At 40.6% G+C, this 72,089-nt stretch overlaps 1 protein-coding gene and 1 non-coding gene across 2 annotated transcripts; one reads left to right on the top strand and one right to left on the bottom strand.

The window, feature by feature from the left end:
• The first annotated feature begins 2,335 nt into the window (after positions 1-2,335).
• LOC119050217 (U1 spliceosomal RNA) lies at positions 2,336-2,498 on the top strand. Its single transcript, XR_008390835.1, has one exon. It is a non-coding gene; the product is annotated as a U1 spliceosomal RNA (small nuclear RNA).
• Positions 2,499-36,281: 33,783 nt separating this feature from the next.
• RAD21 (RAD21 cohesin complex component) lies at positions 36,282-65,966 on the bottom strand. Its single transcript, XM_037146381.2, has 14 exons — positions 65,773-65,966; positions 58,187-58,361; positions 52,877-53,006; positions 51,597-51,696; positions 49,653-49,759; positions 48,762-48,968; positions 48,237-48,362; positions 47,555-47,677; positions 45,306-45,529; positions 44,080-44,239; positions 43,507-43,655; positions 40,209-40,358; positions 38,711-38,794; positions 36,282-37,986 (listed from the first exon to the last, which is right to left on the bottom strand). The coding sequence occupies exons 2-14, from the start codon at positions 58,328-58,330 to the stop codon at positions 37,795-37,797; spliced, it is 1,896 nt and encodes a 631-aa protein (XP_037002276.1). The 5' UTR covers positions 58,331-58,361; positions 65,773-65,966; the 3' UTR covers positions 36,282-37,794.
• Between the last annotated feature and the right edge of the window lie 6,123 nt (positions 65,967-72,089).

Below are 72,089 nucleotides of genomic sequence, written 5' to 3'. Positions count from 1 at the left end.
GTAAGGACATAACTTTTTAAAATTTCCTTAATGGCACATGACTGCAGCAGTACAGTGTCAAGGTCGTGTGCTCTGGAGCCAGACTGCCTAGGCACAAGCCTGGCGTCTACCTTTCACTTGCAGACTGAACTAGGGGTAGTCGTATCGCCACTTCCTCCCTGCGTCTCCCTCCCCTATAAAATGGTCGTAACAATTCCACATGCCTCCTAGGGGCCCTGTGAGGGTTAAATGAGTGCATTCATGGTAGCTCTCTTAGCACATGGCCTGCCTGGTACATACTGAGTGCTCTGTGATTGTTCTCTCTCATTGTCATGCCAAGAACATCTCCACGAGAGACATCCCCAGAGGGCCCCTGATGCTGCTTGAGTGACATCTCTCCCCATTGCTGACATGACAGCAGAGCTGTCCCTGTGCCTGGCTCTGTGCCACGGGCTGTGCAAGTATTACCTGTGTTGCTTGCACAACCGAGTTATGAGGTCCTACAGGTTAGGACTGTTTTCAGTTCAAGCACTTATCAATTTCCTTTTGGTAACCGGATCATATTCCCACCCTTCCAAGAAACCCATTTTCCCCATTGCTGTCATGACCCCAGAGTGACAGGTTAAGAAACGGAGACCTGAGATGTTAAACGACCTGCCCAAAGGCACACACACAGTGAGTGGAGGAACCAGGACCCACCCTCCCAGGACTGCCTGGCTCTAATGCTCTTGGACACAATCCAGCCAGTTGCTAGGGCAGCCGGTGACCAGAGCGGTGAGCCGTTTTTAACAGGACACTGGCTGGCAGAGCCTCATTATTCCAACGGCAAAAGCTACTCTGGTTCCCAGGTTGGGGGGTGGTCCAGTGTCATAGGATGCTGAGGGGCCCTTCCCTGTTTAGAGAACATTCTGCTTCCTCCTCTATCTCTTCTCTGAGCCACCCAGACCACCACAATCAAGTCCCTCCTCCTCACCTTTTAAGGATTTAGCCCTGCTTACAGAAGTCTTGAAACGAAAGATCCGATTTAGCAGGCTGCAAAACATTGTAAGAATATGATCTGGAAAAGATTATTTTCAATGGCAATTGCCTTGACTGTGTTTAACTGACCCATAAAAGCCACTTAGAGGAGAATACACTCTGCATACACATCGCCTGTGTGCTCAGCTTAGCCATTTCCACATCATCACCTTCACGTCCTGCTGGAACTTGGTAAATGTCAGGACCCATCTTTCATCTGGCCTTTCAGCGAGGTTCCTGCTCAGGCTGCTGACGGCCCAGATCAGGGCGTTGCCGTCTTTTCATGAAGCTTTCTCTGATGCACAAAGTTCACAGGTTGTTCGATCAAAGCGTGAACTATCACTAATCACACTTCTTTTTCAATTGCAAGCTGAGCCGCTGAGGGGAATTTAGGAGTCAATTACTGATGTAGGTTTTGTCCAGGGTGCTACGTCTGAGAACTTTGCACCGTTACAGGCCATGGTTTATAATCTCACAGTAGACTCCATTTTTACAAACACATTCTGGTAAAAAATTGTGCTATAGGCACTTCCCCAAGATTGTCAAAATTGAATTTCCTAAGCTTTGAATCTGCCATTGAAAAACAAATTTTTTTCCTGCTGGGACACGAGTCACCCTCTGAAGTCTGTCACGTTATCCTCTTGGAGGAAGGACTCTGGCTCCCACCCGAGTCAAGCGTGCCGCTTTAGTTAGTCTGGACACTGAAAATCTGCACATTAAAAAAAGAAAGAAAAGAAAATAGGCAAACTAGGTCAATCTAGCAACGACCCATTGCTCTTCTGAAAGGATTCACCCCCAAGATTCTTTAGAGTGGAAGTTTCCCTTGAAACTTGGAGGTGATTTGCAAAACCCAATTTACATGAAACCTTTGAAGAGCTCATGTGTTAGGTAAGTAAAGCACTATTCATCTGTGTTGTGTTGAAATCCTCGCTTCGCAGAGCTTAAGTGCAGATCTGGAAAAAAATCTACATGTATATAAAAATACGGTCTTTGGGCACTATCGATGACAAGCAAATGAGAAGTTCATGAAATTACCGGTTTGGGAAGGAACGCATTCTCCTGGACTCTAGTCTAGTTTCTGTCTTTTGTTTCTGTGCACGTTGGCACATGCGCGACGTCAGCTTGTGAATCCGAAGGTGACGCGGAGGCTTCATGAAACGTGCTCACTGGGTGCTAGTTGACGAAGCCGAGAGAGGGATGTGTTGCTGTCTTGATTTAGTTTAAAGCTACCATTTTATCGGGTGCTCATTATGGGCTGAATCATTTACACAGTGCTTTACACACATCATCTCATTGCGTCCTGGCACAGAACTGACTGCAGCCAGAACTAACTGTCCTCATACTTACCTGGCAGGAGAGAGGCCATGATCGCGAAGGTGGTTTCCCAGGGCGAGGCTCTTCCACTGCACTCCGGATGTGCTGACCCCTGCGATGTGCCTAAATGTGGGAAACTAGACTGCGTAATTTGTGGTAGTGAAGGACTGTGTTCACGCTCTCCCTTGAAAAAAGCATTAATTGTTCTCATCTTGCCCATGTAAAAACTGAGTTTCTGAAAGGTGAAGTCATTTGTCCAAGGCCACAGAGTTAATTAATAGTTCTTGATTCAAATACAGGCTTGTATAGAGTCAAAGGCCATACGCTGTCAGTACACTTGCACTTGACCTCGACTGCACCTCCAGGCTGAGCCACAAAATGGCTGAGGGTAGAGATGCAGTTTATTATCTGTTCGTCTCTGTTCTCCAGCAGGTTCAAAGGGGGCAAGAGTATTTGTCATGACTGTGGTGATGGCTGAAAGAGATCGGGGTGGGAAGGTGCTTTCACGGCCCCTGGGTGTTGTATAGGGGGGCACTGTGAACGTGATGTCCCCCCGAAAGATGAGAAGGTTTACAACACCTTGAATTGGGGTACTGGGCATGTACTCCCACCTCATTTCTTGAGAGACCAGAAATGCATGTCATTATTTTAATATACTTCATAGCATGTAGTGGGTTAATGGCTAGTAGGTAAATAATGAGTGAATGAACAATAGTGTTAATAGCTAACATTTTTTGAGCTCTTACTGTGAACTCAGGCATTGTTCCAAACAATATATATAATATGTAATTATATAACATATAAACACATATTTATTCAAGATATAAGTATTTATATAATATATAATAAATTATATAATATATAATTATTGTAATTAGATCATTATAATAATATAATTATATATTGTTGGTATATAAAATACAGGGCCCAGCACAAATAATGCTCTGTTTTTATTACACACTCTTTTATTACAAAATCAGAGTTAAGCATGTAATTCTATAACATAACAATATCACACTCAAGCACATCATATAACATTTTAGGTGAAATGTTCAAATTAAAACTATAAATTATTACATCCATATTATTACCCTACCAACCATACTCAAGCAGGCCTTACTTCTGCCAGACCCTGTGTGTGTATATGTATATAACTTATATAAATCACTATATATATATATAATTTAATTCTTATAACCATTCTATTTGTGCTGGGTTCCAATACCCTTCCCATTTCACAGATGAGGAGACTAAGGCATCAAGCACTGAATGACTTGCCCAAGGACACACAGAAAATGGGAGAGGTGGGATAAGACCCTACATTTGGGGGCTCCCGAATCTCCTCCCCAAACACTGTGCCCTAATGCTTCTCTGCACAGTCCTGCCGCACCATTTCTCCCCTCGCATTGTACCATGAGGTCCTCTGCCCTATTTTTACCATAGCATTTCTCATAACTGACAGACTTTGTACTCTTTCTGCTTTCCTTTAAGTTTGTCTTCCCTAACACACACTCGTGTGTTAGCCCTAAGAGGACAGAGACTTCTGTCTTCTTTGTTTACCGCTGTATCCTTGACCTTGTTTCTTCTTGGAGTGTCTATGAGCTGCTATAGGACAGCACCTGCACATCATGGGCAGTGACGAGATCTTCACTGAATGAGAGAATGAATGAATCATGCGGATATCTTTCAGCTCCTCGGAACTGGCAGCTCTTCAGAATTTATCCTGCTCCAGTTCTGCTTGTAGAGGGGATTTCAAACACGATATAGTGGAATGGTAGGTATATGAACACACTTATCTGGGCTAAAGAGTGACTAAGAAGTCAAGAAGTAATTCAGCTCAGGGGAGGCAAGATACGGGGTGGTAGATGGGAGAGGCATCGGGGGAGGAAACCTATCTGTGGGGGGAAAGCCTTGCTGTCTAAGGGGAAGGGACACGTGGAAAGGGAGATCTGAGCAGGGGTGACTGAGGCTCAGCACAGGGAGCCAGGAACTGGGTTAAGAGCACTAGTGGAGGGGCCAACCTTGCAAAGCTGGGGGCTACCACTGCCTCTGTAACGGGGCACAAGGAGGCAGTGACTGGTAATGAGGCAGAGAGATTTGAAGTGCAGAGAAATTAAGAGAGAGTCTCTTGTCTGCTCTTCATCTTCTCGGGATAACGGCAAGGTAAAGGTCTCTCTACACATGATTTTGAAGCAAATTCTGACTTTAAAAAATGGTGTCAGATAAAATGACAGTTTGCTACTCCTGAAACCAGGGACCCATTCATGCAGGCAATCAGTAACAATGACAGGCAATCAAGGCTGGGCTGTAATTAGTGTGCAGTTGCTCTCTGTGAAACTATTAGTAAAGTGACTGCATTTGATAAAGGAGCACTGACTCGGGCGGTTTGCATCAACTACTTTTATAGGAACAAAGCAGTTACTTCATGCCTGATGTTCCTACAGGGTTCACTGAAGATTTGAGCCAGTGAGGAAGAAGACAGTTCCACCCCCACCCCAGAATGATGTGGTCACTGATTGCTCAGACCAGAAGGACACTTTGTGATACCCAGTTCCTTGGCGGCCATCAGCTGCTGCTCTTACTAAGATCCCTGATTTGGCTGTTCTGGTCCACTTGAGACCCACTGTCAATTGATTACTTAAAATGTGCTTAAACCTCCTTTCTTTACCTTCCCAATATTCTCTAAGGCACTAATCTTTCCTCTTTCTTCTCTTACAGATGATTATTTCTATTTTCCAGGAATCTACCTACTCAGAAATTTACTCCTTGTACTAGTTATCTATTGCTGAGTAACAAAATTACCCCCAAATTTAGAGGCTTAAAACTATAAACCTAATCTCACAGTTTCTGCGTCAGGAGTTTGGGGGCAGAGTAGTTGGTCTCTCTGTCCTCGGGTTTCTCAGTAGGTGGTGATCAGAGTTCGGGGGTGCGATGGGGGGAGGGCTACTTTGGCAAGGTACAATTTACATACAATAAATTGAATTAAAACTATGTAATTGATGGATCATGGCAAATGTACACACCTGTAAAACTACTACCAAAATTCAGAAACAGAAAATTTCTATCACAACCAAACCTTTCCTTGTGGTCCTTGGCAATCCACTCTTTCTTTGTCCACAGCCCCAGGTAACCCCTTACCTGCTTTTTGTCCCTACAGGTCAGTTTACAATTTTTAGATTTTTAGAATTTTATGTAATGTGATTCATGCAGTATGAACTTCTTTGTGTATATCTTCTTTCACTTACCCTAGTGGGTTGACTTGGAGATGTATTTATGCTGTCAGGTGTACCAATAGGTAAGCCTTCTTTATTGCTGAATATTACCCCAGTGCATAGATATACCACAGTTTGTTGATTAGTCACCTGTTGATGAGCATTGGAGTTGTTTTTTTCTTCCCAGTGTGGGGACCATTAACAACTTTCTGTGGGCATTTGTGTGTAGCCAACAAACTGGTATATGCTTTCATTTCTCTTGGGTAAGTAACTTGGAGTGAAAAGACTTGGACATACAGTAAGTATATGTCCAACTGTTTAAGAAACTGCTAAATTGTTTCCCAAAACATCGTTGCACCATTTTGTATTCCCATCAGTGGGACCTCCAGTTGCTCCATAGCTTCGCCTCACCTAGTGAAGTCTTCACCACACTCAGTAAAGTGGCCTAGTGAAGTCCCTATCTCCACCAACTCTGGGGGTGGGCAATTTAACTTTAGCTCCTCTAGAAGGTACATGGTATGGTTTTACCTTGTGCTTTCTTAAGGACCACCATGGTGAGCGATTTTCCATGTGCTTATGTGCTCTCCAAATCTCTTTTCTCTGGTGAGAGTTCTATTTAACCTTTTGTCTATTTTTTAATTGGGTTGCTCATCTTATTATTGCATTGTGTTTCTTATATATTCCTATTCTATATACAAGTCCATTACTGAGTATGTACATATAACATATTTTAGTCCATGATTTGACTTTTCATTTTTAACAATGATTCTTGAAGATCTAAAGTTTATAATACCAATGAAGTTCAGCTTGTTGATTTTTTCTTTTATACTTCACATTACTTTTTTCTATTTAATAATTTATACCAAATCCAAGGTCATTAAAATTTACTCCCTTGTTTTCTTTTCAATGTTCCACATTTTTAGCTTTACATAAGTCTATGACTCATTTCAAGTTGATTTTTGTGTGTGGTGTGAGCTGTAAGGTTTGAGGTTCATTTTTTTGCATATGGCTAGCCAATTATTCCAGCATCATTTATTGATAAGATTGTCCCTTCTCCATTGAATTGCCCTTGCTCCTTTGTCAAAAACCAATTTGACAATAAATGTGTAGGCATATTTCTGGACACTCCGTTCCACTATCTTAATTTATTTTTCTATTCTGATCCAACAGGACATTGTATTGATTATTGTAGCTTTACAATAAGCCTTGAAATCAGAAAATGTAAGTCCTTTAACATTGTTATTCTTTTTCAAAGTTGCTTCAGCTATACTCAGCTCTTTGCATTTTCATATTCTTCTGGGCCTTTGACTGGGATGACATTGAGTTTGTAGATCAATTTGGGGAAGAACTGACAATAAGGACTTCCTCTCATCCAAGAACACAATATAGTTCTCTATTTATTGTGTCTTTTAAAATTCTCCTAGCGATATCTTGTCATTTTCAGTATATAGGTATTACATATCTTTTGCCGGATATACCCCTAATTTTTCATACTTTAAATGTTATTATTAAAGATGTTTTAAAATTTCATTTTCTGATTATCTGTTGCTGGCATACAGAAACACAAATGACTTTTGTATATTGATCTTGTATCCTGACACTTTGGTAAAGTATTTAGAAATATAGTTCCTAGAAATTTTTTACATGGAGTCACATTGCCTGTGAATATAGCTGTAGGTTTTTGTAAATGCCCTTTATTAAGTTGAGAAAGTTCCCTTTTATTCTTAGATTGCTGATAATTTTTACCAGGAATGAATTTTAAATTTTATGAAGGAAATGTTTTTTATGTATCTATGGAAATGATCATGTGACATTTGGATTTTAGTCTGTTACAATGATGAGAAAGACATTGATTGATTTTCAAATATTGAAACCACCTTGAATTTGTGGGACAAACCCCACTTGGTAACTGTATACTGTATTTTATGTTGCTAGATTCAATTCGCTTAAGCTTTGTTGAGAATTTTTTCATCTATGTTAATGGGCAATATTGTCTTGCAGTTTTGTTTTTGTTAACGTTTTTTATCTATTATTTTCTTGTATATTTTATTATTTTCTGCTTTTATCTTTTAAAATGTTTTTTTTTCTATTCTTCCCTGGGTTTTAATTAGTTCTTCTGTTTCTATTTCCTAAGGTGAAACCTTAGGTCACTGATTTTGGACCCTTATTCTTCAGCAGGATAAATTTCTTTCTGTATATTATTAAACTGAATTCCACAAACTTTAATAACTTGTGTTTTTGTTCTCACCAGTTCAAAACAATTTCTAATTCCTCTTTTACCTCTTTTTGACCCATGAATTATTAAAAATCTATTATTTAGATTTTTTGGAGTTTTCAGCATATTTTCCCATTGATTTTTAACTTAATTCTATTGTGATTTCAAAATATACTTTTTAAAAATCCTTTTAAATTTTTTGAATCTTGTTTTGTGACTGAGAGTATGGTGAAATTTGACACACATTTTATGTACAGTACATTTGGACAGAGTAGGTATTCTGCTGTTGGTAGGAGAGGCTTATGATATTATTTAGATCAAGTTGACTGATAGCCTTGTTCAAGTCTTTATTATTTTTACTAATTTTATGTCTACTTATTCTCAGTTTTTGTGAAAGGGAATATGAAATCTCCAAGTATAATTGTGATTTTGCCTATTTCTCTTTGAACTCTATCAGACTTCCGTTTTGTATTCTGAAGTTTAGCTACTAAGTGCATAGATATTTAAAAATTCTGTATCCTTTTGATGAGTTTACCCCTTTATTATTATAAAATGACTTTGCTAATATTCTTTGCTGTAAAATCTAATTTGCTATTGATATAGTTACTCCAGCTTTCTTTTGATTAGTGTCTTCCCATTTATTTCCTCTTACGCTGTGCCTGTCTTTGTAGTGTCAGGAAGCACAAAATTTAGCCAGCTGTGTTTCTGATGTAAATTCTGTTATTTTTATCTTGATTCTTTTTATATAGCACGTCTTTATTATTTGGCTATTTGAAAGATTTTCCTCTCTATCAGTAGTTTTAAACAGTTGACTATGATGTGATTCAGTGCAGGATATTCTTACGTTTCTTAAATTTGGGGCTTGTTGAACTTCTTTATGGTTTTTATTATATTTGAAATATTTTGGGCCATTATTTTCTTAAATACTTTTTCTGCCTTCTCTTCATTGATATGTTAGGCTGCCTAAATTTTCCCTAGAGCTCACTGATGCTTCGTTCAACTTTTTTCACTCTTTCTCTTATTTTATTTAATTTCTATTGCTATGTCTTCATATTCACTAATCTTTTCCTCTACAGTGTCTAACAGCCTGTTCCTCTCATCTAGTACATTTTTTATTACAATAATTGTATTTTTCACTTCTAGAAGTTCTACTTTGATCCTTAAAAATTTTACATGTCTTAAAATGTTTAATCTTTCTCCAACATATGGGGCATAGTTATAAAAACTGTTTTAATGACTTTGTCTACTAATGCTATAATGTTTGTGCAATCCTTAGGTATTGATACTCTGCTCTCTTTGTGTGGTTCTTGCCACAGTATACAGTAGTTTGCTCATGCGTTCACAGGTTAGTATTCAACTGAAAATTCAAAGGGAAAGAATTTAAATTCTTTCATTGTGCAGTTCCCTTCCCACAAGTGGCCCTTTGATTTCTACTCACCTGGACCTCATCAGACTGCCAACTCCATCCTTCCACTGCAAGGAGGCAGTCAAGCTCCATGTGGGTTTCCCTTCTCTTCATGACAGCATGGAAGGTCTCCCAAGCAGGAAGCCTGGGCCATCCAGGGGCTCATCTCATCCATTTCTCCTCTCTCACCGACCACTCTCCTGGGCTGATAATGTCTGAAAACTGTTATATCATAAATTTTGTCTGTTATTTTAAATTTCCTGTTGGAGGATAAATGTAATTCCTGTGGTCTACGTTAGTCAGAAGGAGACATCGCTCAGTGAGGGTTTTTTTTTTCCCCCTCTTATTACAATTAAGGATTATATGAATTTTTTTTGTTTTCCTGTATATTTTTATCCTTTCTTTTTCCCTCCATTGAATTGTTGATGTTTTTCTTTCTTCATTTTTAGGAGCCCTTTAGATATGGAGATTAGCTTCTCTTTTTTTTCTAAAGCTATTCCAGTGTCTTGTTTGTGTTTTCACTTTATTTATGGTGTTTCTATTCCATGCATATGGTTTTCATTTTTATGTAGTAAAATTTATCAATATCTCCTTTTATTACATTTGGATTTTGAGACAAATTTAGAAAGGCCTTCCTGTGGCATATTTTAATATACTCAGAGCTTCAATTATTTGCCTGCTGAGAATGAATTATGTTTTTGCCAATTGCCTGAAATTATTTGGAATACAATCTAGTGAATAAGAGTGGAACAACAAATTGAGCGATGATTATTTTTATTAAATCATAAAGTTTCTGTGTAGTTGAGAGATTGGTTTTCATGTCAAATGCACACATTTTTCCTGAAGCTGATTCCAAAGTAGAATTTTAGAAACACGTGGCTGGATAATATTTTTACATGTTAACTTCCCTTCCTACTGTAGTCACTTCTTCCCCTCTCCCCACATTTGAAGAGGTAGTCTGTTCCCTACTTTATGGTCTTGGAGGAAATATATGACAGACAATCATGGGGAGGTAGAGGGCGCTAGAGAGAAACAGCCATGTGGTATCTTTAGGAAGGTAGGATGTAGGCAGACACAAAGGAAAATTTTTGTATCTCAGGCAACAAAGTACCACTGAACCACATGAGCCATCAGAGAAGGATGGTAGCCATCATCTGGGTAGACTGTGAGGACAGATGACCAGCTGGATGGCCCCTCCAGGATGCCGTGGGACCAGGGATTATGATAGATCCCCAAAGCTCATGGGTAGAAACACTAAGGGTGACTGACATGAGGCTTCTTACCACTCGGTTGTCTGGGGTCTTGAATTTGAAGTTTAGTTTATTTAAAAATGTACATTTTATATATTTAGAAGAGCTCTCCTCACTTTACACATATTCTGAGCAATGGTTTACATAAGTTAGTGGCTTTCTAAAGTGAGGGACTTGAAGGGATACATTCATTTGCCTGTCTGCTAAGTGGGGATACATAGTGAAAAGATTACTCTTTACTCACTTCTAACTGAATTATCTAATTTCCTTCTATTATAAATGTAGGCAATAACCCACAGGATTATCAGCAATACCTACGATTTCACCGACAAGAGAAAACACACATTTTCATATGACAGCATGGTTGCTGCCACTCTTTCAACACATTGTTAACCCTCCTTACTGCTCATCACTTGTACTATTATGGAAGCTTAATTTATTACTTTTACTATGGAGGTTTCTAGACATGTTGCTAGATCTACTTAACTTATTAATTATGAAGCATTATAAGGACAACAGGACTTCTGGCCAAGATGGAGGCATAGGTAGACATACTGTGCCTCCTTGCACAACCAAAAGAAGGACAACAAATTTAAAAACAAAAAACAACCAGAACTGACAGAAAATCAAACTGTATGGAAGTCTGACAACCAAGAGTTAAAGAAGAAACACTCACTCAGGCTGGTAGGAAGGGCAGAGATGGGCAGCCAGGAGGAGAGGACTCACAGCAGAGCGGTGGCTGGTGGACTGGGGTGGGCAAATAGTGGATGGCGAACCCAATGAGGCGGTGGTGTACAGACTAGGCAGTCCCACATTTGCATGCAGATAAACTGGGAGGAACAACTGGAGAGCAAGACAGACCACACAAACCAGGGTCCCAGCTCAGGGAAATAAAGCCTTAAACCTCTGACTGAGAACACCTGTGGAGGTGGAGGCAGCAGTGGGAGAAAGTTCCAGCCTCACAGGAGAGTTTGTTAGAGAGACCCACAGGATCCTAGAAGACACACAAGCCCACCCACAGGGAAATCAGCACCAGAAGGGCCCATTTTGCTTGTACATAGTCAGGAAAGTGACTGAAAACCAGCAGAGAGCAGAGCAAGCTGCACTGTTCCCACTTGTACCCCTCCCCCACAACACAGTGATGTGGGTTGCCCCACCCTAATGAACACCTAAGGCTCTGCCCCTTACTAGCAACAGGTGTGATGAGACAAAAAAAAAAAAAAGGCTCAAATAAAAAAAACAGATCAAAGCTCTAGGAAAAATACAACTAAGTGACAAAGAGATAGCCAACCTATCAGATACATAGTTTAAAACACTGGTTATCAGGATGTTCCAGGAACTCACTAGGTACTTTAACAGCACAAAAAAGACCCAGACAGCAAGGAAGATTGCACTGTGTGAAATAAAGAAAAATCTACAGGGAGTCAACAGTGATGGGAAGGAAGCTGGGACTCAAATCAAAAGTGTGGGCCAGAAGGAAGAAAGAAACATTCGACCAGAACAGAATGAAGAAACAAGAATTCAAAAAAATGAAGAGAGGCTTAGGAACCTCCAGGACAACTTTAAACATTCCAACATCTGAATCATAGGGGTGCCAGAAGGAGAAGAACAAAAGCAAGAAATTAAACACTTACTTTAACAAATAATGAATTTCCCCAATCTGGCAAAGGAAATCGACTTCTAGGAAGTCCAGGAAGCTCAGAGAGTCCCAAAGAAGCTGGACCCAAGGAGGAACACACCCTGGCACATCATAGTTACATTAGCCAAGATTAAAGATAAGGAGAGAATCTTAAAAGCAGCCAGAGAAAAGGAGACAGTTACCTACAAAGTATTGCCCCATTAGACTTTCAGCTGATTTCTCAAAAGAAATTTTGCAGGGAAGAAGGGGCTAGAAAGAAATATTCCAAGTCGTGAAAGACAAGGGCCTACATCCAAGATTGTTCTATGCAGCAAAGCTATCATTTAGAATGGAAGGGCAGATAAACTGCTTCCAAGATAAGGTCAAGTTAAAAGAGCTCATCATCACCAAACCCTTATTATATGAAATGTTAAAGGGACTTATCAAAGAAAAAGAAGATAAAAAATATAAACAGTAAAATGACAACAAACTCACAGCTATTAACAACCAAACCTAAAAAAAGAAATAAGTAAGCAAACAACTAGAATCGGAACAGAATCACAGAAATGGAGATCACCTGGAGGAGGGTTATCAGCAGGGGAGTGGGAGGGGAAAGAGGGGGGAAAAGGTACAGAGAATAAGTAGCACAAATGGTAGGTAGAGGATAGACAGGGGGAGGTTAAGAATAGTGTAGGAACTGTAGAAGCCAAAGAACTTATATGTACCACTGATGGACATGAACTAAAGGGGGAGATAGGAGTGGGAGGGGGTGCGCAGGGTGGAGAGGAATAAACGGGGGGAAATAGGACAATTGTAATAGCATAATTAATAAAATATATTTTAAAATAAAATAAAAAGAAGCATTATTATTACTATTCCATGAATATTTTGTTAATTTATATAGCAGTATAATTAGTTTCCTTTGTATTCACATATTTTATTTTGAACACTTATAAATATTATTCTGACAAGCAGCCTATAGATTTCAGCCGATAGTCAAAAAGTGTCATAAATAGGTCAAGAGTGCCTGTTGTTAAACTTTGTATAATTCCTGGCTGGAGGCACCTCTCCACCTCTACAAGAGACAAGAGAGCAAATAAGGCAGCTCCTTGCTTTTCATTTCCAGCTCCTCCTCAGCTGAAAGATTTGAGGATGTAACTTAACTCCAAGAGAATCTGACCTTCTACACTCATTTCAGGCTCAATAAACTGCAGGAGCCCAGCCCTTTATTCCTCTGCTTTGACAGCTTCCCCAGGAGCAGTGCTCGCTGGGTCTGGGGGCCTCAAACTTTTCTGCAAGGCTTAGAGGATGACAGATTTGCCTCTCTTCTTTCCTTATGAGCTGGTGCCAAGACCTTCCACATCAGTGAAATAGCTTTAAACCTGACATTCTGGGCTTGGGGCCCCCTGTCATTTCATCAGCACCGATTCCGGCCTCTGTCTTTGAATCCATTATACTCAGGGCATGGGGCCTGTGTCCCCTCTCTTGCCTCTAAGCCTGCCGCTGCCCTTTCAATACTCCTTCTTCTGTGTCCACACTCCCTCCAGCTGTGGCAGGTGATGATGCCAGCAGACTGGAGGATTTCAGCATCTCCGTCTTGCAGGCTCCTGTGGAGAGAAGCTATGGGCTTTCACCATTTGACAAAAAGAGAATGAGAACAAAATCAGGTCAAAAGCAAAGCCCATGCTGAGTTAAAGTCTCTGATCTTGCCATTCTTTTGAATACAAAACTCTCTGACCCAGAACTCTTTTTCTAAGATCAACCTGAAGACAAAACTTTTCAGCATCTGTTACCTGAGAACATTTGACTGCATGCAATTCTGTTTTCTGTTTTCACTGTAGTAATGAGAGCTAACATTGTACAGTTTCTATGAAATGCTTTCTGAGTTATGATTTTGTTTATCCCCAGAGGAATTGCATACCTCAACTGGTCTCACTCGCATTTGACACATGAGCTATCTGAGCCCCAGAACTTTCAAGACTCACTGTACCAGGCACTAGCAGTGAGAGCTAAGCTAGGACTTCTGCTTGCAGCAGCGCCGCCAGTGCCCCTGCCCTGCACTTCCTGCTGCAGGGCGAGGTCAACGTGCAAACGCAGATCAGACAGCTCACACTTGAGCTCTTTGCGTTCTGCATGTAGGTTTTGTTTTTTTTCCGTCTTTTAAAAGAATTCCCATGAGATCCTAACATTTTGAAATGTGTACATCTCACATCAAAATCCAAACTCCTGCCTTTTTTCCACCTTGGATGAAATAAAAGGTCTTGTTATATAGAACACACACTACCGCAAGGCAACAGTCAGCTACAGTGGAGTCGTGCTGCTGCTTTTGGACAGAGTCTGAATTAGCCAGGTGGCCGCTGTCCCCACCACTCCTATTGTTCCCCAGTGGTAAGGCCAGTGTCAGTTATCATGTATTATTCCTTTTTTCTGTTTTTCTTACAGAGTCATTTAAAGAGAAAAGGAAAACAATTCTTCTTTTTAAAGATTTTACTTAATTTTAGAGAGAAGGAAGGGAGGGAGAAAGAGAGGGAGAGAAACATCAGTGTGTGGTTGCCTCTCACGTGGCCCCCACTGGGGACCTGGCCTACAACCCAGGCATGTGCCCTGACAGGGAATAGAACCTTTAGTTTGCAGGCCCGTGCTCAATCCACTGAACCACACCAGCCAGAGCACATTTGAGAAGCTTTTAAAAAGTACATGGCTCTGGGCTACACCACACATCCAATGAGTCAGAAGCTTCAGGAATTGCCCCCAGGAACCTGTAACTTTATTTTAACTCCCCAGATTATTCTGATCAGAAAATCACTGATTAAAATCTCATAGTCCTTCCTTGTTAGATCCTCTTATGGAGAGCAGACTTCACTTTCCTCTAAGCTCCTTGAAGAGCAAGTGCTAGGAAACCCAGGTCAGCCCCACATGACTGACAGCCCAAGGCAGGCAGGTGGAAACGATTTCTTCGGAGTTTGTAATAAGTGGATTGTCAGTTGGTTCACGGATTTGACCCTATGGAGTCAGCAATAAGAAAGGCATCAGCAGACCCTACAGAGCTGATTCCCTCCACCCTGAGGCTAATTCCCACAACCACAGCCTGAGTCCCGCTGAAAGGACCTAGGGATCATTCCACATTTTTGAGAAGTCACTTTCTCTCCCTGCTTCCATCTTCTTTCTCCGAAAAACCTAAAGGTAGAAAGAGATTTAGAGATAAAGTCAGGGCTTGAACAGTGGTTTCCTGTGTCTGGAGATTATTCTTCTACTATGGACTTCATTTCATAGCATTAGCAGTTTTTGTTGTTTTTTTCTTGAGAATTTTTAAAACAAGATCATGGTGACCTAGGGTGGGTTAGTATTTCTTTATGGCCCCAAGGCAAATATGGAGAAGTAAAACTTTCTAGTAATTTAGTTGCTCCCACTTTTCTTACATAAAGATAAATCAGTCATCATGGTGAATTCCTTGCCATGGGGCCGACTGTGTCAGGGAATTGGGAACATGTTTTCCTTCATTTTTTCTGTGATGACAGCAATGGCAGTGGTGGTGGGTCCCCTTTGTCAAGCAGAGCTCTGTGTCGCTCCCTGTGCTATGCATGCGTTATACATTCCCTTCCTTAACCTTTACAACAACCCTGTGAAGGAGAGACCTACATCCACAGTCTGCGTATGAGGAACTGAAGCTCTGAGAACGAGGCTGTCTTGGCGGATTCATCCAACCACCATGTATTGAGCAGCTATTTTGCGCCCAGTCTCAGAGCCTACAAGCAGCGGAGATAGGGTTGGAATCTGGTTTTCTGATTTGCAAACTCAGGCTTTTCACTAACTCTGGGAAGCCTTTCCGTGTACCAGGGCTTCCTCCCATTTTCTCCTTTACCTCAAGTTGGTTCTCTAGTGGGACTACCTGGAGTCCAAGGAAGTTGGTTCCCATACTATATCTATTCTTTTTTTTTTTTTAAAGATTTATTTATTTATTTATCTTTAGAGGGGAAGGGAGGGAGAGAGGGAGAGAAACATCAATGTATGGTTGCCTTTTTGTGCATCCCCTGCTGGGAACTGGCCTGCAGGGAACTGGCCTGCAACCCAGGTATGTGCCCTGACTGGGAATCGAACCGCGATTGTCTGGTTCGCAGGCCCGCGCTCAATCCACTGAGCTACACCAGCCAGGGCTATATCTATTCTTAATATCTCTATTTTCTTGGATAAATATCTTGTCCAGATCAAGTCTCTTGGGGGTAGAGCCAATGTGTAGGGGAGTGATTAATGGGAGGTGGGGGTGGGGAGAGGAGTCCTGGAGGGTTAGCTCTGTCTGGATGCTGGGTCAGGAACAGCCACACAGAGGTGAGGCTGGGGCAGATGTGACAGACACATCTCATGATGGCAAGGTGTACCTCCTGGGACAAATTAAGAGGTGGGACTGTTGTGCCGTAAACCTGGAAGGTCACTAGTCCTGAAACTTTTCCGTGTAGCTTGTCGACAAACTATATTGAGTGAACAAATACAGGGAAAGAATACCTTATAATGAATAATTATGACTCATTTCATTTTGGAGTTATTTTTAAAGCTATTTTGCATATGTCATCTTATTTCCTGCTCAAATGAATGCAGTAGCGTAAGCAGAGACTGTACTGAAAGCTGGTCTGGGACTGTTGATAACTGCTAAGTCTTGCTCCCCTTGGCCTTGGAAGGGCCTTTCTGCTATAATAAAAACATTGTAAACAAATAGAATAGATGCCAGTACACATCCTGAAACTAAATTTGGAAGAGTATTTACATTATGCGTGTGTCATAGTGGAAATGGCTCTGGGCAGGAGCAAGGCTGTAGCATTCAGACGTAAAGATGTGGCCCGGACGCGGCTGGTTGATGCACGTGCAGGTACTGAGGTTATTGAAACCACTGTCAAACAAATGGAAAAGCTGGAGAGAAAAAAATGTCGGGTGGTGTTAGAAAGCAAGACAGGCAACTTGACAAGGGATTTAAGTATATGCCAGAGGGAACGGAGAGTTGGAACATAATTGTCCCAGATTATACTTTACAATATCACCCTTTGGGAAAGCTGCATGTAATTTAGCTTCTGTGTGAGGAGAAGCCAGCATCACCTTAATGGATTTTTGATAGAATATCAAAATTTAAAAGTAACAGGGCTATGCTTTTATCAAGAAGTAATCCTCTTCACAACCCATTTTTCATTTTAATGTGCCAGATGGAAGCTTGCTCATCGTTCTTTCCTTGTTTTTTCTTTCTCATGACGATCCTAAGTATATTTTTCCAGAAGACAACCGCTGACAACCACAAAGCCATTGGTCTGAGTTCTTACTCCTACGAGTGTTTCAGTTAATTCCGTTCTTAGTATTCGATGTCATCCTTTTTATCCTTTCACTTACTTTCTTGGCTGCCGAAAGTTCCCCATTTATCTGTCTCTTTCTTCTTCTGTCGGACCCTTCTGAGTGGTCGTTTTCATCCTGGGCGTTTCCTGATCCCAGTGGTCCATTCATTCTCTCGAGGCTCTTGGCTCTTCCTCCTCCACGCCCCCTGCAGGACAGCACTTCCTCCGGTGAACCTGTGAAGCTTGTCAAGGGTTGACAGCTAAAGGTGGTTATTGGGCTAGAATCAGAAGATGACTTTATTTAATAGCTGTTACAGGCTTAAAACCAGTCCCAGCTTTTGGCTGCAAATGATGGAAACTCTATTCAAGCTAGCTTAAGCAAAAGGGAATTTATGGGGTCACTTATCAGAAAAAGATATTGGGGTAAAGCAGAATGAACTGAATTACTACAGGAACCAGGACCTCACATACTACAGCAAGAATTCAACGCCAGTGGGTCCGTATTTTGCTTTTCTCCACTTTTTTTCCTGATTAGTTTCATTCTGCAGACAGGCTTTCTCTGTGTGTTGGAAAATGTGGCTACTGACGTTCCTGCAGCTCCAGGTTCATATCCTCCAGCAGACACAGGGTTTCCTGTCACTGCCCATCCCACCCCCTAAACCCAGATCCATCTGTTATTCCCAGAGAAGGCATCTGATTGGTTCTGATTGGTCATGTGTTCTCCTCTGGGCCAGCCTCTGAGTCTTAGCCAGACCTGAGGCCTGAGTGTGGAGTGGGAGGGAGTAGGATTCAGCACTATAACTGACAACCCTACCAGAACCATCAAATGGGAGGAGAATTCTCTAAAGGAGAGGATTCTAGGGAGGCAAAAACAATGTATAAAGCCTGCACAATAAATATATATATATATATATATATATATAATAATTTGTTTTCCTGCAAAATTGCCCAAGGCAGAAATTTCTTCCTTGGGTGTTACCTTTATAATTAAATAATTACTTTGAGGAAAATTACAGAACTATATGGGAGTTCCCAACTAGATTAAAAATAGAACCCCCACAATGTTATATTCTCTTTAAAATGTCCCCATTATGCCCTTCTCTGAATCCACACTCACCATCATTCCCACACTGACTCTGGGCTTGGCAATTTGATGTGATTTGGTCAATGAAACATTTATAAACATGATGCAAAACAGAGGCTTGAACGTGGGTGCATTCCCTAATGCTCTCATTGCTGCTCTTGACAACCCTATTGAGCTTGGGGGAGCGTGAGCTGCTGGAGTACAAGCAGCACATGGCCCAGTTATACCCATTGTCCCTCCCAACAGCCAGACATAGCAGTGAGGCCTCTGATCACAGAATCATGCCTCAGCAAAGATGACAACAGCATGCGGAGCAGAAACGGCCCACCCCAGCTGAACCGAGCCCGTATTTCTGACCTACAGATGTGAATAAATGGTTGCTGCCTTAAGCCACTAGTTTTCTGATTATTTGTTACACAGCAAAAACTGCTTTGAATACTATGTGCAAAGTTCTCAGTCCTTTCCTGACTCGGGAGGCCCCTTTAGCTCTTTGGAAGTGGTCATTCTGGATTCTTCATTCTTCATTGGATTCTTCATTCTTATTAGTTACCTCTCCACTGTAGCAAAAGGTCCCATTTTATTCCCAATATCCTCTTTGATATGGCCCACAGTTGTTGAATTTATCTTTAACCATATTTCTCCCCCCAAAAAAATTAAGAAAAAAATCTACTTAATGCTATTTTTCTTCAGTAGGCAAGCCTATAATGAGCCTCAGAGAATTCCCAGCCACCCACCTCTTGGCTCTCTAAGACATACTGTCTGAGCAGGACATACATTGAGAAGTGTCTTTCATTCAGTAGAAATGTTTGCAGTTAGGATTTTTATTTATGAAGGAACTGCTTGATGTTAACTGAATGTTTTCTCTTTCCATTGCATTTTTGAATTTTATTTAGTTTCATTTTTCTTAAGGGTAAGCCAAGCAGGGATCCAAGCAGGAAACCAGGGGGATCATCAACATTTAACCAATGGAGACAGAGAGAGGATGAGGAAGTAAAAGGAGAACGAGTGAACTATGGGGGGGGGGGGCCGTCACTGGAGCCAAGGGGATTTAGAACTTCAAAAGGGAGAAAGCTTCAAAAATCACTCAGTTGCCATTGAGTTTGGCAATTAGGGAGTTGCTGGGCTTGGCACGAGTGATGAACTCTGAGCGTAGTCCACAGTGTGGAAAGAAAGGAAGTCTGGCCACTGTGACTTGTGGAAACACGAGCTGTGAGCAAGTACAGGCAGCGTGTGTTGATGCCTCGTTCCAGAAGCATATGAGAGAGATGGGATGGCAGGGTTCAGGCAGACAGGCTCCTTGATAGGCAGGATTGAGATTTAAGTATATTTATGTAAGGAAAGGAAGAAGATAAAAATATATAAAATTATATATATATAATATATATATTTCTTCTTCTTGCCGTCATATAGATAGATAGATGGTAGAGAAAGAGGGAGAGGGATGAGATACAGAGAAAGAGAGAGATAGAGAGAGAGGATAGATGCAGGAAAGAAGCAGAGTAACTGAGGAGTTAGGATTTAGAGGAAGCAGAAGGGTATAGGAGGAACTAAAATTTTACTTAAATAAGGAAACCTTTTCCAAGGCTAAAGGCAAAGAGTTAAGGCTGGATGTGGTGGAGGCAAGTCCATGGGCACGCGGTAGCAGTGGTGGTGAGGCTGAGGGCTTAGGTACGTAGCAAGTTCGCTGCTGAGTGCAAGGAGGCAGTGGGGGGTGAGCGTGAGTGGACAATGTGGGGAGATCTTTTGAATTAGTCTTTAAAAGTACAAGCACTAGTCAAGGAGCTGACCTGTAGTATTGGCCAGCGCTAAAGGTAAAAGCCAGTTTGTGCAATTCTGCATGTGTGGCAAGGAGATGGAATGTTCCATCATCATTGAGCATGAGTTTGGTCCCCCACCTCAGGAAAGCAGAGGCATAGGAGAGAGTCAGACTCCAGGATGGCCTCCTGGCTGAAATTTGTGCCAATAGCTATTTGACTCCAGAGAGAACATGATGTCCCACAGGTGCCAGCTCACCTACATAAACATTCATCACCACCTTGACCCGAGATAAGGAAGAGCTTGCTTACTGGAGCCCAAGTGAAAGACATGAGCATGAACTCTCCCTGCCCAGAAGGGGCAGCACTGTCAGGAACTGTGCCACGGGGCATTTCAAATGGAGTTGTTCTTCGAGAGTTAAAATATGCAACCAACGTAGGAAGGATGTGATGTGACTCTATAGAAGCTGGCAGAGTGGCTCCTGGACTAATGCAAACTTTGGTTACCACCTAGTTGGTGACAATAATATATTTGAAGGAAAAAATAGACTGATTTATCAGGGGAATCACCTCATTTGCTGTGGATATGAAAAAAGCTGACCTTGACAATGGAGAATCAGTGGCCACACAGTCTGGAACACTTAGGTTCCTAGGACCAGTCCATCCCTATTCTAAAACAGTGTCATGGAAACATGTGGCTCAACAAGTCATTTGCTCCTTGCTCAAATCCATTCTCGCCAGGCAGCTTTCTGGACATAGTTCTGCTGTACAATAATCACTCACTCAAGAGAAATACCAACCGTCTGCTGTGTTTTGGGGTTATTCGTTTTGGTTTTAGCGATGCAGAGGTGGATTAACGAAACAAAAATCCCGGTCTTCATGAAGCTAACAATCATTCATTATACAGACACACACAGCCTAGTACTGTAACTGCAGATAAGCAGGATGGAGAAAAGCAAAGCCGAGGAGGGAGGCAGGAAGTGCTGCGGGTATTTCTATTTCTGGTCGGGTCACTGGGCAAAGCCTCTTCAAGAAGCTGCATTTAAACAAAGACTTGAAGAAAGTGAGGGAGTGGGCTGGGGGGCATCTGAGGGAAGACAAGCCTAAGCAAAGGAAGTAGCCAACATAATATTCCCGAGGTGGGACAGGCCTGGCTTGTTCCAGGCACAGTGAGGAGTCCGGAGTGACCAGAGTGGAGGGAGGAGGGGAAAGAAAGTGGGGATGTGATCAGGAAGGCGATGGCGTGGGTGGGTGACATTACATGGGATCTTATAAGCCATTATAATAACTGGCACTTACTCTGAGTGAGATGCGAAGGTTTTGAATAAAAGAGTGATCTGACGAACTTTTTTTTTAAAATTTTTTATTGATTATGCTGTTATAGTTGTTCTATTCCCCCTTTATTCCCCTCCACCCTACCCCTCATCCCCACCATTACCCCCCCTTTAGTGTATGACCATGTGTCTCAAGTCCTTTAGATTCTATATTTCCCATGCTATTCTTGCCCCCCCCATCTATTTTCTATCTACTGTCTATGCTACTTATTTTCTGTACCTTCTCCCCCCTTCTCCTCCTCCCACTCCCCTGTTGCTAACCCTCCTTGAGATCTTCATTTCTATGTTTCCACTCCTGATCTAGCTGTCCTTTTAGTTTGCTTTCGTTTTAGGTGTGGTTGTTAATAAGTATGAGTTTGTTGTCCTTTCACTGTTCATCTTTTTTATCTTCTTTTTCTTAGGTAAGTCCCTTTAACATTTCATATAATAAGGGCTTGGTGATGATGAACTTCTTGAATTTGATCTTATCTGAGAAGCACTTTATCTGTCCTTCCATTTTAAATGAAAGTTTTGCTGGATAGAGCAATCTTGGATGTAGGTCTTTAGATTTCATGACTTGGAATATTTCTTTCCAGCCCCTTCTTGCTTGTAAGGTCTCTTTTGAGAAATCCGCTGACAGTCTGATGGGGACTCCTTTATAGGTGACTGTCCCCTTAGCTCTTGCTGCTTCTAGGATTCTCTCCTTCATTTTAATTTTGGCTAATGTAATTATGATGTGCCTTGGTGTGTTCCTTCTTGGGTCCAACTTCTTTGGGACTCTCTGAGCTTCCTGGATTTCCTGGAAGTCTATTTCCTTTGCCAGATTGGGGAAATTCTCCTTTATTATTTGTTCAAATAAGTTTTCCACTGGTGGCTGTGCCTTTCCCCCTTCTGGTATCCCTATAATTTGGATGTTGGAGCGTTTAAAGATGTCCTGGAGGTTCCTAAGACTCTCCTCATTTCTTTGAATTCTTGCTTCTTGACTCTTTTCTGTTTGGCCATTATTTGCTTTCTTCTGGTCCACTCCATTGATTTGGGTCCCAGTTTCCTTTTCATTGCTATTGGTGTCCTGTGCAATTCCATTCATTTCAATTAGTTTTGCCTTCATATATTTGTCTAATTTGTCGGTATAATCAACCAGTTCTGTGAGGATCCTGATCACCAATGTTTTAAACTGTGCATCTGTGAGTTTTGCTATTTCTTCATCGCTTAGAACTATTGGCTCTGGGGCTCTGAGATCCTCCTGCGCCATTCTTGGTCTGTTCGGGCCCTTTAAGTGAGAAGGGGCGCCTTGGATTCCCAGGTCGCTGGTTTGTGACGCTGTATGTAGGGGCGTGGCCAGAGCGGGGAAATGGCGACCCCCTCTGCCGCTTCTCACAGCTGGGTGCGGAGGAGCAGTGCCTTAGGTGGTTCACCTGGGCCGGGCCACTCAGAGTCGCTGGGGTATGTGGAGGTGGGGTCAGAGCAGGGAAATGGTGGCGCCCTCCACTGCCGCTTGCCGTGGGGACCTGCCGGCCCGGTCCAACCGCCCACTCCCTTGCCTGTCCACCCGCGCACAAATGCGCGACCTCAGTCAACACGCAGCCCTGGCCCGGTTGTCTCCCCCGTGGTCGCTCGCCTGGTTGCTCGCACGGTCGCTCACTAGGTCCAACCCTGCGCCTGGATTCCGCGCGTCTGACCGAGTTTTCCTGTGCAACCCCGCTCCGCCAGCCGCTGGTTTCGCCCCTTACCGGTCAGGCTGAAGAATTTGTTGTTAACGGACTTCCGAAAAGTTCAATTTTCCGTGTTCTGGCTGTGTTTTCTGTTGCTAATATTTAGTTTTCTCTAATCTTGGTTGTGTGAGAAGGCACGGCACATCCACCTATGCCTCCATCTTGGCGGAAGTCTCTGACGAACTTTTTAATAGAATCATAAATACTGTACTCAAACCTTCTGTGTTGGGAGGAGTTTGGGAAGACAGTGGATCAAAGAGAAGAGAAAGGAGCAGGCAGGCTGCTTTGGTGATCCAGGGAAAGAGAAGATGGAGAGGTGGAGAGCAGCGATGAAGGTGAGTGTGGCCCAGGGGGTTGAATGTTGTCCTGCAAAGCAAAAGGTCACCGTTTGGTTCCCAGTTAGGACACATGTCTGGGTTGAGGGTTTGGTCCATGATTGGGGGTGAACGAGAGAAAACCAATCAATATTTCTCTCCTCTCTCTCCTTCTCTCTAAAAATAAATAAAATCTTTTTAAAAAAGTAGTTGAACTCTTGGTGATAATAGAACAACAGGATTTGTTGGATCATGTAAAGTGGAGGGAGTGAGAGAAACTGAGAAGTCAAGGATGATTCCAAGGTTGTGGTGTTAAACAACTGGAGTGGCCAGGGGAGCTTGGGTGAAGGTCAGGAGGTCAGCTCCAGACGTGTTCAATTCCAGAAGGTTAATAGATGTGTCAGTGGAGATAGGAAATCAGCAGCCAAGAGTTGACAGCGAAGAGATCAAGATTAAAATCACAGCTGGAGATATAAAGTTGAGAGTCATTAGCATGTGGATGCTATTTAGAGCCACGAGACTGGAAGAAATTACTGGAGGTGGGGGGGGGAACAGAGGGGAGCGGGGCGTGCCCACAGAAAAGAGAAGTTCAAGGACTGAATCGTGGGGCATTAAGATTGAGGGGTGGGTGTAAATAGGAATCAGCAAAGGGGTATGAGAATGAACTTCCAGTGAGGTAGGAAAAGCAAATAGCCACGAGAGTGAGGATGAGATATCTCTGAAGCCAGGTAAAAAATGTATTTGAAGACAAACGAGTGATTCATCGTGTCAACTGTGAGCAGAACATGCACTAATTATTTAGGCCAGAAAAATTAGTTGGGTCATGGGATATCTGGTTGCAGTTTGCTGGGTAAGCCTGAGGGCTAGACCTTGAACTATGGCAAATTCATGTCACTCTGTGAAAGCTGTTTAGCAATCCCTCTGCTTGTACCCTGGTTGCAATGACATTTGACATTTGAGCTTTGTCACGTGCAGGATCTGCTTGGGAATCCAGTCTTCACGTCTGCATCTAATCTCTTGCCCTTTCAGAGCTAACCTATTAGCTGCCGTCAAGAGACACCCTGTCCTGGCTGGAGGACAAGGATGTCCTCCATTGGTTGGAGGGCCATCCTGTGACTGAAGGGTTGTGGGTTCAATTCCTGGGTCAGGGCGCATGCCAGTCAGGGTGCATACGAGAGGCAACAGACTGATGTTTCTCTCACATCGATGTTTTTCTTTCTTTCCTCCTCCTTCTCTCTCTAAAAGCAATGGGGAAAAGTGTCCCTGATTAGGATTAAAAAAAGAGAGAGAGAGACATCCCATATGGACCCAGTCTGTTGAGGGTATGTTTTTGGAGTCATTCCCACACACATGGTGAATAGTGCGAGAGAACCCGTGGCCCTTACCACACTCAGACTTGAATTTGTGTAGTAGAAAGACTTGCCTGGGAACCAGGGAATTTTGGTTCCTGTTCCAACTCAATCACCTAACTAGATCTATTCCTTAGGTCAAGTAACTAAACTTCTTATGACTTTGTTATATTAGCAGGGTAGGTTATATTAGGCAGCAGGAATAGACTAACTAAAATTTCAGTGGCTCAGTACCACAAAGGTTTATCCTTGTGCCTGCTAATACTTATCCCAGTTTTATGAGAAGCCTGTGTTCCCTGTAGTCACTCGGGGACTGGCCTGATGGAGGGTCACCAGCTAGTAGCTTTGGTGGCACTTCTATAGGAGACTGTTCTGCGTGGTGTGGGCCCAGACAGGACCCACACCCATGGATAGGTTTTCCCGTGGGAAATCAGGCCTGCATTGTGCCTAGCCTGCTTTGAGACTTGCTTTTGCTAAAACTCTCTCATCCTGAATTGAGACAGAAAGTGCTTACTACTGTAACTTCCTAAAATTCCAAGGATGAGTATAACCAGTTCAACCACTTTTCCTTTCCCTCTGCATTTGCAAATATCCTTCTGTGATGTGATTAGCATCACAGAAGACATGGTCACTGTCTCCATTTTAACCACCTGAAGTGAACCTGTGCATAGTAAATGAGGACCATCATGTAATGTGGTGAGAAAAGAAATAAAGGCCAGTCAAGGCAAGGGCTGAGGCTTTTTCTCCTTTTGAGAGAAAAGCCAAGCTGTCCCCTTTCCTCCACAGGACTCGGTCATCCATGTGGATTTTTTTGTGTTGCATCCACAATATGGCAGACCCCACGAGCCAGGGTCTACATCACACTCCTACCTTCACAAACTCTTGGGTTTGGGGGAAGAGCAAATGGGGAAGAAGTTTGCATGGGCTTCTCACTGTTTCAGTTCTGAAGAACTGTGCTTCATTTCTGCTCAGGGCCCCTTGGCCAGAATCAGTCACATGGCCTCATCCAACCACTGTGGAGTCATGAAATGCAGAGGAAAAAAACGAGGCATTTATCAACCATTATAGTCTATGCCACAACCAGTTAATTCTATTCCACAGTCTATTCCACGTCTGTTAATGAGGTTAGTGATAACAATAAAATTGATCTCACAAAGATGTTGGAAGGATTAAATGAAATAATGCCTGTGATGTGCTTAATGTAGGGCCTGGCCCATAGAAAGTTTTCTGAAACTTCTAGTCATGATAAATATATTATTGTTATTATTAAGTGGGCAATAAATTGTTACTATAATTATTATTAATGTGTGATTATCCTAAGAACCTAAGTGACTATACCTATGCTCTTAACCCTTTGTCACCTTGGGACTATTACAAAAATGTTCTGCCCAGAACTTGGGATCAGGATCAGGTAAGATCTTTGACAAAAGACTTCAGGAAAGTAATTATCGAGGCAGCTGCTCTTCAGCCACTGCCGTTGGCCATGGATGCCTCTGTCAGCAAGCCGGGAGCAAGTCTGAAGACATGGGAAGGCTCCAGTGCTCTCCTAAATGACTTTCCAGGCTCCACATTCTTCCTGCACATCTAGTCTCCCAGAGTTTGAGACATGGGGGGCACGACGGGGCAGCTCAGGTTTCCTGGCAGTCAGGCTCGTACGTAAACAGCTGGAACCAGAAGGGCTTAAGCCTAGAATCTGTAGCAAGTCCAGCAAGATTGCTTCGCCTGAGAGGTAATGCTGTCTTCTGCCTGCTGTCTTGGCTTTGCTTCCTTATATCCAGGCTTCCAAGTCAATCCTGCTCCTTTTTACCTCCATGCCTTCGCCTGCATTAGTCTTTCTTCCCTGAACACCTTTCCCTCCCATCCTCTGCTTTCCACCTGTGGGATGAAATTCCAGTCATTCCTCAAGGTCTAGTTCAAATGCCTCGCATTGCTTCCTTGAAACCTTTGGAGGTATAATTGCAGAGATCCTGTTTTAATACACTATTAGTGCCTAGCCTGCGTCTTGTGTTAATACATGTTTGTCGGGATGAAAACCTCTCTCTTCATGAAGACTGCAATGCAGTCTCAAAAAGTTTGGGAAAGTTGTTTCTTTGGCTCCAGAGTCTCATCAAAAAGATGCCCAAAGTGCTGACATTTCTTTAAATTTTAAGTTCATAAAACTTGGAATAGTTGCTCTAAGATGTCAACCTTAATTACAAAGTTTCCTCTTGCCTTGCTGAAGCCAACTTTCAGATTAAGGCCTAACATCGTCTCCATCTAATACAGTATTTCTTCTCCCCAGGGAAGCTGTCTCACCATCTTAGCACATTTGTGGAGTTTTCCAGGTTGTAGAGTATGTGCACATACATGACCCCCCCCCCACACACACACACCGAGCAGTGCTCGCCGTGATCAGGGGCTTGGGAGTGTAGGGCCTACCATTTCATAGGCCCCCGCTCTAACCAGGGCGGTACGCAGACCCTGCTATCTCGGCCGACTCCACCCAAACAGCTTTGGGACTGGGAAAGAAACTCAGGATTTATTAGCTGCTATTATCTTTCAAACAGCACAAAGAAGGTGACATTCTCGTTTCCTCGAAAGCAGTTTCATACCAAGAATTATTGTGGGGATTTGGAATCCCCAGTCAAGTATTCTCTTGTATTTAAACTCTAAGAGACTCTCTTCCTAACTAGTCAATAAGTTTTCACCTGAATCTAAGGCTTTTGGCCCTTTGTTTTGATCTTAACACCTCTGGGAGGTGGGCTCTGAACCAACTTTGCAAGAGCAAACCCACCAGAGGCTCCAGACCCCAGCCTTGGGGCTTCTCTGTAGCAGGTGAGCAGTAGACCTGAGTGCAAGTCCCAAAAGGAGTGGGTAGTCAATGTCGGATGAATTATTCTCCCTTCCTTGTTTTTCAAGACAAGGTAACAAGCCTTTAAAAAACATAAGAATTGACATTTCCTTCTTAAGGCTGATATCTACACTAGTTTCATGAGTTATTTTATTTCCACCCGTTACCATTGGTGATGCTGAATACAATAAAAAGTTATCACAGTCACTCGTTAGATTGAGGAGTCTGAGGTTACAGACAAGTCCTCCAAAGTTCCTAGTGAAGTAGTCAAAGAAGCACAAGTAAGCAGATAAATTAAAGCATATTGTGACAAGTTGCATAGCTGAGGTAAAATAAAATAGAGGGGAAATGGAAAAAGAGAGGTAGAATAACTTCACTGGAGGAGGGTTATTTCTTTGGAGAAGCTCTCCCAATTCCCTTGACCTAATGAGAAATGTAACTCTATGGGGGCAGGAACTGTCTGTTTTGTTCTCATTGGTGCGCCTGGCCAAAGAACCATGCCTAGTTTGGGGTAAAGCACTCAAATATTTCTGACCCAAGTAACAACTGATAAACACAGAGCAGTTACCATGGGCCAGACTCTATGCCAAGTGCTTTTTCTTGCATTATGTTATTTAATCTTCACAGGAGCCTTATGAGTTTGTGCAGGAGAGAACCAAGACTTAGAGAAGTTAAGACATTCGCTGTGGTTTCTGGTTAGGGGCAGGGCTGGTACTGACCCCACCTTTCTCGTTGTCCACGCCCATTCCCTCACCACTAGGCCAAACTAACTCGATAAAGAGAATCCGTGGTTGTTTTGATTATTGCTACTGGGATTATTATCCATCTGTTGTCTCTCTTACCCATTTTCTAGCCCGTAGGAGACTGTCAGCAGCTGGGATAATTAGAATGGGAAGTGAGAAACCCTTTGGCCAGATGCCTCTGCAAACAACACTGTTTCAGTTTGCTCGGCCTGGAGAGCTTCATTCCACCTTTGAATCGTATGGGAATTTCCCACTGAGCCGTTCTTGGCAGAGAGAAAACTAATTGGGCTTAGAGCTGATCACGGAGGGCTCTTCCTCCCACCAGTGGGCCCAGAGACTGGCTCGGGGCTCAACCTGGCAACTCCGAGAATAAGGTGGAAGTGTGGTAACTGAAGATGTCGCCAGGGGCAGCCCTGCATCAGAACCTCAGGAATGCTTGTTAAAAATGCAGGTTGCCAGGCCAGCGTTCAAGCCCGCAGCTTCACAGTCTCCCACAGGACTGCTGTATTCATAACACCCCAGAATCACTGCATTTCCTGGCTTTGGGAGATTTGAGGGGATGTGGCTTTTGTCTTGAGGTTTAAATTTTTCTAGCCCTGATTCTAAGCAGAGGCTTCCATTAGGTTATACGCTTGCTTGATGCTTATACAGCAGTTATCACACAAAATATTATTAGCAGGGCATGGCCTGAAGCATAAAACTCAAGTAAGAATTCTCCCTGTGGGCCTGACGAGTCAAATAAAGGCCTTGTGAAAAATAAAGATGGTGTTCTTTAGAGAGGAAGCAGCCAAGCTCAGGGGTTTGAAGCGGCAGCTGAGAAAGAGTCCAGGAAGTCTTGCTTCAGTGATATAAAATTGCTTTCCTTAGAGTCATCACACTTGGCTCAACGGAAGCCAGAACCCTGAGATGCATGCACTGAATCTGTCTGCAGACATCCGGTCTCCCTGATGTTGCAAACGATTTGGCATCGTGTATCACGTTTAAAAGTCAGGTCTATTCTTATATGCATCTGGATTCCTGGTGTCTCTGGGTAAACCCCCTCTGTGACAGCGCTGTGTCCTTTATTCTGAACCAGCAGTTGCTGAGATTTTTCACAGGCACTGTTCCCCCAGATCCAGCCGCCCGCCCCATTTATCCAGCCCACCACTGTCCTTCCGTCCCCTCAAGTGCTGTACCCCTGGCCACCTCATGCCTTTCCATCACCTGCCTCAGCATTCCCACTCATGACAGAAGCAGGAAGAACACAGAATGGGGAGCAGATGATCCTGGAAGCAGGTTCTTGATATAGGAACCTTCTGTCTGGCCCTGGCTGGTGTGGCTCATTCGGTTGGAGTGTTTCCCGTACACCGAAACTTTGGACGTTCCATTCCCAGTCAGGGCATATGCCGAGACTGTAAGGTTGATCCCCAGTCAGGTCGCCTATTGGAGGCAAGTAACTGATGTCTCCCTCTCACTTCAATGTTTCTCTCTGTCTCTCTATCTCCCCCTCTCCTTACTCCATCTCTAAAATCAAACCCATTTTTAAAGATTCAAAAAAAAGAGAGACTTCCATCTTCCCACTGTTTTCAATGTTCTTAGGTTAACTTGCTAGTTGACAATAATGTAACATTATTTAGAGGAAGCAGCAGGAGAGCTAGACTATAAGGAAGGAGAAAAAGGTGGTCCACATACATTTCTACTTTGAAAATTGCCCAGTTACCTGCTCATGTGGGTTGCCACTGGTGGTGGACAGGAGGTGCCGAGAAGCTAAGCTGCAAACTGAGGCCGGCTGCTGCTTGTGTTGGGCTTGAGACTGCTGAGCAAGTGGTACAGGACAAGTATAGACGCTGCTTATTTGGGGGTTTGTGAACATGAGAGAGTTTACAAATGCCCACAGCATGAGCCAGGACAGGTCACAGGTCATTTATTTATCTTCTTAGACAGAGGAGAAGGGAGGGAGAAAGAGAGAGAGAGAAGCATCAGCGTGTGGTTGCCTCTCACACACTGCTTATTGGTGGCCTGTCCTGCAACCCAGGCATGTGCCCTAGACTGGGAATCAAACCAGCAAAGCTTTGGTTTGCAGGCCTGCACTCAACCCACTGAGCTACACCAGCCAGGGCAAGACAGGTCACTTCTATGGGAAAAAAACTGGGCTTGGGCAGGCCCACAAATTGGGTGGGGCAGTCTCAGGGAAACACCAGGGTAGGTGGGCACATTTGCCAAGTGACGGAGACTCATATATAATGCTCAGCACCAGCACTGCAGGATGGGTAGGAGGAAGGGCTCAGCAAAGGAACAATGACTTCTACCATCACTCTGTCTGCGATGTGGCCACCCCTGCTGCCCTCACCCCAAAGCTAGACAATTCCTTTCCTCACCTACATCCCAGCACTTTTTGATCCACTTCCCCAGTGCAACAGCTCAGAGGAGGTGAGTCCACCAATAAATCTGAGCATGGGCCCTTTAAGAGGAATGCCTGGGACTCCAGAAGCTCTGTCTCTTAGCCACCATCCCCCCTGGTTTTCACAGCCAAAAGTTATGGGGACTTTTCTTCCTGGGTGGATGGGGAGGGAGCCTAGTGTGGGGCTGGCACCCCTCGCTTCATGGGGGGACCTCCACAGCCAAGGTAATTCTGTGCCTCCACACTTCCTACCGGTCTCAAACAGTCACTGGGCTCTGTTCAGTTAGACATCAGGCATTTCTCACAGGTGTTTTTCTGTAGTTTAGTTGTATTTTTGATGCCGTCCTGGAAGAAGACGAGCAGTGTTTACCTACTCTACCACCTTATCAGAAGCCTGCTTCATCTTCTTTATCCACTCATCCGTTGACGGGCACTTACGTTTCCATATTTGGCCTACGGTGCATCATGCTACAGTAACGATAAGGGGACAGCTCTTTTCAAGATCTGTTTTCCTTTCCTTTGGATTATATGCCCAAAAGTGAGATGATGGGTGACGCATATGGTAGCTCTGTTCTTACCGTTGGAGGAAAACCCCACACCGCTGACCACCGTGGTTGATCGACTTGACGTCCCCACCACCGTGAACGAGAGTTCCACTTTTCCACCCCTCCTCGCACATCACCCTTGTTATCTCTGGCCTTTTTGAGAACCATCCTGACAGGTGTGAACTGATACCTCATTGTGATTTTGATTTGCGTTTTCTTGATGATTAAAGATATTGAGCAGTTTTTCATGTCCCTTTTGGCCATTTGTATGTCTTCTTTGGAAAAATGTCTATTTATTGTCCGTTTTCAAATCAGATGGTTTGTTCACTTGCTCTTGAGGCATTGGAGTTCTTTATGTAGTTTAGATATTAGGCACTTATCAGATACATGATTTACAAACATTTCCTCCCACTCCGTAGGTTGCCTCTCCGTTTTCTTAATGGTTTTCTTCGCTGAGCAGCTTTTTATTTCGATGTAGGTTGTGGTGTCAGTTATCACATCTTTTTTATTTCTGTATTTATTTATATGGGTCCTCTCCTTTTTTCTTGATGAATCTGGTTAAAGATATATCCATTTTGCTTATCTTTTTTAAGGAAAGCATTCTGATTTGGCCCCTACCCGTGCATGTTGGATGGGAGGAGGGACAGCAAAGGAACAATGGCATCTGCCAGCACTTCTGTCCCCAGAGTGAGCTACCCTGATGCCCACTCCCCTCCCAGCCCTCGCCCTGAAGCCAGTCAACCCAGGTCCTTCCTGTGTGTCTCTGGTGTTTTCTGAGCTGCTGCCCTGGCACTGGAGCTCAGAGCCACCGAGTCCCTATGTTCCTGTGGGCCCATCAAGAGGAATACCTGGACCGGCTGACCTCCACCCCCATTCATTGGAAACCCCTGCTCATTTTCACAGCCAGACGTTTGGAGGATTTTTCTTCTGTTAATACATCTCTTACATTGATGATTTTAAGTCCTCTCTTTTTTCTTGGTGAGTCTTGCTAAAGATCTTTCCATTTTATTTTTAGAGAGTCAGCTGTTAGTGTAATTGATTTTTGCCATTGTCCTTTTAGTTCCTATTTCCTTCTACTAAGTTTGGGCTTCATTTGTTCTTTTTCTAGTTCCTTGAGGTATATACCATTAGGTTGTTTGAGATTTTTCTTGTTTCTTGATGTTGACATTTATCACTGAACTTTTCCCTTAGAACGGCTTTTGCTTCATTCCATAAATTTTGGTCTGTTTTTTCATTTTCCTTTGTCTCGAGATATTTTTTCTCTTATTTCTTCTTCGACCCGTCACACTGCAGTAGCACGGCTGAGCCCCGCAGTACATCACCCAGCCTGTTGTGTCTCCCACTTTACTTCCGATCACTTTCCCTCACTCTGTTCTCTTCAGCGTCTGGTCTTGCACTATCTTGAACATGTCAGGCATATGTATGTCCCCGCTTTTGCCCTATGTATTTCTTGCCTTAGACACTCTATGCATCCTTGTCTAACGTTCAGGTCTGCAGAGAACCTTGTCTTGTAAATGAGGCTTACTCTGTCTGCTCTTAAGTAATACTGCAGCCCATCATTCTGAACATACTAGGTTTTTGACTTATGTTCATCATTGTCTCCAAGCTAGAAGGTAAGCTCTATGAAGACAGAGAACTTTGCTTGTTTTTTGCATTCTTGGACTCTGAGCACCTTGCCTAGGTTTAGGAGTACCGATTGTGCAACCTGGTAGTGCTAATATGGTAGCCACTAGTCATGTGTGACTAGCAGTCATTTGAAAGGTGGTCTACCTTGCAGTTGTGAAACACTGGAGACGTGAAAAGCAAAGGAGCCAGTCACCAAGATGAGGCGTTACAGTGCAGGGGTGTCGAACTCATTTTCACCGGGGGCCCCATCAGCCTTGCAGTTGCCTTCAAAGAGCCGAATGTAATTTTTGGACTGAAACTTAACTATTCCTTAACAGTTTTAAGTGAGGGCTCAGTGCTGCTGCCAGGTAGAAACAAGGTACCAGGCTGGAGAAAACAAGGTGGAGGGCCAGATTCGGCCCTCGGCCCGTGTGTTTGCCACCTGTGCATTCCAGGGTCTGAAGGAGTAAGTAGAATTAGTGGCTGTAGATGGACAGAGGTGCCGTATGGTCCCGGTGGAGCTGTCCACGCCACAGGACGTGCTCCAGGATCGGGAAGGTTAAGAACCTGATGTGGAAAAAGTAATGTCACTCCCGTTATACAAAGATTAGCTGCTTTTAAAGTTGCTTTGCATTAGCTCATAGGGTCTTCACAACTTCTGGAAACAGGTGTGCATGATCTGATTTTCATCTTGTCTTAGAAGTAGGCCCAGAGAAAGAGAGAATCAAGTTTGAATTTTAGGCTCCAAAATCAAATGAAATGAAAAGCTACTTCCAGACCTCTGGCCCACTTTGGTAGTAGCTGTTTGAGTAGAAGGGATTCTTTCCAAGTCTCTACCTAGGCTTCCACATCCTAAATCGAGTACTCATGGTTCTGCTGTATCTAAAGTGAAACCACTTCACTTTACGTACTATGCTGAGCCATCTTTCAAATCTTAGCAAAAGCTTTTTATCGCCTGATAAAAACCCCTTCAGGACTACCCCCAGGTACTTTGGCATGCAGTGTTCTAGCTCCCAACATTCTTGTATTAGGTTATAATTCTTTACTGCTAGTCTTTGCTATGGGTGGTGAGTCCTAAACTAAAGCATCTTTGGGTCTGAGGATAATTGGTAGTTAGTAAACAGTTTTTCCTATTATAAACAGCATTAAACTATTCATGGTTTAAGCCCTGATGTGCCTTAAGGCACTACGACACTTCCAGCCAAAGATGGAGGCGTAGGTAGACACACTGTACCTCCTTGCACAACCAAAAGGACAACAAACTTAAAAACAAAAAACCACCAGAACTGACAAACTTGAAGTGTGTGGAAGTCTGACGAGTTAATTAAAGAAACATGCATGCCAGACTAGTAGGAGGGGTGGAGACGGCAACTAGGCAGAGAGGACTCACAGCAAGGTGGTGGCTGGAGGACGGGGATAGGTGAAGCAGCGGATGGTGGACCCAGTGAGGTGGCGGCTGGTGGAGCGGGAGGTCCCCCATTCGAGGGCAGATAAACCAGAAGGAATAACTAGGGAGCTAGAGAGAGGCCCACAACCCAATGTCCCAGTTCAGGGAAATAAAGGCTCAAAACCTCTGACTGAAAACACCTGTGGAAGTTGAAGCAATGCGAGAAACTCCCAGCCTTATGGGAGAATTTGTTGGAGAGACCCACAGGGTCCTGGAATGTACACAAGCGCACCCATCTGGGAATCAGCACCGTAAGGGCCCAATTTGCTGTGGGTTGCGGGGGAAGTGACTGAAATCCAGCAGAGATCGGAGCAAACAGCACTGTTCCCTCAGGGACCCCTCTCCCACGTACAGCACAGTGCCACAGGTTGCCCCACCCTGGTGAACACCTGAGGCTCCGGCCCTTTCTACATAACAGGTGCACTGGGACAAAAATGGCTCCAATGAAAGATCAAAACTCCAGAAAAAATATGACTAAGCAATGAAGTGGCAGCCAACCTATCACACACACAGTTCGAAACACCGATAATCAGGATGCTCACAGAAATGGCTGAATATGGTTGCGAATTAGATGAAAACGTGAAGGCTGTGCCGAGTGCAACAAGGAAATTGAACAGGCAATAAACAATGATGGGAAGTAAACCAGAACTCAGATCAATGGTGTGGACCAAAAGGAAGAAACACTCTTCCAGAACAGAATGAAAACAATTCAAAAAAATGAGGAGAGGCTTATGAACCCCCAGGATATATCTTTAAATATTCCAACATCCGAATCATAGGGGTGCCAGAAGAACAATAACAAGAAATTTAAAACTTATTTGAACAAATAATGAAGGAGAACTTCCCCAATCTGGTAAAGCAAATAGACTTCCAGGAAGCCCAGGAAGCTCAAGAGTGTCCCAAAAGAAGTTGGACGCAAGGAGGAACACACCAAGGCACATCATCATTACCTTAGTCAAGATTAAAGGAGAGAATCTTAAAAACAGCCAAAGGAGACAGTTACCTACAAAAGGAGTGCCCATCAGACTGTCAGCTGATTTCTCAAATGAAAACTTGCAGGCAGGAAGGGGCTGGAAAGAAGTATTCCAAGTCATGAAAGGCAAGGACCTACATCCAAGATTACTCTATGCAGCAAAAGAATCATTTAAAATGGGAAGGGCAGATAAAGTGCTTCCCAGATAAGGTCAAGTTAAAAGAGCTCATCATCACCAAACTCTTATATGAAATGTTAAAAAGACTTATCAAAGAAAAAGAAGGTAAACAATATATGAACAGTAAAATGACAACAAAGTCATGGTTATTAATAACTGAGCCTAAAACAAAAACTAGGCAAACAACTAGAATAGGAACAGAATCACAGAAATGGAGATCATATGGAGGGTTATCAGCAGGGGCATGGAAGAGGGAGAGGGGGAAAAGGTACAGAGAATAAAAAGTATAAATGGTAGGTAGAAGATAGACAGGGGGAGGTTAAAAATAGTGTAGGAACTGTAGAAGCCAAAGAATTTGTATGTACAACCCATGGACATGAACTAAAGGGGGAAATGGAGGTGGGAGGGGGTGTGCAGGGCAAGGGGAATAAAGAAGGGGGGTAATGGGACAAGTGTATTAGCATAATCAATAAAATACACTTGAAAAAAAAAGATACCAAGACAACGGGGTGTGGGACAAGTCCTAGGCTTGAATGCAAAAGTGGTATAGTCCAAGTTACTGAATGCCCTGGCTTTCAGCAGGCTTTTCAGATGGACCCAGGAAGTTTCCAAGACAGGCTTATCGGCTGTTCGTTTAGGCCCTGAGGTTATACGCCCACGGGAATGGCATAATTTTATGCACTTGTGTTTTCCAGGGCAGCACCACCAACTGAATAACCAATACTCCAACAATTTACAGCTTGTAACACAACTTTTATTAGAAAAGTTATACATAACATAGCATCAACTATTTTCAGGAACAATATTAAAACCCAATAAGCAACAAAAAACAGACTAACAAAATGTGTAACAAGGAACTAATGACTTTTCTATAATCAAACATTCAATTATCTACAATGTCTTTTTACAAAGGGAGAAAAATGGTTTTACAGGCACATTATATTGAAAATAAAGCTGCAATAGCAATTTTATACAATTACCATTCTCAAGAAAATGAATCATCAAAACAGTAATTACGCGTTCACAAATTTAAAACATTTCACTTAATTTTAAATTACTGGATATACACTGAAGTCTGAGTTTCCAAAGTGATTTATTTCCCCACAAAAGTGCCAACACTTACGCTAGAACTTTCAGTGTAACCTTGCTCTAAAAAGTTAAGACATTTTGATAATCATAATAGTCACATAATTTCTGGTGCTATCTGGTCTGTTAATAATAAAGCCTTTATTTGGATGTTTTTCACTTAAATTATAGGGACTGGATACAGAATTTATGTTGCAAAGCTATTAAAGTTCCAAACACAGAGTGTGCAGCGTTGGAAAAAGAGGTCAGTAATAAAACTTATAATAAATATCAGAGAAGCCATTATTTTTACAGCATTGTCTGCTTAAAGGTTAGGTCAACCAGGTGTATGATTTCCCATCAGTCTGTCCTTTTAGTTGGCATAGCAATTTCCAGCTCCGTGATTCGAATACTCACATATATTCAAACATTTTTTTAAAACTTTGATTTATAGCTCCTGGAAAGTTATAAATGTTTAAGTTCATTCTACTCTAAAAAAGTCTATTCCTGCTCATTTTAGAGCTTCCCTAAAACAACAGATTTCAGGATAGTAAGGTTCATTAAAAAGATTCATGGAATGATTTATAAAATGGAACACTTCTAACCAAGCCCTATCATTTTGTAGCCGAGGGGATGAGTTATAACATGATTTCCTACACCCCCTTAGTCACAGTGGAATTACACTTTAAAACAGATCTCGAGAACAACCTCTGTTTGGGCACCAGGCCTGAGTACAGCGGTTACCAAGAAGATTGCCAGTGTTACTGATGGGAAAAGACAATTTCCTTCTAAGACTCATACCATAATTCTTAAACTGTCAGGCATTTTCCCTGACACGTTTTCCTTTCCAATGGAGAACAAAGATAAAAATCCTGACTGCTGACTGCTACTCAACATTATTGCATGCGCCAATATTGCACACAACTGTTCTGAACTGTTAAAATAATCTTCTGAGTCCTTGGGGTGCTTGTTTTCTCCATCAGAACATAATCCATACAAGCACAGTTTCCCTTGAAGATGAAACTGATAAAATTAAAATACTGGAAAAAATGAATAAAAAGGCGAAGACTTTGTACAGACAAAAACCGGGACTTTCTTAAAGGGTTTTGTGTGCCCTACACATGGGGGCAATTTGTACACACTAGTGAAACAGACACTAGCTACAGTGCTTCTAAGCTGCTCAAATAATGTGGAACCTTGGTCCAGGCGTTGCGATGATGTCACTGTACGGTTCTTCCTGTGTCAGCTCAATAGCTTGCTGCTTTTTAAGAACCAAGAAACTGTAGAACTTTGCTGCAGCTTGCTTTCTGTTAGTGTTTCGACACAACTCCAGCAAACTGATAGATTCAGCTCCAGTTTTAGCAAGAGCTCGCTAAAACAAAACAAAACAAAACAAAAAGGAATTAAATGAATAATTTGTGTAACAAGATGTCAGTTTTGGATACTGGAAAAAGTATATTGTATATTCATTCTATTGGGGGCTGAGAGTGGACTTCTTTGAATAGTAAGAGTGATTCTCAGATTAATCAAGAAGGTTAAAGAGTGTATCACAGTATGTCTAAAATCATAAATCTAAGGGATATTATTGACTCATTTCTTTGGATATCTAAACTGATATAACAATAAAATCTAGCACTTAATAGTTCTTAAAATTTCCACTTAATCCAATGATCCTTTGAATCTATTTTAGGAAACTTGGAGCAACTTCCCCGTTGTATCACATGCTCAAGGTACCTCATCTATATCTGATACTTTAAGGCCCAAGGTATGTGCCATCTGACACTACAACAATTCGACAAATTTAATGACTCACGCAGATGAATTTGCTCAACCGAAAACAAGACGCGGATAAACAAAAGCGCATCACCATACATCACCACCACAACTCTGCTGTGCAAGATAACCGTGGGAGAGCACTCGCCTGGATGCCTGCAGGTTTCCTCGTGGTCTAACAGTTCATGTATCAAAGTACTTTAAATATGTAGTTCTGGAAATGTTTCAAAGGCAGGTTTTCTGGTTCTACAGCACAGGACTATTGTTTTGAAAGAGCAATCCCACAAGCCTTTGCTGTAGACGCCCAGACTGTGGTGGCATACCTGCAGACCATGAAGCATCTGCTGAGTCCTTTTGTTCCATCTTCTTTCTTCTTGATCCTGATCACCCCCCGAAGCATCTTCATCCTAAATGAAGATGACCCCGCACACATTACAAAGTAAGCTGACAAAACTACTCTGCTGCAAAATAAAATATTTCTGTATCTCCTGAAAGCTCTAAATTAATTTAAACCACTTCATTTTGACTAACAGAAAAAATTACACTTGATGCTGCTGAAAAATCGCTTAGATTTAGTACAAACTTTGAAGTCTGTCTTTCTTAAATTACAAAAGAAAGTCCTCTGTACCTGCAAGCAAACATTGGGCTGAATATGGGATTCTGTACTGGTCTAGAAAGATGTGGTCTACACAGCATGGTCCGTGGACTATTGCTGGTTGGTTATTTGGCCCCTGTTAAGATAAGGAAGGAACGTATGCTGGGATATAAATCAGCTATGCCACTAAACATACTGTTTATCTCAACTGCATTTGTATGTATTATTTTTCTGGAGCATGATTTTATAGGTAGTCTATATTCCGGCCAATTCCTAATCTCATCGTGGAACAGTACCAAGAAGAGCCCACAGACTAGCAAAGATGAGTAAGTCGTACTAGTCTATATGTGTTTTAAGCAGAAGTAAACAGCTTTACATGTAAGAGGATGCACAATAACTTAAATACTGATTCAACACTAAGTCTGAGAAAATGGCACACACTCTAATACATGGGCTAGAGTAGCTCCGGGGCTAAATTTTGACTTTAAAACAATGTATTGCTCATATTAAATTCTAAGCACTAAGTGCCTATGAAATCTATGGCTAGCATAATGATAAATTACAACCACAAACAGATGGTAGTGAAAATGTGTCTAATCCAATCCATAACCTTTTAGTCTTAGAGGAAATTTAAAAAGCTTCAATGCTACCTCGAAGACACTTCAGTAAAGGTCTAAAATAAAATGTCTGACAACATCCAACAGAAGAATATATTCTAAGTCTTACATTAACCTCAAGACCTTAAATAGTACTTCTATACTTAAAAAAGGAAGTCAGTCATTCCAACCTTCACTCAATCTATTTTAGGAAAGTCACATCCCACTCTAGTCTAATGAAAATAAAACCCACTCGTGAATAATGTTTGATTATCTGATTTCCAGGCCACAGCTAACAGTAAGAATTGACTATTGACCATAAGATAATAAAAGCAGCTACAAACCATTTAGAAGCCAAGGGGGGAAAAAAAACCATCAGTGAAGGGCAGTCCCACGTCCTTCAAAAGCCACTGAGTTACAGCATGCATGAAATTTGATGTTCATAATGATACTAGATTACTAAGCATTGGGTTAAATTTTGCTCATGCTTTTTTCATCACTGTGAAAAGGCATTTTTTTCATCACTCTGAAGCTCAGCATTAATGAACTAACTTCCAGTATGAAAAGTAAGAGAGATGGGAGAAGGTCTGCTAAAGGTGGAATGGTAATTTATTTCGAACGTTACTTTACCTCTTCCTCTTCATCATCTTCTTTCTCTTTCTCTTTCTCCTTCTCTTTTTCTGGTAGAAGATCTAACTCGGGAATTAACTGGCAGATATTTGGGGGCTCTTCTGGGGGCAGCTCTACGGGAGGTATTTCCATCTGCTCTACCTGCTGAGGCTTAAAGCAATACAAATAAGGTAATTTAAGATGCACATTTTAAGGGTAATTTCTTTTAAATATACAAGTACATATTTGCTAAAGTTTTCAAAATGAAAAATACTGTGGTCATATGACCTCACAATCAAAAATTGATTATACAGGGTGAGGCAAAAGCAAGTTTAAAGTTGTCAGTATGAAAGATAATAAAATAATTAACAAATACAATCTAAGAATAAACTGTTACACATACAAGTGCAAATCTACAACATTAAAGTATTGCCATTCACAAAAGAAGTAAATCCATTATCTTATCCTAGAAGTGTGTTCACACTCACTTTTTAAGAGTCAAACACTTAAACGTCTCTGTGAGAACTTTGCAAACAGGAACAACTATAAATGGTAAAAATACCCAAACTTTCTGCAGTACCATTTTAGAAAAACACACATCCAACCCACTGACTCCAGGGCAGGGCTGAAAAGCTTTGCTGCCCATTACTGCATCAAAGTCACCACTAATGCCTTAAGACCATTGCAGCCAAGCTTGGGCTCTCAATGAGAGCCTTGAAGCTCTTGAGGCAGCTAATGAGAATGAAGAGACTACTTTGTGGTCTGTCTCTTTAATTTCCTTCCTCTCAGGCTTAAATATTAACAGTTGACAGCATTTAAAAAATAAATCTTTAACAAGCGAAACGAGTGGCAAGGAACAATTACCAGGAGTGGTACCTATCCCCACTCTTCCTTTCTGAGCTCATAGAGAAATACATGCTTTTTCAACACCTTCTTACCACCAGAGGGCACAGATTATTCTAACACCTCTTGGCAGAGACTGTACCAAAAGCCCACAGACTGTTGTTACCAAGGAGCCTCCTTTTGCTCAGACTTAAGGAGGGGAAGTCCTAAACTAGACTTAACTTCCTTTATACTTATTTTAGCTTTTTTTACCCTTAGTGTACTTAATGGTACATAGTCTTAATGAAATAACCAGATGTTTTCTTTTTTTTTAGCAATCTGAAAAGTATACTCTGATTACTTACTAAGATAGCCTAAAACTGCCTAGTATTGGAGATGGGCAGAAATGTCTGCTAAACATTAAACCAGAACCTGGAACAGAACAGAGAGCCGAAGAGGAACAAATCCATACCTACATAGTAAGTTAATTTACAACAAAGAAGCCAGGAATATACCGTGGGGAAAAGACAGTCTCTTCAATAAATGGTGCCAAAAAAACTGGATCCCTGATCTCCTATACCAAACACTGAAATGGAATCACTAAAGACTCTGAATGTTAAAACCTAAAACCATAAAACTCACTTCTTAGGAAGAATTATAAATGGGAAGCTCCTTGACATTGATCTTGGCAATGATTTTTTGGATACAATATCAAGTGACACTGTATCAACTAAAAAGCTTCTGCACAGAATACCATCAATAAAACGAAAAGGCAGCCTACGGAAGAAAATATTTGTAATGTATATATTTATATTTTAAATACTAACCCCTTCCCAGACAAAGAACTTTCATAACTCAAGTAAAAAAATAAATAAACTTGAGAATTTTCCTAGAGATATACAGATGGCAAACAGGTACATAAAAAGACGCTCAGTATCACTAAAGCATCACGGAAGGGCAAATCAAAGCCACAATGGGCTACCACCTTCCCAACTGTTAGAATGGCTACCATCAAAGAGATAAGAAATAAGTGTTGGCAACGATGTGAAGAAAAGGGCCCCTGTGTGCACTATTGGTAGAATGTACAGGAACAACCAGAATGGAAAACAGTATGGAGATTCCTCAAAAAAATAAAAAACTGAACTACCATATGATCTACCAATTCCACTTATGAGTATTTATCTGAGGAAAACAAATATACCTCAAAAAAATATAGGCAACCCAATGTTCATTGCAACATTATGGTGAACTACATTATGCAACACTACAGCCAAGATATGGAAACAACCTAAATGTCTGTCAATGAATGAAGACATGAATATACTTATGCAATGGAACATTATTCAGCCACGAGAAAAGAAGGAAATCATGCCATCTGCAACACCATGGATGAACCTTGAGGCTTTATGCTCAGGAAGAGCAAGACAAGCACTGCGTGATACTGCTTGTATGCGCACTCTAAAACGGAAGACAATGGTGGTTACGGGGGCTGGGAAGTGGGGAGATATTGGTCAGAATGTAACTTGTAGTTATAAGGTAAAGTTCTGAGGATTTAATACACAGCACGGTAATCACAGTTAACACTGTAATCATGTACTTGAAATTGCTAAGAGTAAATATTGAAAGTTCTCATCACAAAAAAAGTATTTTAACTATGTGAGGTAATAAATGCTAACTTATTGTACATATCTTTTCACCTTAAGCACAACGCTATGTTAATTATTTCTCAGTAAAACAGAATGCTTGATCTTGCTCATAAAGACTAAACAAAATAAAGTGGTCAGACACCTGGAACTAGGAGACAATCTAGACCCCTACTTGGCCTAGGATGCACAAGAATCTAGTAGCTTAAAAAAAATTGTATTTATTGATTTTAAAGACAGAGGGAAAGAAACACCAATTTGTTGTTCTACTTATCTATGCATTCATTGGGTGTCCCTTATATGTGTGCCCTGACCAGGGACATAACCCGCAACCTTGGTGTTTTGGAATGATGCTCTAAGCAACTCAGCTACCCAGCCAGGGCTCTACTTGCTTATTTTTAAATGCAAAAATCCTCTTTATTTAGAAGAAAGTTTGTTTCATTTTACTCATAAAAACTTTAATACATGTAGATTTCAGTAAGTTCAATATACTGCTTTTCTTATTTTGTCTAGAATCTCAGATTTACCCTGGACTAACGTTTGAGAAAGAAAAATAAACCACAACTAAGTTCATGGTCAAGGATGTCCTCTTAGCAAAGGTTGTTCACTATATACCACTCTGAAGCACGATTCCCCACAAGAGTCAGAAAGACTGAAAGTCCCAAAAGCACTTTCTCCCACTTAGGTACACTGTGCTCACAACCTCTGCTGCCATTCTTTTCTCTGACCCATTCCTTTGCATTTTCTGTCTAAACCAAGATACTTTTAAAAAGCCTCCTTACATAACATTTCCTAGTTCTGTGGATTTAAAAGGATTTTCGGAATACCCCAAACACTGTGCCTTGGTTACTTACAGGGATCACAGGCTCTGGGTCAATCTGTCCTGCTTTTCGCTTCACTCCCTGAGGTGGTGGTGGGGGCATGGCCGACTCGTCCAGGTTAGTTCGGCTAGTCTCCATCACTGACTCCTGGAGGCGGCTTGGCTCTTCCAAAATGGGCTCATCTGCAACCAGCCATATGAAGAGACTTTGGTCATTCAGTCTTAAACAGCATTTTACAACCATTTACTTTTAATATGAATACACTAAAACATAGGTACTTGCTCTAATGAAGGAAGACAAATAAAACTTCACTTTCACAAAGATGACTCCATTTATAACATTACATTTAAAAGTGGGAAAGGGCCTTAAGAGAACAAGTCCCACCTCAGGGATAACCCTTTATCGGACTATCACGCGGCCAGTCATGAAACAGAAGGCTTCGTATCTAACAACATGACCGCACAATATAAGGCATGCATTTCCCTGTCCAAAATCTTGAATATACTCCCTTGCTCCTGGTTTCTTTCACTTTGGTAATATACAAGTAAATTTTAAGCCAAATGTTTATGGTAAACTTCATCAGGGAACTATTCCACTAGGACAGACCGATAACATCACGCTGCTGATGTTGCTGCGGCTGGTCCTCTCTGGGAACCTCTGGATTTTCAAATTCTTTGAGGAATTCATCCAAATTATCAGCCTCTCCTCCTTTCCTTCTTTTCCTAAGATCTTCTGGAACTAGAGGTGTAAGACAGCGTGTAAAGAGCTATAAAGAAAATTAAGGAAAAAAAAAACCCCTCAATTATAAAGTAAGTCACATGAACTAAAAACCCACTGACACTTCCTTCTTCTGTAAGTTTTAATACAGTTGTAATCAGTGTATATACATTTAGCAAAATTTCTAAATGTTATAACATACTCACATTTCATTTTACCTTAAGCTTATTTTAAACAGAATTTCAGATAACTGCAGCAATTTATAAAAATTGAAAATAAATAAATTTGCCTGAAGTTTATTTTCATATTGATACACTTAAAACTCAATCCAACTGTAATCAAATCAAACAGCTGTACGTAGTGCTTTTATCACTGATCATTATATGGTAATCTTAACTATCATTTTAAACGACTGCATAATGTTCCATTGAGATTATGTATGTGTATATATACACAGATATATTTCACACTTGAACCATTTTTCAACATTTTGTTTCTTTAAAAAAACTTCTAACCATAAATAACAACGTAATAAAAATCTACACAGAAATGGTTTTCCATTATTTTGAATTACCTCCTTAGGAAAAATTCCTATAACAAGACCACGAAGTCAACAAATATAAATATAAATCTTCTAAATGAATACATGACCATGCTTTCAATAAATAGCAGTTTTACCACAGTCTTGGTGCGTTTAAACACTTCACATTCAGAACACGGTGAAATACGAAGTAAAGTCCACTGGTTCTACGCACATTTCAATTCTAGAACGAGCAACAGCCTAACAGCACCGCGCCCTCCATCGGATGCCTCAGAACCCTGCTTTGGAGCACTGCGGACTAAGTGAGCACACAGGGCTACTCTCACAAAGCCAGTATTCTTCACGGTGGGAAACGGAGACCACATGCTTTGGCTAGAAAGCGACATTAAAGGACTGCAGACTTGAAGCAGAGTGCGCACTAAGGCAACAAAGCTAACAGTTTATCACAGGATTTAACTATCACATAGTTAAAAAAATACTTCAAGGTTAAAAATTATTCAAGCAAAGGTTTTAAAAGTATTTTTTAAAATGGTCAAAATGTATAGGAAATAAAAAATTCTACTGACTGTATTACCTTCAGTAGTCTGTTATTCCACAAAGGCTGGGCAGGTAGAGAGAAGAGCTTTTCCACGCCCCCTGTCTCTTTCCACATCATCAATTTCTTGGTGGGTGGTGCCAGATCCAAAGTGGTAACAATGTCAGAATAATCACTAAGTTGAGCTCTAATTGTCTTACTATCCAACTCTTTGACACTGTCAACAATTAGCTTCCGCTTCCTCTTGGCTTTTGTTTCTTTGACTGAAATGATAAAAGAAAATAAGGTCATTTTCCTGAGAAGGCAGCATAAAACACACAGTGACCAGATTTGGTCTCATCATCCCTGGCTTTTCTACAAAAGCACTAGAGAAAAGTTAAACCTTGTGGGGGTAGAATCTCTTTTAAATGAGGTTTCCCGAGCAACATGCTGAACAGAGGCTGGCATTCAATAGGTGTCCAACAAAAAGTTGCTGAATAAATAAATGAATATATATTTAATACAAAATGAGTAAAAATAATTCAAGAGCCAATACTTGTTGACCTGCGTAATCTTATACTGTAAATTACACAGAACAACTCGTACTTGGGCTCAAGTTCAGGGTCGCCTTATTAGTTGAATGAAAGTTAACTAAGTTAATTTGATCTTACTTGTGTCTTCATTTTCTTATTTGCAATATGGCCGACCACTTATACGGTTGTAAATTACTCAAGTAGACTGTTTGGTACAGACTATTTTGCTCCATAGACAGTCGCAATTACTATGATTTTTATTGGAAACGTTACAATTCATACATGGCAGCTGTACAAGCAGCTTGATGAAGTGAAAGAAGCCCAAACCCTGTTAGATGGACCTGGAACTCCATCACAGACACTCAATTATGTCTAACCCTCACTACAGCTTTGTAAAGCAGGGAGCACTGTCTAGATTTTTGAAGATAACAGAAAAGCTTGTGAAATTAACTAAATTCCTTAAGATTTCATCCTGTCATACATACATGTTATACCCCATGGTTTTTACATATAAATTTATGTGTTTCAAAATCTAAAAAGTGACAGCCTTTGTCTAAACTGTCCTTGAACTAGTAAGTCCTGTCCCTAAAAAGTAAAAGTTCAAGTTCTTAAAACAGCTGGCAAAGCCTGACTATTCCATTTGAAACACTGCAGTTTATCCCCTTTACCTCAGTTACAGTTACCTGTAATATCTGCCATGGATACAGTACATATTCTACCTACTCATGGTCTCCTAACTGGTATTTAGGTTCCATGAGGATAAAGATTTATTCACTGCTTCATTTTTAATTTCTCAACCATCAGTTATATAGTAAGCACCCTTTATAAACCAGAAACCCAAGCCACAAATAATTTCTGATGACCAGATTTTAAGTAGAAACCCAAAAGGTTCTATTAAAAGTAACATATTTTGCTGTGTATACTGAGCATCCACGTTTTTGGGCCAAATATTCAGGGGAAAAAACAATCAGAATTCCGTTTAGTTTTTTAATTTAATATTTTACTTCTTTATATTTAGAAACAAAATCTGATCACCATATTCCAGGGTATTAATTTGCATCAAATATTGTTATTCTAGAGTTACATTTTTAATGCATATTCATAAATAAAAAAATTAAATGGAATTAGTACTACCCATGTATAATGTGCATCCTTATTTTTCCCTAAAAAATTTGGGCAAAAAAGTGTGCATTATTTGTGACAAAATATGGTGTATCTTGAAATACAGTGTAACTGATTTCAAGTATTCTATTCCATTGTACCCACATTTCATTTAGAAATTTTAAAGTTTCACATCCAAATTACATGTCTCAAGTTGCCTCTTTTATTCAGAAACAGTACCCCCAATTAAATGTTTGTTATGTTTCTTAATAAGCACCGAAGGAAAGAGAATATTGCTTTTAGAACCTTTGATAATTCCAGTTTTTTTTTTTAAGTATTTTTAGGTTTTCTAAGATTGTAGCCCAACTATATAGAACTTTAAAAAATATATGATAGTAAGTGTTGTATTTTACTGTAAAATGCCTTCCAATGTTTTCTAATTGTTATACATGTGACCTACCAGCATTCTGGGAACCCCAAAAGACTAAGATACATATTAGCAAAAAACTTGTTCTATACTTTTTTCTTATAGTGACTTGTACAAATACTTATCAGATAATCTACAATAGATGACTATGACAAAGAAGAAAGAAGAAAATAGTTACGTAAAGTAGGGCAGCAGTTTAGTGGACAAGAGCCAGAACCAGCACCTTCTAAGTCAGAAAGCACACTCACCAGTGATATCGATAGGTTCCAAAGCAAAGGCTTCCTCTTCATTCGGAACAAGTGTTGTCTGATCAGTCATAGTTGGCATTGGTTCGACAGGATCCACCGAATCAGGACTATCAGGCCCACCCACTACAAAAACAGAAATTGGTTATAAAAGGCTTGAGTATTTAACGTATATTCCAGAAATGAGGGAGGGGAAATCACTCTGAGAAACTGAAAAAAGCCCCACTGGTCCCAAGAAAAAAGTTTTTAGTTCTGAAGAAGTCCCTCTAGTGTTGAATCCTATTGGCCAAAAAGGGGGAGAGGCATGGGGTTTAAACACCTCAGAGACTCAAGAGACTCAGAACTAGTGATCAAGCTTAAGCACTGTTTTAAAGAAGATTTACAGGCCTGGCTGGTGTGGCTCAGTGGATTGAGCACCGGCTGTAGACCAAAGGGTTGCCCGTTCATTCCCATTCAGGTCACATGCCTGGGTTGCAGGCCTTGTCCCCAGTAGGGGGGCACTTGAGAGGCAACCACACACTGTCTCCCTCTCTTTCTCCTCTAAAAACGAATAAATAAAAATCTTAAAAAAAGAGACAATTTACAGTTCATTAAAAGTTGGAACTTTAAGTTTGTGGTCTTCTGTATCAAACACCTTTGTGAATATACACAATCACGCCCAACTCACTAAACGTGACATGCTTACTCGACACATTATCATCCTCATCCATATCATCGTGCGCAGGCTGTTCCGGCAGCATAACGCCCGTCTCTGACAGTGCAGGAGGATCATCGAAGATACCGCCATCATTATTACTAATAAGTTTGTCATCTGCAAAGGGAAGATAATTTAGTTAAAATTTGTAAAAGAAATGCTAAAGGAACAATATCAATCACTGGGAAAATAAAATTGTTAAAATGGATTAAATTAAAAATTTAAATCTATGTTCAACTTGCATCTGTTTCTCTTCAACGGAGTATACATAAATATAAAACAGTATGTAAAAATATTTATTCCTAGTTTATATTTTCTAGTTCATCTCTAAAATGTATTTTATTTAACACAGATACCAAACACAAAAACAGCAGTTCTAAGAACTAGGAAAATTTAAAACCCGGAGAACTCTCACCGGACTAATATATACCTGGAGAGTTACTCAAGACAGAACTAGCAACCGCTGTAAAAACTGACTATAGACATTGTTAGAATAACTGCCCTGTTGTGACCTACCTAATATGCCACCATCATTTCCTTCTCCGAAATTGTCATCCTTATATTGGTCTTCATATTCTAGATGGTTAATCTTCTCATTCAGATTGCTGGTGCTCTGTTCAGGCTCCAACAGGAGGTTGGAAGCACTAGTGCTTACTAACATGTCGTCATCTTCAAAAGCGCTTCCTTCTCTCATTATCTCACGATCATCCATTCCAAAGTCACCTGAACAAATTTTAGTCATTAGTTGAAAAAAGTCAGAAACAGCATTGTTATAAAAAAGTGTATGATTTATAATTATGATGTTACATTTGCTTACTAAAGTCCTGCTTATTTTTTTAATTTTAAACATCTAGTTTAAACTTTACATCTTTAGCATCTAATTGATAAATGCATTGTGGGTGTGACTAGCAAATTCAAAGGCAAGGTTCACATTTAGGTTACCCTGAATATGTTAAGTAAATCTAAATACATATGCCTGTTAGGTTGCATTAACAAACTTTATTGTAATAGGTATCATCAAGCAAAGATTTCTGCTTGCTATTAGTTTTGAATACTATTTCAAAAGAATAGGTACACAGTGCAACTATTCCAAATAATAGCTTAAAGGTGCACATTGCTTCAACGAAAGGTTGTGAGACTTTTCATACAGGTCAATATATAGGTTCTATCACGTTTTAGGAGGAGGAGCACGCAAAGAATGAACTCTTAAGTTTGGTGCGAAAACGAAAATGCTTAATACAGTGATTGGAAGGCAAATTCTTTTCCTGTGGAAAACATGTGAGATGAAATTTTAAGTTATTCTGTCATTGTGAATGTAACATGTGCCTGCTTTTCTTTTTCAAACTGCTAACTGCTAAACAGAATTACAACATTATCGCTAGTGACTAGTGATGTTTCTCTTATTACCAAAATCATTTTCTTGTAGAATACTGATGTTCCCAACTTCTTCTCTCATAGTTATCTCTTCCACCCTACTCTGGTTCAGGCTGAATTGCTGGGCCACATCAATGTCACTGCAAAAAAATTTCAAATACATTTTAGTAGAGTCCTGTAATGTATTTATAAGGTTAAAAAAAAAATCCCAATTCTCACTACAAGGAAAAGCATACATGTAAACCTATCAAGATTTAGAATCCTTAGTATTTAATACTAAATAAATGCAGTCCGAGAATCTGAATGATCTGAAAACTAATTTAATTTGTATTTAAAATGTAAAGCCATTGGTGACCCGCAGCAAAATATGCTAAAATCACTACATAAGGCAATATGCTATAGAGAAAAAACTTAGAAATGCACAGAATAGACAGGCACGGGTTTCTACTAGGTCGCTGAAACTTACAGGCTTTGGGAACTCTGAAGCTACCTGGCTTTCCCAAGACTTGCATCGTCTTCTAACAAATAACCTTTTGTATTATTTTAAAGAGACATATTAATTAACCAAGTGTCGTATACAGACTCTGTACAGACCCTAACTCAAACAAGCTATAAGGAAAAAAAAGGGCCCTGTGCGTCAACTGGGACATTCGAATGGTGACTGCATATATATTAAGAAATTACTTTTTCTAAAAGTACAATGTTATGATGAATATTTTAAAAACTCCTTTAAGATATGTTATTTACTTTAAAATAACCTAGTGGGGACTAGAAGGTGATTTGGGGAAATACATATGAAATAAAACCGGTAATATACTGATAATTAAAGAAGCTGGCACTGGCTGGTGTTCCTCAGTGGATTGAGCGCGAGCCTGTGAACCAAAGGGCCCTGGTTCCATCCCAGTCTAGGGCACATGCCTGGCTTGTGGGCCAGGTCCCCAGTAGAGGGCACGTGAGAGGCAACCACACATTGATGTTTCTCTCCCTCTCTTTCTCCCTCTCTAACAATAAATAAATAAAAATCTTTAAAAAAATAAAAATAAAGCTGAACAGGGGAATCATCATACCAATCCCTCTACCTTCAGCTATGTTAAAAAATTTCCATGATAAAATATAAAAAGAATAAGTAATGGAAGTATAAGAGGAAACAAACAGTAAAGCAGCTAGATAATGCCCAGCACAAATTAACACACGCACACACACACACACAAAATCAAAATAAAACAAATTTAATTAGGAGTCACGGATCAATTTAAAAAGCAGAGAAAATTTTCACAAGGTAAGTGGGACTTGGTATGGAGGGTTTCTTGTTGTCAATGGTGCTCATGATCACTCGGAAACTCAGTCACACTCCCCGTCATGACACCGAGGGCTGGAGTGTGAGGACTCGAGGAGGGAAACAACGCGCACGACAGCACTCTGCTGTGACAGCCATCTCTGTGCGGTCATCTGGTCTTAACATGTGTGCTATATAACAAGGCCCTTTCATGCTCTCCGTACAAAGTTATTTCGTATGATTATGAATACAAAAATTGTGACTGAGTACAGCCTGTCCAAAGCCAATCAAACAGAACAAAATCAATCCCCCCAAAACCCAGTAGATAATTTTAATATATTCTCCTGAAGAAAAACCATACAGCAACAGTTCAAGTTCACTGATACCATTATGTAAAGTACACACTTGGATTGGACAACTGTTCAGATTACATAAGCTCTGGCTGAAGCACATGAGTATTCTCATATCTCAGCTGTGTTAAAGTTGGTATCTTCTATACTATTACCCTATAGAAGAAGCATTTTCAGGTTACATTTAGAAATACAAATACTTTAATTGAGGCTTCACTATCCTTAATGAAAGCGTATGTATTTTAGCTAAATGTTAACTCAATGACAAAGCATCTCAAGGAAAACTGTACACTTAGAAGTCAATAATGTTTTCTTGTAGACCAAGTAAACAATTAAAAAAAAAGGACATACTCTAGGTCGGGCAGTGGCTGATCAAAGTCATGAAACTCTTCAGGTAAAGTAATGGCATTGTAAGCAGCTTCTCGGTTTTCCTCGGGCAGGTCGACAACACCTGGAAAAGAAATGAGCAGCTTCAAGGCCTGGCTACATCACAGACCACCTAGGGATCCAAGCAACATGAAGTCAGCATAATTTCCTAAGGTTGTATTTTAGAAGGTTAATAATGTATGGAAAGCTCTTGCAACACAAGTACTTTTGGTTTTCTATAATCATAAACCATACTACTTCCTTTACAAGAAATGTCAAAGTACTAATTATTCTTGAAGCTAATATGTGTTTAAAAACATCAACAAATAGCTTTTTAAATTTGTGTGAAATTTATGAGGAAAAGGAATGATTACAAACCAGTGCCCCAAAAGTTAAGAGGAGTTGGTTTTTGAGGGAAAATGATGCTACAAGATTATAAGTTGCTTTGTATTTTTCAAGCTGTCTATAAAAACACACGCTGCTGTAGAAGACAAAGATGAATGAAAAAGCGTGAACAAAATGTACTTAGTAACTATGTGTCAGAAATCAATGGTCACATCCTCTCCCTAAATAATTTACTTTTTAAATAAAATCTCAGATCTAAAAAATGTTACTAGTCATAAAGTACTAGAATATAACCTTAATATAATCTACTGTACAAGGCATTTTTCCTGAACATTCAGGTTACTTTAATTAGAATAAAGTTTCACCAATGCTTTAAAAAATTACAGAATAATATATGAATTCAGATAAACACTATAATAATTTTCAGATAGAAGTCTGGTTGCTGGAGTCCAGTTTTAGAATTATTACCTAAAACAAAACAACAAAAAACTACAGAGAACATTTAATAAAAATTCTCAACAACTTAAATGTGAATTTGATTTTAACGTCATACTATACACTAAAATTACTTGGGAAAAATTAAAATCCTGTGATTTTCTTTTCTGCACTTTCGAAAAATCATATAATAACTGGTTTTCAACAGTTTAACCTCTGATGACTGAGCTCCACAGAAGTTTCTGCAGAAGGGGTTGAAAGAAGACAGCCCCAAAGAACACAGAAGGGGTGACTGTCGTAAGTGCACAGATAGAACAGAAGTAGGCTTCTTCCCTTGGACCCCTGCCTCTCCTAGCCTCGCCCTTTGAAGGGTCCCTTGTATTACAATTAAAATAAAACAAGACATGCTGATCTAGAATATTTTTTAGCAGTTTAAATAAAACACTAGAAACTCCAAAATTAAAAAAAAAAACACCCAGTAATACCTGGCCGAAAGGCCATCTTTATCTTAATGAATGCTTCATTACAATCTGCAAGGAGGTATTTGGCTTTTCTGTGATAGATTCGAACTACTCCCAGTAAGAGGTGTCCTGATGTTCGGAGTGCCATCTTCACCTGTGAATAAAACATTAATGTCAATCTAATTCATAAAGTTCATTTCCTCATTTTATGGGTAATTATACTTTAGAGCTTGTCTTTGTTCAATTTATAGGCAGTTTTTACCTTTTCTCTTTATATATTTTATCATTTATTTAAAGTCACCTCAATCACCTATATTTTATTTCTTACTGCCTTTACCTGTAAGTTCCCGAAGTGCCCCAAAGGATAGGCAGGCTGGCAGTAATTCATGAATTTAATGCAGACATGACAGTAGCTATAAAGCAGGCACTAAGGTGTTCCGTGGATTTAGCACACTAGGGAGCATGTGGAACTTTGCTTTGTCAATCCAAAGCCACTGCTCCTTGCTGGCTAACTGCACTCATTTTGTTTGGGAACCAAATGTCCCCAGCCTTGAAGGATGACTGTTTACTTCTCTCTGCTAATGTTTATTCTTGAGTGTGCAACTCAGCTCAACCAAAGACAAATAACTGTAGAGTACAAGGTCTGTCCAGAAAAAGTCCAGCCACTGTTAATGTAATGAGAACAGTCTGCACAAAACTGATGTAACCAGGCAGCCAAGGAGAGTGGACTGGAATGCGCATGGGTGAACAATGATGACTTTGCTCTACTCATCAGCGGGGACATAGAGATCATTGAGTGGGCATGTGTACCGTATGGTCAGTACAATCAAAATGACCGAGCTGGTACCACAGTGGATAAGCATCAATTTTTGCATTAAGCTTGAACACTCCTCTGTGGAAACTATACGGATGATTCAGAAGGCCACAGCAATGGGCAACTGGGGACCGGCAGCTTCATCACAACATGTGCTGGCTCAGCATCACACCTCGTGTATTTTTTTTTTGGGGGGGGGACATCAAATCACCCAGGTGAGTCAGCACCCGCTACAACCCATAATTGGCACCCTGTGACTTGTGGTTTTTCCCAAAACTAAAATCACCTATGAAAGGGAAGAGATTTCAGACAATCAGTGAGATTCAGGAAAATATAAGGGGCAGCTGATGATAACTGGGAGATCTATGTGAGGTCCCAAGGTGCCTACTTTGAAGGGGACTGAGTCATCATTGTCCTATGTACAATGTTTCTTGTATCTTCTTCAATAAATGTCTCTACTTTTTATATTACGTGGCTGGATACCTTCTGTACAAATCCCAGATGTCGGAGAGTTTCTAAGGAAGATTTTCCCATTACAGAAGAATGCCCTGCCCTGGCTAGTGTGGCTCAGTTTGTTAGAGCATTGTCATCCCATAGCCAAGGGGTCACGGGTGTGATTCTTGGGGCACATGTCCAGGTTGCAGGTTTGATCCATGCTCAGGGTGTGTACAAGAAAGAAACCATCAGTATTTCTCTTACACTGATGTTTCTCTCTCTCCCATTCTCTCCCTCTAAAGCAATGAGAAATTGTCCTCAGGTGTGTTTTTAAAGAAAAAAAGAATGCTCTTCCCTCTCCTGCATTGTGAGTAGGCAGGGTTTTGAACTGCTTGCAGTCACCAATGAGGTTGTAAGTATGAGGACAAGTAGCCAAGAAACTAAGAATAGTGAATCCTTGTATGACATCATTATTATGCAAGCATTTTTCACTGAGGATTTTATAGTACCTGGCTGAAAAGCTTACTGATAAAGGATAATGAATGGCAGCCATGTTTTTCCCCACAGGAAAATATACTCCTTGGCCTGTTTTTTTTCAGGGTAGATTTTGACCAATGTTTACATGGGATGAGATGCAGGAGTTGGGAAAAGAATGAGAGAAGTAAATACCCAATGTGAACAGGATGATTCAAAACTCTTCTGACTGTGATAAAGAAAATTTTCTTTGAGGGGGTAAGACAACATGAACTCAAGCTCTGCCAGGTCATCTTCCAAATCATACCAAAAAGTTAGCAAATTCTAAGTTAGCAGAGAACATTGTTAAACATCTGCATAAATTTTAAGGAGGAAATTACATTACTTATGAGACAATGTTATTTTTAAGCTTTATGTGCATGCTCTACAGTACCTAGAATCCTATTTACGATGACTCCTAGGCTCTACATTTATGGCTACTTGACATGACTTATAGCATAAACTATAAAGTTTACAGCTATAAATTCTTAGGTGTCTAAAATTCTAATAGATGTGACGAAATCCAGGACTTAGTGCTTAATGGCAAATGAGAATCTTTTATAATGTGGTCTTAGGAAATTTAAAATTAATATTGAATTCAACTTCATTTAAGAAAGGAAGAGAGGAAAAAACTTTGCTTGCTATTATCTCACCCCAAATCACAGCCTTTAACAGCAGTGTCTGGGTGAAGAAGGCTTTCTTTCTGGATTAGTCTGGTTCGGAGTGTGACTGTTAGCTCACGTTAAGGTGCAGGTACAATAAAGAACAGTCTGTATATCCAAGGAAAGCACTGCGGAGGTTGCCAGCGGCTGTTCCAACCAGAGAAGGGAAAGGCATGCAGCTGCAACTGAGCCACGTGTCTCTATGTCTGACACTTGTTCTAAACAACTAAACCAAGCATCTCCACTGCACACCAAGAGCAAACATTACAAATTTTCAGGTCACTTCACCCTGTAGAAATATCTTTATATTCGATCACAATAAAGCAAAATCAGTCAAATAAAAACCCACTTAGAAATGGTTCTTAGAGTAAGTTATTTGGTCTCTCACAAATATTCGATAACCTACATTATTCTGGAAATGAATGGATACCTTGCTTTGCGGCTATTGGTGCATACCTTCATGTGCCAGGTTGTCTGAAGACAATACGCAGTGTTGCTAACAGGGTACGAAGCACTCGCAACATACCATGAAAAAGAACTGTTGCCCTTTTAAGCCCAATCACCCTCAATATTTGCTATGGATGTCAGATTACCGACTCATATAAATTTCAATAAAAGAGCTAAATTTCTTCTTTTCCATTACTCTGTCTCAGTAAGCATACCTATAAAAAAAGTAAAAATCATGTTCCTATACAATTTGACTGGCAGTGCAAACTGGTATAATCACCCCACAGAGCAAACTGTTAATGTACATCAGAAATCTAAAATATAAGTTTATTACCTGGCTCTTCAACTACATTCCTAAACATCAACGTTAAACAAAGACTTATGAATGTGAACAAAAGATTCAACAAGCAATATTTACTGTTTTTTGAAAAGAGGAAAATAAAGACAACCTACACAACCTACAACTACCACATAGATAAATCTTCAATAATAGCATTTTGGTATAACTTTTAGGCTTTTATGTATGCATGTACTTTTTTTTTTCGGCATGTGCATACCAACTGCATCATATTGTTTTTGTGATCAGACTGTGTTTGGAAAGGCTCTGTCTGTAACATTATCATAATTTTCAATGGCTGCACTGCATAAGACAAGAGGAATTAAAATTCAAAAATTAAAAAACCCCACATGAATTATATATTTTAAAAAAGACCGATAAAATAAACCCTACACAATCAAAACACTGAATCACAAGTCCATAATTCTTTACCTGAAATCCTAGGGGACGAACGTGTTTTACAGTGCAGAGTTTTCTGAGTACTACAGAGGTCACGCAGTGCACATGCCGCACACTAAGCATTCGCAGAAGCACCTAGAGTAGCCTCCCACGATCATGCAGGTCAGTGTTTCTACAGTGAATTTATGAATATTCAAGTGACATTAATTCAATGTGGGTTAAGTCTATTTCTCTTTTTATTTTTTGCACTTAAGTTCTGTGGATAGAAAACTATGACACTGCAACGCCACCATCAAAAATGGTAATAAAGCTAGGAACAGAGCTTTCCCTGCATGCAGTCTTGCTATAAAGCATGTTAATTAATGCAACATTTGTGCACATGCACAAAAAGGGAAAAAAATAATATGTAAAATTCATGCATAAAGTCTCACAGGCATCAAAATACTGAACATTTCTCTAGATGGTAGGGCTACAGATAACTTATTTTCCTGTAAAGTTTTCATTTTAATAAATTTTTGAAATAAGTATTGTCTTATAAATGAAATGACAGAAACATCTTTAAAACCAATAAATTCTACTGGCTATAATTCTAAAACCAGCAAAAATCATCGTAACTCCAAATACAAACTCTCATTTTCCCCATCTAAAACACATACTTTCCCACTTAACTTTTCTGAACAAGTCTCTGCAACATCCACACTTTAATCCTCTGAAAACACCTCACTCTTTCCGCAATAAAGAACTACTCTTATTTATTTAACACAATAAGCCAGCACTGTCCAAACTGTCAATTCTAAGAAGAGCAGCTGCCAATGCTGGTCCAGACAGCTAGGATTTGGAATGTTTTCACAACAGGACAATTAGTGCATATATGTATAAATACAATGTCCAGAAAAAGACACTTAGAACACAGATGATAGGTTTATAAAATATTTATTTAAAATATATAAGGACTTCAGTTATTTTGTTTATCCTTCATATATTTTTGAAGTCAACATGTGTATCCTTCAATGAAATGTTGATGAATTGCATCTTGTGTGTCTTACAGGTCCTTTCTTGGCAACACAAAAACCCCATATTACTTCAGCTACACTATCTGTGAAATCCAAGGGTGCAGACCACCACTTCAGAACAGTTTTAGAGGATGTCGATAAAAGCCTCTCCAGGAACAGAACAGTAAACAAGGCAGATAAGGTAAGGATATTCATGAGGCTTCCATTCTAGTGGAAGACAGACAGGAATTAAGTATTTAGGGGAAGGGCACAGCAAGCATAAAAGTTCTGAAACAAGGAAAATACTTGGTATCTTCAAGAAGAGCAAGTGTTCCTGTAAGTTTATATGCAGCAAGTGGTATGGAGACTACCTGTTAGGTGGACAAGACAGATCTGCCTCTGCAACCTTTTCTAATTAATGGGTCCTTATTTCAAATATTTTCTAAACTCGTACATGAGGAACACTCACACACATATTTTAGTATAAAAACACCTGGAAAGCCAAATAGAAAATATTTGGGTACTATCTGACCTCACACTCATGTACCCTTAAAATAAGCAAATAAAAATATCTGTGTAAGAAGAGAGTATCAAACTGGAACTCTGGATAATTTATGGTTTCTCTTTGCCTTCAATATATATAGAGACCTATCTCCAAAGTTGTTTCATAGAATTCTATTTTACATACCAGTAAACAATCAACAAAATGAGTAAAAATAGCAACTTCAAACGTACCTTCGGTGAGATGATACTCTCCACACTGCTCTCTAAATTACACTCAAACACATGGGCTTTGGTTAACTTCTTATCCCAATGGGCCGCTAGCCAAATTTTGGCCAGCGGCCCTCTCTTACTGAGAACAAAATGTGCGTAGAACATTGTTCTGGTTGACTATGAAACAGGAGGAAACCTGAAAAGGAAAAAAACTTAATATAAATACCATATACAAATTGAAATATTTCATGACATGAAAAAATCTGAAAATAACCCTGACTGGTGTAGCTCAGTGGATTGAGCATGGGTCTGTGAACCAGGGGATCGAGGTTCAATTCCCAGTCAGGGCACATGCCTGGGTTGCAGGCCAGTTCCCAGCCAGGGACGCACGAGAGGCAACCATACATTGATGTATCTCTCCCTTTTTCCTTCCTTTCCCCTCTAAAGATAAATAAATAAAATCTTTTAAAAAAATCTGAAAGTAAGTTTCCTATTCCTTTTAGTATGAGAACTATAAAAGGAACAAATTTAAATGCATTAAAAAATACAACTTATTGCTTTTAATTTTGAGAGAGGAAGAAAAAGACCTCCAAATATTAAAGCTGAAAGGAAAGGGACAAGAGTCAAATTATATTCGTGCCCTACTATAATATTAAAATAGAAGTCCTACTTTTTTTTAAAGTAAAAACTGTCACTGGAAAAATTTCATTTTGAAAGTTCTACCAAGTGTTAATTTAATTTCATCCCTATCTTGACTACTATGGTAATAGTCTGCTTCTGATCAAAAGGTAGAGAATATATTCTTCATGGCAAGAAAATACACTCAGGCACACATATTAATTTGTGGAAATTTTCATTTTTGGAACCCCTTAAAAACGGAGACTCTCAGCTTTACACAGTAATGAGCAGCTCAGGATGAGCATGGGCGCTGTGTTAATAAGCGGGTTACATTTCACCAGACCATAGACAAAGTAGGTGGGTTGGACCCAGTCAGTAGTTTAGAAAAGTTGAGGCTTAAAAAGGGAGTGTATTACATACAGTTTGTCAACTCAAGAACTTGAAAAGCACTTGTCTTATTTTAAAACTAAATTCAGGACAATGATACAGTATAACATTTATCTTATGAATGAAATGGTCTTAGCAGAAATACAAGTATGTTGTTCACATTTTTTCTTCCAACAATCCAATGTATCAATGCAAAAGAAAAAAAGGCAGCCTGAAAATTTAGCTTGGAGAGCATCTTAACTGTATAAACAGATTTTTTCCCTTATATTATTTTTCCCCTTTCAACAGAAGATTTTTAAGTCTATTTGCCAAATGAATTTCTATCTTTTTCTAAAATGTTCACAAATAGAGTAAGATATCCAAGTGATGCTTTTACTGAAATAAATTCAAGAACACCCATAACACATAAAAAGTGCTTTGAAACCAGGACAGTGACGTTGGTACGTGTGCAATAGTTCTTTGCTGTTTTATCACATGTGTAGATTTGTGTAACTATCACCCAAACAAGTGAGACACAGAGCTATTTCATGGTCACAAAGATCTCACCCTCTCTGTCCCTGCTACACCCATCCCTCAGCCCAACAACCACCACTCTCCTTTTCATCTCTAATTCTGTCATTTTGAAAATGCTGCATAAACTGAATCGTACTGTGTGATTTTTTGGAATGGCTCTTTGGACTCAGCATTAATGCTCCTGAGAGCCATCCAAGTTGCTGCATGTACCAATAGTTTGTTCTTTCTAGTGGAACATACTATTGTGGAACATTCCATGGGGTGGATATACCACAATTTACCTCTTGAAGGACATTTGGTTGTTTCCAGTTTTTAGCTATTACAAATAAAACTGCTACAAATATTTGTGTATATAGACTCTTTGTGAGTGTAAGTTTTCAGTTCCCTGGGACAAATGTCCAGACAGCACTGTTAAGTGTATGTTTAGTTTTTAATGAAACTTCAACACGACTCCTATCAAAATCCAACTGAGATTTTTTTTTTTACTGGTATTGACAAGGCTTTTTCTAAAATTTATATGAAAAGGCAAAGGAACTAAAATAACTAAAACTACTTTGAAAAAGAATAATATAATGGGAAGAATTAATCTACCCAATTTCAAGACTTATTAAATAGCTGCAACAGTCAACATTGTGTGGCAGAAAGACACAGATAAATGGAATAGAAAAAAGAACCCAGAAATAAAACCAGAGAAATACGTCCAACTGATTTTTCACAAAAATACAGAAACATTTCAAAGGAGGAAGAATAGTCTTTTCAACAAATGATGCTTGAGTGATTCCATATCATTCATAGGCAAAACAAAACAAAAACAAACCCTGACTCAAAACTCAAATGTCATATAAAAATTAATTTAAATCACAGACTTAAATGCAAAACTATAAAATGTTTCGGGGGGGAAAAAACCATAGGGAAAACCTTTAGTACCTAAATGTAAGAATTTTTAGACATGATACAAAAATCACATTCCATAAGAGGAAAAAAAAAAAAACTGATAAACTGACCTTCATCAAATTAAAAATTCTGGTCTACAGAGGAGCCCACTGAGGATACAAAAACAAGATACACAAGGGAATAAAATATCGGCAAACCCCATACCTGACAGGGACTTGGATCTAGAATATATAAAAAACTCTCAAAAGCAGAATTTAAACACTCCAATTAGAAAATGAATAGAAGAAATGAAAAATATTACAGAAGAGGATATACTGATCACAAATAAGAGAAGATGCTGAACATCACTATAATTAGGAGATTTCACTGCACACCTATTACGAGAATGAAAACAAAAATTAATGTTAACAAGTGCTGGTGAGGATACAGAGAAGCAGCACCCCTCATTCATTGCTCGTGGAAATGTAAAATTTCCTTAAAATTTTTTCAACTGACTTTAGACAGAGAGAGGCAAGGTGAAGGAAAGAGAACGGACAGACGGACATTGATTTTTTGCTGTTTCACTTAGTTATGCATTCCTTGGTTGGTTGTCTCATGTTCCATGACTGGGGGATCAAACTCGCAACTCTGGCCTACTGGGATGACACTCTAACCAACTGAGCTACCCAGCCGGGGCCTAAAATTTTTTTTGAATTAGCTTTTTAAAAAAGATCCAGAGTAAAGAGATTTAATGCCTATCAAAAGTGTTGGGAGATACAAAAGTAACTGGGTCAAGTATGGTTCATCTCCATTTTTTATCATAGTAAAGGGTCCTGAAATTCTCATTTTCTGAGCAGATGCTTATAGGGGATCATTAATTCACACTAGAAAAACTTTCTCAAAAGAAAAAACAAGTTTCATGAAGTGACTAATGTTGTGAACTTCTTATCTCAAATATGGAATTAAGAACTAAGGAATACTAGTCTAGGAAAAATTCAGATCCAACACTCTAAGGCAGAAGCATTAAATTATAATGCTTCAAGCCTATGTTGTAGCCCACTCAGAAGTACTTTATTTTTTTAACACTCATGGGAGGGAGAATATGTTTATTGACTTACAGACAGGAAGGGAGGGAGGGGAAAAGGGGGAGGGAGGGGAAAAGGGGGAGGGAGAGAAACATGGATTGACTGGTTGCCTGCTATATGCTCCCCAACCAGAACCGAACCCACAACATTTTGGTGACTTGGACAATGTGCCAACCAAGTGAGCCACCTAGTCAGGGCATAAGCAATGTTTTATAGATCAAAATATATTCCCACAATCAAAGACAGCTTCCTATGTTGCAAATCAATGCTTCTACTAGAAACCTTTAAGTTTGTTAGCACAAAAATTAAGCCGCCTCTTCAGCATTATAAATAAAATCAAAAGGTTTTTGTAGAACTCCAATGTGGCAGTGTGTTCTTAGAAATAGTCACTGTCACATGCCAAGTCCTAATTCTCACTATACGAGATAGTTGTGCTCCACATAAAAACTCCTTAATATTTAGCTCCTAGAATATTGCCTGCTGCATGACAATTACTAAATACGTGGTTAATGAATAAGGAAATGAGATATACCAAATGATCTAATAGTTGACATATGTAAATAATTCTGGAGATTTTAGAAATTAAACTGCCTGTACTTCTCAACAGGTGTCAGTTGCTCACTGCCAGCAGCACTTCAGCTGCTAGTTAGAGTACCATGCTTAAAATATCCCAACTATGTAGAAGCAAAGATTCCTAAATAGATGCTTTCTTGGCATAGGATGGGATGGGGGGTGGTAACTAAAGCAGAGTGCTGCTAAAATTATTTTGGGAAACAATTAGCAAGAGGAAATCACCCCAGTAACTAAAGGAAGCCTGAGGTACAGTAGTGGACCAACTCTTGGCTTATAACTAAATACAAAGAAAGTGTAATCGTTGTTGCTTTTTAAACCATTTCCCCCCCTTAGTAACGCCAAATGTCAGCAGATCTTTAAAAAGTTGATTAATTTCCAGAGGTTTTGAAGATTCTAAATTCTGCTCTTTAAAAAATATCTTTCTAGTTACTTACTTGTAGAGTGAGGGGAAGGGAGGGAGGAAGACAGGGAGAGAAACAACAATGTGTGAATTGCCCCTTTCGCACCCAGGCAACAGGGACCTGGCCTGTAACCCAGGCATGTGCCCTGACAGAGAAGTGAACCTGTGACCTTTCGCAGGTCTGTGCTCAACCCATGGAGCCACATCAGCCAGGACACTAACTCTTTACAAAATATGTATGACTTCTCAAATTTTTTCTAAAGCCCAAACAACTTTTTTCAACTGATCTTAAAAAGAAAATTTAAATCTGATGCAAAATGTCAGAAAGACTGATATTTTAGAACATATTCAGGAACACACCCACCCTCTGCATTTTAAGAGCTTTTCAAAAAGCCAAAGCCAAATTACAGCTTATGTATCTATGATGATGTTAATCATCACAGGATTTCGCTCATCTCTGAGAAGCAACGCAGTTGTACTGGTAACTGTAGAAATTAGTATGAACTCTTTGAAGGGCAATTTGGCATCATCTTATGAAAATTTCAAACTCACACTTTCTAACCAAAACTGCACCATCAGTAATATGCCAAAGATGTACTTTGAAATGCTTAATATTAATAACTAAGCATTTGTTTAAATCTTACTAAGCTCTAAGTATTTTATGTGTCCACTCTGTTCATGACAATCATGTAAGGTACACGTATACTGGCCCATTTTATAGACCAGGAAACAAGGAAAAGGGGAGGATAAATACTGTGCCAACACGAATAGTTCATGCAAACTGAACTTGAGCTTCAAAGTCCACACCTATAACACTATGTTGCCTTGTTAGTATGACTTTTAATAACAAAATATTAGAAACACAGTAACCTTCCTGGGCACTAATAAGGGACTTTAACAAATTAACACTGCCACAGAACACAATTCCATGCAGCCTTAAAGAATGATGTAACATATGTATTAAAAAAGAGGGCTTCTATGTAAATTACCTGCACTTGCAATGAACACAACATATCCATGTTGCACAAATGTAAGTCTGGACACTGGTTACCTTTGGAAACAGGTCTGCTGGGAAAGTGAGGCCTACCTTTTTGTAATGTTTGATTTTTTAAATTTTTATTCTTGGGACATACACACATATCACCTATTCAAAGTAAAATTATAGTGGGAGTCAAGAGCTGCTTGATCTGCATAGTTCAATTTCCCTAACTATAAAAACTTGGAAGGTTGGAATTCAGTGATTTACTACCCTCTGAAAATGTCAATACCTAAGATTGGGGGCTGGGGGAGTGTTTCAGGGACAAAAGGTATTTCCAACCAAACCTGCACAGAAGAGCTCTCCTCCCTCTTGATAGTACTAACATTCTTTGAACAGTTCTACAATCAGTCTTAGGTTCAAATTCACCTCCCTCCTTAGTTGTTTTGTTACTTAACATCTCATCTATAAAATGGGTATATTTACCAAACAGGATTATGAGGCTTAAATAGAACACATATGGAACATAATACCACTGTAGATGAAAATAATTTCAAAAAGCATCTCACACAACATACACCAATCGGCATGATCATACCTAACAATTTTGACATTACAATTTCACACAAAAAAACCCACAGAATCTTTACTTCTCAAGAACTGTAAGTTTCTCTTTGTGCCAAACTATAAAGAGAGTATTTCTCAGAATGTTTGTGTTCCAATAAGTAGGAATTTATAAGGAAAGAAATTCTCAACTTTAAAAATACTTTAAACACATACCACTCTAAGTAATGCACAATTCTAGACTGTACTACTGTGTGGCCTTTATAAACACAAAAAAGGTAATTAAAGGTCTTGCTCTCTCAATGTAATTCTGACTTGTGTAGAAAAAGCACTATGTCCATTAGTTATGCACTTGCTATCACCTCAACCATCTACAAACTATTAAAGAATTCCGTATTGGATATGGCATATGCCTTATCAATGTCTTTTCAAACACAATTACTACATGCTTCCAAGATTAAACAAAGAATTTAATAACTCTACAACTTAGGGACACTTCTCCAGCCTGTCACCAAAATTCTGCAGACTCACACAGCTCGCTGGCATTTACCTTCACTTTTAAAGACAGAATCCCCCCCACCCCGCCCGCCTGGAATTCAGTGATTGTACTAAACCGTGTAATGGGAGCAAATATTAACTTTCAATTGCAAAGAGAAGTCGATAAACACGACCCTTAAAAACACAAGCACGTTTCTGAACGCTGAACACAGACTAACAAATCTTAAGGTGGCCAGAAAAACCCTCCAGCACTGCCTCCTCTCAAATTTGGAGAAGGCCGCTAAGTCCGGCAGCACGACGCGACAGTGTCAGTCCACGCTATCACAGATCACTTGCAAAACCTTTCTCAGCGAGGAAGGAGACACCACTCCAACGCCTCTATACAACACTCAATAGCTTTCATTATTAGAAAAGTCGGGGGGTGGGCAATTATGCTTAATCCCTAAGAACCAGAAGCAACTTCCCTAGATCGCGTTTTCGATTGATCTGTCCAGTATTAATGTCCCAACATAAAAATCTTCCTTTACATAAAAGCAGAGGGGAATCCCTGGCCAGGGGCCCGCCACCGCCCTCCGGGCCCGCCGCACCCGGGCTCGCCGGACGATAGCTGCCCCTCCGAGCTGACACCGCAGCCGCCCGGCCGCCGCCGCCGCCTCCCGCCCCGAATCCCGCGTCTTCCCAGCCAGCCATTTTTACCCCCGGGGGAGGCGGCCCGGTCCCCAGAGCGGGCTCGTTCAAACCTCCTCCTCTCTCTCCGCGGCCCAGGATTTTCCTCTTCCTCTCACCGAGGGCTGCCTCGGGGAGATGCGGCTCCCCGGCAGTCCTGCAGAATACGGCTTTTGGGGGCATCGGAACGGACCAGAACCATGTTACCTAACAGGCGATGTGCGGGCCCAGAATGCGCGGGTCCCGGCCCAGACCGGGCCCGGGGCGAAGGGGCCTGGGCAGGCGGCACCGCCGCTCGGGGGCTCCCAGGGTGGCAGCACGGCCAGCGTCCCGGGGTGCGGCGAGGGCTGCCTTCTCCCGCCCCCCGGAGTCCGACTCCCAGCTCGCAAGACGGTGGGGAAGGGGTGGGGGGGAGGGAGCCGGAGGATAGGAAGGGGTCGGCAGAGTATCTTACCTAGCTCTCCACTGGGAGTTGAGCCGACTGGGTGGCCTGGGGAGGGGAAAGGGTCGGGGGAGGGGGCGGGGAAAGGGGGGAGCCCCTGTGAGGTATAGCTTCCGAGCAGCTCTCGCTGCCGCCGCAGCCGCCGCCTCCTTTCCGATTCACTCAAACAAACAAGATGGCTGCCGTTACGCCGCAGCTCTTCCTGCCGCCCAAATTCTCGGTTCAAATCGGCAGGATGTTTACGGTCAAAATGGTACCTGTGCGCCTGCGCAACTAGCGTAAGACTTAGAAGGAATGACGCAGGCGCAATGACCATTTCCTTTTCTTTGGAACCAGCCCCCCGGTTGAACAGCCCCGAACTGAGCAAGCGCAAAGGTGATTCTGTTGCTAGAGGGTCTCTGAACGTTGCGAAACTGGAAAGTAGCGCACGCGCAGTGCTTGCCAGTGAAGTGATTATTTGGCTTTATTCTTGCGGTTGTTTTTAAAGGGAGGAGCAGTCGTTGTGCAGTTTCGTGTACTCCTAAGACAAGAATTCATTTTAGTGGTTCTGTAACAACGAAGTTAACATAAAACTCTTAAACCAGTCCCGTAAAATGTAGGGGCTCATGCATTCAGTCAACCTGTTTTTATACATGGTCCTCTCTGTACAGCATCATACAATTGTTAGGGTCTGAGATACGTTGATGAATACAACAGAGGTATTACCTGCCTTCACAAAGTTTGCAGTATATCTAGGGAGGACTCTTACATTTTCTGCAAGTGCCTATTTGTGTAGGAAGAAGAAACTGGGTACAGAGGGAGACCTCATAGTGGGGAAGTTGGGAAGCAGGAGAGAAAGTCTTTCCTGAGCGACTAATAGAAGAGTTGGGATGTGAAGGCTGAGCTCCGGAAAGTGGGGACAGTATGTGCAAAAGTCCTGTGGCAGCTGAGAGGATAGAGGAAAGGAAGGAAAGCCCAGGTGTTGAACACTTAGGGAGGCGCCTGCATTTTCAAAAGACCATCCAGGCATCAGGACTAGAGCAAATGCCCACATGTAATTTGTGTTCATTTGAGGTATCATTTTTTAAAGAACAAAACCAATAAAAATTGGTGACTGATACTTCATGGAGTTGTGGTAGAGGAAGTTGCAAAGTTGATTCCTCTGGTTCGGGGCTTACACGATCAGATGGATTGGAGTGGGAAGCCATTGGTTCTACTAATACAGGGCCAATGGAGGAAGGTTATCAGGGTTTTGTTTATTTTTGTTTTGTTTTGTCATGTTACCCATCTCAACCTTAAGCTTCTATTCGCTCATTGGCCTCATTAACTGGTCTCTCCACCTCTACTCTGGCCCTCCTTCAGTTAATCAATTATCTGCAACACAGCCAAAAAAAACCTTTGCAAAACACATATCTAATCATTGCCCACCCCCTTTTATAAAATCTTCCACAGCTTTTAGGTGATTACTCAAAACACGTAAGAAGATACAGTGATCTAGCCCCTGCCTCTTACTTTAGCTTCCTCTCTTGCTCCTCTCTTCCTAACTGTGCTTGAGTCGCTCCGCCTTTTAAATTGTCAAATGTACTGTGAGCGCTTGCTGTTCCCTGTGCTTAGAAGTCTTGCCTTTCCCTCCCCTCTTCTTTTGTCTAATTCTTAATGTTTTACATTTTAGTCCAAAAGTCACTTCCTCAAGAGAGTCTTCCTTAATCCTCTATATTACTAGGGAAACACTATTACTGTTAAAAAGGGTCCCTTCCCTGCTCCAAATTTCACAGCTTTATAATATGGCCCCACCAATGACTGCCTGTGTGGCAATGAGTAGATAAGTTAGCTCCAGGTTTCTCATCTGAGGCTTGTTGTGAAGATTCATAAATTAATACATGTAGCAGCATTTGGAATGGTGCGTGACAATTCGTATATAATCTAAGTATATTACTATTTCCATTGCCATTATCACAATTATCCTCCTCTATAAATTCCTGTCCTTGGACACTGGCACCCAGAACTCAAAGAAGATAGTGAGAGTGTCATCTTATGATGTTGACAATTACACTTTTAATCCACCCCAATTGTGTGTCAGTTTTTTAACTGCCTGTTTCGTAATTTTTAAGAGATGGAGTAATAATTATTTCTCTGTCATAGTTTCTGAGTGTAGACACTTTTCAAAGTAAAGAAATATGCAGGGAAACTGACATTTAAGCACATACATCCTTCAGTGTCAGCAACAAATCCCTAAGTCCTGGGCCCTTAGAGGGTTTTAACAATGCACAACACAACTCACTTAATCCTTAAGTTGATGCAACAGCAACATAAGTGGACAAGAAAGGGGGCAGTCTTGTGTTCCACCCACCCTGGGGTCACTGTTTTTGGCTTGGAGTATGGTAGAAGACCTGAACAGACACTTCCCAAGGAGAAACTACATATGGCTAATGGACAAATGAAAAGTTGCTCAACATCACCAATCACCATAGAAATGCCAATCAAAACCATAATGACATACCACATTATACCTGTCAGAATGGCCACTACACATAAATCAACAAACAAGTGTTAGCAAGGATGTGGAGAAAAGGGAACCCTAGTGCACTGTTGGTGGGAATGCAGACTGGTGCAGCCACTGTGGAAAACAGTATGGAGTTTCCTCAAAAAATTTAAAATGGAACTGCATTTTGACCCAGTGATCTCACTTCTGGGAATGTATCCAAAGACTCCTGACAGGCTAATCTGAAAGAAGGTATGTAACCTTATATTTATTGCAGCGCTATTTGCAATAGCCAAAATCTGGAAACAGCCCAAGTGCCCATTAGTAGATGAGTGGATAGAAAAGGCATGGTACATTTACACAACAGAATACTACATGGCCATAAAAAAGAAGAAAATCTTACCTTTTGTGACAGCATCAATGGACCTGGAGAGTATTATGCTAAGTGAAATAAGTCAAACAGAAAAAGAAGTACCATGTAATATCACTCATACGTAGAATCTAAAGAACAAAGTAAATGAACACACGAAATAGACACAGACTTATAAATACAGACAACACAATTATGGAGGTCTGGGGGAGGGGTGTTGGGGGGCATGGTAAAGAAAAGGTAATGGGACTAAGAAGTACTAATTGGTAGTTACAAAATACACATGGGGATTTACGGTAAAGCACAGGACACAGGGTCATGCAGAGGTAATACCTGCTTGAGTGGTTGGTAGGGTAATAATATGGGCGTAATAATTTATAGTTTTAATTTGAACATTTCACCTAAAATGCTGTGTGCTGTACTTGAATGTGATATTGTTATGTTACAGAATTACATGTTTATGATTTTGTGATAAGAGGTTTTATAATAAAAAAGGGGCATTATTTGTGCCAGACCATGTTTTTGACAATACTGTAATAACTATGGTGCCAAGTGGGCACTTGAATTATCACAGGGAACACTTTGTAACCTAAACGTATGTCTGTCCACTGTGTTGTACACCTGAAACTAATAAAAAAAAGGGTTCAATGCAATACAAAATAAACTAAAAAAATGTTAAGGAAAGGTGGAAGCTATAGCGTTATAAGATGAGAGCCAAATGCACAGAGACAATCTAAACTCATACAGTGTACTCTTCAGACTCAAGGGCAGACTTGCAGCGAATGCGCCTCATGTATGGTCCTGCATGCGCAGCTGGACGTTCAGCTCAGTGAACGTGCTTTGCATCATCTTGATGGAGGCAAAAAATTACTGGGCTGGGGGAAGACTTAACTAGCGTGGCTTCCATATTATTTGGAAATCATTCCCGTAGCAATTAATCATGTAAGGAATTAACATGATTATAGAAACACTAACAAAACACTAAAGTTGAGGTTTCGTCGTCAGTGAGGTCTGATATATTCCCGGCAGAGAGTGACACTTTTTCAGTCTTAATGGGCTTACAACTCATCTTGGGATCTTAATATGCAGATTTGCAGTCAGTAATTTCGGTTAGGGCCTAACATGGTGGTGGTGGTGCTGGGGTGTCTGTGTCTGTGTGTGTGTGTTTGGCAAGCTTCCAAGTAATTCTGAGCTGCTGGTACATGTACAGCATCAAGGAGCAAGGATTTGGTAGAGGATCAACTTCAGAACAAGGTACACCTGGGTTTGCATCAGGAGGCTTTCATTTCGTGGTTGTGTGACTAAGTTGCTCACCTTCTTGGCAGCTCAGTTTGCTCATCAGTAAGATCAGGCTAATTATGTCTACACCCTCATGTCTGTGGTGTTTTTCATATAAGATGACATATTTGAAGCATTTAGCATAGTGTATGGCACACTGCTTGAGCTCAGTAAATTATAGTTATTATTATTTTTTAATTTGTTTAAAGATTTATTTATTTTTAGAGAGAGTGAAGGGGAGGGAGAAAGAGAGGGAGAGAAACATCAATGTGTGGTTGCCTCTCACATGGCGTCCACTGGGGACCTGGCCTGCAACCCAGGCAAGTACCTTGACCAGGAATTGAACTAGTGACTCTTTGGTTCACAGCCTGCACTCAATCCACTAAGCTACACCACCCAGGGCTATAGTTATTATTTTAATATTATTGTAATTACTACTAGTATTTGGATATCTAATGACATACTTATTTTCCCATAATATACTTACTATTCTTTCTTGAGATCTACTGATTGTCTCCTTCACACCGATGTTCATTCTCTATTGAATGCCATAACTAAAACTGAGAGTTGCCTCCCAATATCCCATCCCCCCCTCCTTTTTTTCAGTATGGCACATGGCACCCAGCAAGACTTACTGAGAGGATCACTTCCTAAGTTAAATAATTGTCTAACCACTATGATCCACTCCTGAAACTAATATTAAATGTCAACTGTCATTGACAAATTTTTTAAATTAAATAATAATTTTAAAATGAAATAAATAAATTTCCAAAGCTCCAGAGAATGTTTTTATAAACAGCATTTACTGCAGATCATTGGGAACTTAGAAAGTATGTTTATATGTAGCCAACCAATTCTACACATTCTTCATGTTTTATTTACCAACAATCAGTTGCAAATGGGATCTGTCACCCCCACATCTTGTTGTGGGCACAAGCAAGCGGGCTTCATCCACTATGTCACTCTGCAAAGACGAACTGGAGTGAGATCTAACTGGTATTCTAATCAATGCACCAGTTAGTTAGTCTCTGTGGCCTCCCACATTTTATGTTGCTTCCCTGCCATCATTTCTCATTGCTTTCACACAGTGAGGCTGTGGGTACCACCAGCAAAGGAGGACCGTGATCCCAGCCATGGAGGATCTCAATGGCACTCTTCAGCTACCCATCCTGAGGGGAGCTCTGCCACCCTCTGAGGCAGTCTGGTAGTCCTCCATTCAGCAAGCGTCTCTCTGATAATGATCACCAGATAGTATTATCCTCAGTATTTCCGAAGATCCCCTTTCACGGCATCCTCTTCCAGCTACTGCACTATGTCTCAGTTCTGCCTGCAGCGGTACTCCTTAAAAGAACTGCTCATGTTTTCCATCTCCAATTCCTTCCCTCCCATAACTGATCTTTTTACTGTTGTGAAATATACATAACAAAAAATTTGCCATTTACACTATTTCAGTGTACAATTCACAAGCATTTAGTATATTCACAATATTGTGCAACTAACACTACTAGTTCTACAACATTCTCATCACCCAAAAAGTGAACACCATACCCATTCAATAGTTGTTCCCTATTCCATTCTTCCTCCAGACCCTGAAAACTACTAATTTATGGATTTTCCTATTTTCGATATTTTATGTAAATGTAACTATACAATGTGTGATATTTTTATCTGATTCTTTTTAAAAATGTTCTTTAAATTGATTTTTAGAGAGGGAGGGAGGCAAAGGTGGGGAAAGAGGGAGAGATGGGGAAGAAGGGGAAGAGAGAGATACAGAGAGAGACATCGATTTGTTGTTCTCCTTATTTATACATTCATCTGTTGCTTCTTGTATGTGTCCTGATCAGGGATCAAACCTGCAACCTTTGCCCATCAGGACAACACTCTAACCAACTGAGCTACCCAGGAAGGGCCCCTGATTCTTTAACTTAGCATAATATTTTCTAGCTTAGTCTACATTATAGTATGTATCTGTACTTCATTCCTTTTTATGGCTGAATAATATTCCACTGGACGGCCATATTTTTTGCTCATCTGTTCATCAGTTGATGGGCATTTGGGTTGCTTCCACCTTTTGGCAACTGTGGATAGGGTTGCTCCAAACATTGGCTGACAAGCATCTGTTTGAATACCTATTTTTCACTTCTTTTGGGTTTATACCCAGGAGTGGATTTATAAAATCATATGTTAATGATTGAGGAACAGCTGAACTCTTTCCCCAGT

Source organism: Artibeus jamaicensis, unplaced genomic scaffold (assembly GCF_021234435.1).
Source record: "Artibeus jamaicensis isolate MK-2021 breed Jamaican fruit bat unplaced genomic scaffold, CSHL_Jam_final scaffold_916, whole genome shotgun sequence".
Lineage (NCBI taxonomy): Eukaryota > Metazoa > Chordata > Mammalia > Chiroptera > Phyllostomidae > Artibeus > Artibeus jamaicensis.
This window is presented reverse-complemented; position numbering and strand designations above follow the sequence as displayed.

Excerpts from the sequence above, each read along its gene's own strand:
- RAD21 (XM_037146381.2), bottom strand. The coding sequence starts at position 58,330 with ATGTTCTACGCACATTTTGTTCTCAGTAAGAGAGGGCCGCTGGCCAAA. Across the intron at positions 51,697-52,876 it reads AAAGATGGCCTTTCGGCCAG|GTGTTGTCGACCTGCCCGAG; the intron begins GTATTACTGGGT and ends TTTCTTTTCCAG. Across the intron at positions 43,656-44,079 it reads TCAGCAGCGTGATGTTATCG|ATGAGCCCATTTTGGAAGAG; the intron begins GTCTGTCCTAGT and ends GGCTGGTTGCAG.